Source organism: Rhinoraja longicauda, chromosome 12 (genome assembly GCF_053455715.1).
Source record: "Rhinoraja longicauda isolate Sanriku21f chromosome 12, sRhiLon1.1, whole genome shotgun sequence".
Classification (NCBI taxonomy): domain Eukaryota; kingdom Metazoa; phylum Chordata; class Chondrichthyes; order Rajiformes; family Arhynchobatidae; genus Rhinoraja; species Rhinoraja longicauda.
Window position 1 is genome coordinate 178,070 of NC_135964.1, and position 72,089 is coordinate 250,158.

The following is a 72,089-nucleotide window of genomic DNA, read 5'->3' on the forward strand; positions in this document are numbered from 1 at the left end:
TTTAATAGTATATAGACTAGAAGAAGTGTGCCCGTTGGGCCCGTCCTCGTAGGGTTTCCATTGTAACCGGGAGGGGAGTGGGGGTAGGGAAGGGGGAGGGAGGGAGTAGGGAGGTGTGGAGGGGGGAGGGGAGGGGGAGGGAGGGGGGGAGGGGAGGGAGGAAGGGAGGGAGAGGTGAGGGAAGGGGGTAGGGGGGAGGGGGAGGGGGGAAGGGGAGGGAGGGGGGAAGGGGAGGGGGAGGGAGGGGGGGAGGGAGAAGGGAGTGAGGGGGGAGGGAGGGGGACCTCCCCTTTTCCCAGTACCCCTCTTTCCCCATTGGGCCCGTGCTCGTAGGGTTTCCATTGTAACCGGGAGGAGGGGAGGGAGGGGAGGGGGAGGGAGGGAGGAGGGAGGTGTGGAGGGAGGAGGGGAGGGGAGGGGGAGGGGAGGGGGGGAGGGGGGAAGGGGGAGGAGGGAGGGAGAGGGGAGGGAGGGGGGTAGGGGGGAGGTAAGGGGGAGTGAGGGGGGAGGGAGGGAGGGGGATCTCCCCTTTTCCCAGTACCCCTCTTTCCCCGTTGGGCCCGTCCCTGTAGGGTTTCCATTGTAACCGGGAGGGGTGGAGGGATGGTGGAAGGAGGGGGGGAGGGGGAGAGGGATGGAATGGTGGAGGGAGGGGGGAGGGAGTGGGGGAGGGTGGGATGGAGGGAAGGAGGGAGGGGGGGAGTTAGGGGCTGAGTGGTGATGGAGGTTGGGATTGAGGGGGGAGGGAGGGGGGGAGGGAGTGGGGATGGAGGTGGGAAGGAGGGGGGAGGAAGGGGTTGATGGGGGAAGTGGGACCTCCCCTTTTCCCAGTACCCCTCTTTCCCCCACCACCAAGCCCCCTCCGCAACGACCCCTGTTGTCCCCAGTCCCCATTCACAGACCCCCCCCCCCATTCTCTCTCTCCCCATACACACTCTCAGTGCTTTTTTCGAAACACTTGCCCCGGTGGCCCACGAGCATATGGGCCCAATGCTGATCTGTGTATGTTAAGTGACTTGCAATAAAAAAATATACTTTAAAAAGAGATAAGTGCTTTTTAAGTGCTTGTTTTGAAACATTCGCGGTCACATAGTGCTTCTCACTGTAGCACCCATCTCAAGTGTGCCCGTTGGGCCCGTCCTCGTAGGGTTTCCATTGTAACCGGGAGGAGGGGAGGGAGGGAAGGGGGAGGGAGAGAGGTGTGGAGGGAGGAGGGGAGGGGGAGGGAGGGGGTAGGGGAGGGGAGGGGGGGAAGGGGAGGGGGGGAAGGGGGGAGGGAGAGAGGGGGAGGGGGAGGGAGAGAGGGGGAGGGGGAGGGAGGGGGAGGGGAAGGGCGGAGGGAGGGGGACCTCCCCTTTTCCCAGTACCCCTCTTTCCCCATTGTGCCCGTCCTCGTAGGGTTTACATTGTAACCGGGAGAAGGGGAGGGAGGGAAGGGGGAGGGGGGGAGGAGGGAGGTGTGGAGGGAGGAGGGGAGGGGGAAGGGGGAAGGGGAGTGGGGGGAGGGAAGGGGGAGGGGAGGGGAGGGTGGAAGGGGAGGGCGGAAAGGGGGGGAGGGGGGAAAGGGGGGAGGGGGGAGGGGGGAGGGAGAGGGGGGGAGGGTGGAAAGAGCATCCCTCTCCCCATCAGAACTGCCCCCTCCATCGACTCCTTTATGTCCATGCTCAAAACCTATTTCTACTCCCTAGCGTTTGAGGCTCATTGAGGAGGCGCTAATCAGATGTACAGCACTTTGGTCAACGTGGGTTGTTTTTAAATGTGCTGTACAAATAAAATGGACTTGACTTGACAGCTCTTCGCAACAATGTAGCACAGGGGCATTGTGACGTCACACGCTGAATACCGCTGGGGGGGGGGGAAGGGGGGTCAGCTCGAGTCCATCTCACAGGGGCATTGTGACATCACAATCCGCACCGCAGCGCCCCCCTTCTGTCAAAACTTCGATAAATCAGGGGGGGCAGCACTTTTAAACCTCTGTAACTTAAAAAATATGCGTCCGAATTAAATAAAAATATAATTTTCCAGCAGCGAACCGCATGCTGATTAAGGTGGTACAACAATCGTGGCGCTACGGTTCACCGTTTTGCCGGAATTGCCGTCTTCAGCCGACATCAGTGGGATATATATATATAGATACAAGATCTGAGTTTTAATAGTATATAGTAGATAGATAGATAGATAGATAGATAGATAGATTAAGGGATTGGACACGTTAGAGGCAGGAAATATGTTCCCAATGTTGGGGGAGTCCGGAACCAGGGGCCACAGTTTAAGAATAAGGGGTAGGCCATTTAGAACGGAGATGAGGAAAAACGTTTTCAGTCAGAGAGTTGTAAATCTGTGGAATTCTCCGCCTCAGAAGGCAGTGGAGGCCAATTCTCTGGATGCTTTCGAGAGAGAGCTAGATAGAGCTCTTAATTATAGCAGAGTCAGGTGGTATGGGGAGAAGGCAGGAACGGGGTACTGATTGTGAATGATCAGCCATGATCACATTAAATGGCCTACTCCTGCACCTATTGTCTATTGTCTATTAAATCCCGTCGCTGCCTGGGGCCTACCGTCGTCTCTCCATCTAACTCATCCATGGTTGGCAGGCACTCGATGGCGTCAAGGGCTGAGGGGGACACAGTGTTCTCTCTCGAGTAGTGGTCGGAGTAGTGTTCCACCCATCTCTCCATCTGCTGGCATTTGTCTGTGATTACTTCCCCAGTGGAGGATTTGAGGGGGGCTGTCTTGCTCTGGACTGGTCCTAATACCTTCTTAATGCCATCGTACATTCCCCTGATGTTCCCTGTTACGGCGGCCGTCTGGATGTCCTCACTAACATATATAACATATAACAACTACAGCATGGAAACAGGCCTGTCCGGCCCTACCAGTCCACGCCGACCATTCTCCCTGACCTAGTCTCATCTACCTGCACTCAGACCATAACCCTCCAATCCCCTCCTATCCATATACCTATCCAATTTACTCTTAAATAATAAAATCATGCCAGCCTCCACCACTTCCACCGGAAGCCCATTCCATACAGCCACAACCCTCTGAGTAAAGAAGTTCCCCCTCATGTTACCCCTAAACCTTTGTCCCTCAATTCTGAAGCTATGTCCCCTTGTTGGAATCTTCCCCACTCTCAAAGGGAAAAGCCTACCCACGTCAACTCTGTCCGTCCCTCTCAAAATTTTAAAAACCTCTATCAAGTCCCCCCTCAACCTTCTACGCTCCAAAGAATAAAGACCCAACCTATTCAACCTCTCTCTGTAGCCTAAGTGCTGAAACCCAGGCAACATTCTAGTAAATCTCCTCTGTACCCTCTCCATTTTGTCGACATCCTTCCTATAATTTGGCGACCAGAACTGCACACCATACTCCAGATTCGGCCTCACCAATGCCCTGTACAATTTCAACATTACATCCCAACTTCTATACTCGATGCTCTGATTTATAAAGGCAAGCATACCAAACGCCTTCTTCACCACCCTATCCACATGAGATTCCACCTTCAGGGAACAATGCACAGTTATTCCCAGATCCCTCTGTTCCACTGCATTCCTCAATTCCCTACCATTTACCCTGTACGTCCTATTTTGATTTGTCCTACCAAAATGCAGCACCTCACACTTATCAGCATTAAACTCCATCTGCCATCTTTCAGCCCACCCTTCCAAAAGGCCCAAGTCTCTCTGTAGACTTTGAAAATCTACCTCACTATCAACTACTCCACCTATCTTAGTATCATCTGCATATTTACTAATCCAATTTGCCACACCATCATCCAGATCATTAATGTAAATGACAAACAACAGTGGACCCAACACAGATCCTTGGGGCACTCCACTAGACACTGGCCTCCAACCTGACATACAATTGTCAACCATTACCCTCTGGTATCTCCCATTCAGCCATTGTTGAATCCATCTTGCAACCTCACTATTAATACCCAACGATTTAACCTTCTTAATCAACCTTCCATGTGGAACCTTGTCAAATGCCTTACTGAAGTCCATATAGACAATATCCACAGCCCTGGTAACCTCTTCAAAAAATTCAAGAAGATTAGTCAAACATGACCTTCCAGGCACAAATCCATGTTGACTGTTTCTAATCAGGCCTTGATTATCCAAATAATTATATATATTGTCCCTAAGTATCTTTTCCATTAATTTTCCCACCACAGACGTCAAACTAATAGGTCTATAATTGCTAAGTTTACTTTTAGAACCTTTTTTAAACAAAGGCACAACATGCGCAATGCGCCAATCTTCCGGCACCATCCCTGTTTCTAATGACGTTTGAAATATTTCCGTCATAGCCCCTGCTATTTCTGCACTAACTTCCCTCAATGTCCTAGGGAATATCCTATCAGGACCTGGAGACTTATCCACTTTTATATTCTTCAAAAGTGTCCGTACCTCCTCTTCTTTAATCCTCCTAATTTCCATCACTACTCTACTTGTTTCGCTTACCTCACATAATTCAATATCCTTCTCCTCGGTAAATACCGAAGAAAAGAAATTGTTTAATATCTCCCCCATTTCTTCCGGCTCAGCACATAGCTGTCCACTCTGACTCTCTAATGGACCAATTTTATCCCTCACTATCCTTTTGCTATTGACATATCTGTAGAACCGCTTGGGGTTTACTTTTACATTACTTGCCAAAGCAGCCTCATATCTTTTTTTCGCTTTTCTAATTTCCTTTTTAAGATTCCTTTTACATTCTTTATATTCCTCAAAAACCTCATTTACTCCCTGCCGCTTATATTTATTGTATATCTCCCTCTTTTTCCGAACCAAGTGTCCAATTTCCCTGGAAAACCACGGCTCTTTCAAATTATTATTCTTTCCTTTCCACCGAACAGGGACATAAAGACTCTGTACTCTCAAAATTTCACCTTTAAATATCCTCCATTTCTCTATTATATCCTTTTCATAAAACAACAATTTCCATTTCACTCCTTTTAAATCCTTTCTCATCTCCTCAAAATTAGCCTTTCTCCAATCCAAAATCTCAACCCTTGGTCCAGATTTGACCTTCTCCATAATGATATTGAAACTAATGGCATTATGATCACTAGACCCAAAGTGCTCCTCAACACATACCTCCGTCACCTGACCCATCTCATTTCCTAACAGGAGGTCCAACACTGCCCCTTCTCTGGTAGGCACCTCTACGTATTGCTGCAAAAAACTATCCTGCACACATTTTACAAACTCCAAACCATCCAGCCCTTTAACAGAATGTGATTCCCAGTCTATATACGGAAAATTGAAATCACCCACAATCACCACTCTGTGCTTACTACTAATATCTGCTATCTCCTTACATATTTGCTCTTCCAATTCTCGTTCCCTATTTGGCGGTCTATAATACACCCCTATAAGTGTTGCTAAACCTTTCTCATTTCTGAGTTCCACCCAACCAGCCTCCTTAATCGAGCCTTCTAGTCTGTCCTGCCAAAGCACTGCTGTGATATCCTCCCTGACAAGCAATGCAACACCCCCACCTCTTGCCCCTCCGATTCTATCACATCTGAAACAATGAAATCCTGGAATATTTAATTGCCAATCGCAACCCTCCTGCAACCATGTTTCACTGATCGCCACAACATCATACTTCCAGATGTCAATCCAGGCTCTAAGATCATCCACCTTTCTTACAATGCTCCTAGCATTAAAATATACACATTTAAGGGACCCATCATTTCTTATTCTCAGTTTATTTCTTTTCCCTTCTTTCTCTCCTACATATTGGGTCTGAGTGTTTCCCTTTTCTGCCTCCTGCCTCACACACTGCCTATTAGCTATCTGTGTTTGAGTCCCTCCCCCCAACCGTACTAGTTTAAAGTCTCCGCAGTTATTTTAGCAAATCTCCCCGCCAGGATATTGGTTCCCCTCGGGTTCAGATGCAACCCGTCCTTTTTGTACAGGTCATACTTCCCCCAGACGAGGTCCCAATGATCCAGAAACTTGAAACCCTGCTCCCTGCACCAGTTCCTCAGCCACGTATTTATCCTCCACCTCACTCCATTCCTATTCTCACTATCGCGTGGCACAGGCAGTAAGCCTGAGATTATTACTTTGGAAGTCCTTTTTTTTAACTCTCTTCCTAGCCCCCTGAATTCTCCTTTCAGGACCTCTTCCCTTATCCTACCTATATTGTTGGTACCTATATGTACCACGACCTCTGGCTCCTCTCCCTCCCCTTTCAGGATATCCTGGACACGCTCAGACACATCCCGGACACCGGCACCAGGGAGGCAAACCACCATCCGGGTCTCCCGACTGCGTCCACAGAAACGCCTATCTGACCCCCTCACTATAGAGTCCCCTATTACTACTGCTCTCCTCTTCCTTTCCCTACCCTTCTGAGCAACAGGGCCGGACTCCTTGCCAGAGGCCCGGGCACCGTCGCTGCCCCCAGGTAGGCTGTCCCCCCCAACAGGAGTACTTATTTCCAAGGGGTACAGCCACCGGGGTACTCCCTAGTCCCTGCCTCTGTTCCTTGCCCCCCCTAACAGTGACCCACTTGTCTACCTCCCGTGGTCTAGGAGTGACCACCTCCCTGTAACTCCTATCTATAACCTCCTCACTCTCCCTGATCAGACGGAGGTCATCAATCTGCCGCTCCAGGTTCCTAATACGGTCCCTTAGGAGCCCCATCTCGTCACACCTGGCGCAGATGTGGATGTCTGGAAGACTATCAGACTCCCAGATTCCCCACATCTGACACCCAGAACAAAAAACTGCCCTGGCAGTCATACTCTCCAAACAAAGCCCCGCGCTCAGTTACTAAACCTACCGCCCGGCCGCTACTCCAACCGCTCCAACCGCCCACCCAAAAGAACTGAGTGATCTCCTGGGAGAGGCGAAAAACCGGATAAAAAACCCAGGCCAATTTGGGAAAAAATCCGGGAAATTCCTCTCCGACCCCAAGCTAGGCGATCGAAACTAGTCCGGGAGATCACACAGGTCTTACTCCTTACTATCCCCACACAATCCCCACACAATCCCCACACACTACTTCCCAAGCAACACAGCTTGGTGCAACTGCTGCTGCTTGCTGCTGCTACTGCTGATTGCTGCTGCTGCTGCTGCTGCTACTGCTGATTGCTGCTGCTGCTACTGCTGATTGCTGTGTCCAATACTCATTGGTGCAATGCCTGGCAGTCTGCTGAGCCTTGCTCCTGGCAGCCATGAGGATCTGCAGGTTCTTCTCGTTGGCTGACTGCTTGTACTTGGCTAGGGCGGCGCGTTTCGCTTCGATGACGGGAGTCATCTCGGTCGACTTGGCCTCCAACCAGTCGTGTGTCTTCGAGATCTTCATCCCAAAGCTAGCCAAGGCTGTGCGGTGCATGGTCTCCCGCAGAGTTTCCCACTTCTCTGTTGCAGAGTCTCCAGGACGCGTTGTGCCAAGTTCTCACTCAAAAGCCTCTGCAAACTGTTGCACGAGGTCTGGATGGGGCATCTTGCTGACATCGATGTGGGGCTTCCCCTGCTTCTTGGTACGGTAGAACCTCTTTGGTTGCAGCCTGATTGGTTGCAACACACCAAGGAGTGGTCTGCGTCGCAGTCCGCACTGTGGTAGGAGCGTGTGTGGAGAACATTCTTCAGCGCGGGCACGTCTGACTAGGATAGAAACATAGAAAATAGGTGCAGGAGTAGGCCATTCGGCCCTTCGAGCCTGCACCGCCATTCAATATGATCATGGCTGATCATCCAGCTCAGTAACCTGTACCTGCCTTCTCTCCATACCCCCTGATCCCTTTAGCCACAAGGGCCACATCTAACTCCCTCTTAAATATAGCCCATGAACTGGCCTCAACCACCTTCTGTGGCAGAGAATTCCACAGACTCACCACTCTCTGTGTGAAGAAATGTTTTCTCATCTCGGTCCTAAAAGACTTCCCCCTTATCCTTAAGCTGTGACCCCTGGTTCTGGACTTCCCCAATATCGGGAACAATCTTCCTGCATCTAGCCTCTCCAACCCCTTAAGAATTTTATATGTTTCAATAAGATCCCCCCTCAGTCTTCTAAATTCCAGCGAGTATAAGCCTAGTCTATCCAGTCTTTCTTCATATGAAAGTCCTGCCATCCCAGGGATCAATCTGGTGAACCTTCTCTGTACTCCCTCTAAGGCTAGAATGTCTTTCCTCAGATTAGGAGACCAAAACTGCACACAATACTCCAGGTGCGGTCTCACCAAGGCCCTGTACAACTGCAGCAGAACCTCCCTGCTCCTATACTCAAATCCTCTTGCTATGAATGCCAACATACCATTCGCTTTCTTCACTGCCTGCAGCACCTGCACGCTTGCTTTCAATGACTGGTGCACCATGACACCCAGGTCACGTTACATCTCCCCGTTTCCTAATTGGCCACCATTCAGGTAATACTCTGCTTTCCTGTTCTTGCCGCCAAAGTGGATAACCTCACATCGGAGGCAGCCCCGATGCAGTGGAGAAAGCGTGGAGCAGTAGTGTATGTTTGAAATAAGGACTGTTTGATTCTAACCCCTCATCCCTTCCCAAACCATCCCCTCTCAGGTACTTTCCCCTACAACCACAAGAGATGTAATACCTGCTCCTATACTTCCTCCATATATATCCTGCAATTCAGCTCTCACTCCCTCTACCCCCCCAGGCCAGACGGAATAAGCACAAAGTTCCCCTTGTCCTGGTCCTTTGGCTTTCATTCCACCTGCCTTTGCAACTTCCCATCCCCACACCTTTCCACACAGATTGCTCCCTCCGCAACTCTGTGGATCACTTATTCTTTCCCACCCAAATGACCACCTTTCCCGGTACACTTCCCTGCAGCCACTGGAGATGCATCCTCTACAAACTTACTAATCATGCTTTTGTACATTAGATGGGAATGTACAAGGCATGATGAGTAAGTTTTCAGATGATACTAAAGTAAGCAGCTTTATAGACAGTGAAGATGGTTATCAAAAATTCGATATGTTAAGAGAAAAAGATTAGCAAAGTCAAATGTGGGTCCCTTGAAGGCAGACACGGGTGAAATTATTATAGGTAACAAGGAAATGGCAGAAGAGTTGAACAGGTACTTTGGATCTGTCTTCACTAAGGAAGACACAAACAATCTCCCAGATGTACTAGAGGACAGAGGATCTAGGGGGATAGAGGAACTGAAATAAATTTGCATTAGGCGAGAAATAGTATTGGGTAGACTGACGGGACTGAAGGTTGATAAATCCCCAGGGCCTGATGGTCTGCATCCCAGGGTACTCGGGGAGGTGGCTCTAGAAATAGTGGATGCATTGGTGATCATTTTCCAATGTTCTATAGATTCAGGATCAGTTCCTGTGGATTTGAGGGTAGCTAATGTTATCCCACTTTTCGAGAAAGGAGCGAGAGAGAAAACGAGGAATTACAGACCAGTTAGCCTGACATCGGTGGTGGGAAAGATGCTGGAGTCAATTATTAAAGAGGTAATAACGGTGTATTTGGATAGCAGTAAAAGGATATGTCCAAGTCAGCATGGATTTATGAAAGGGAAATCCTGCTTGACTAATCTTCTGGAATTTTTTGAGGATGTGACAAGTAAAATGGATTAAGGGGGGCCAGTGATGTAGTGTATCTAGACTTTCAGAAAGCCTTTGATAAGGTCCCACACGGGAGATTGGTGACCAAGATTAGAGCACATGATATTGGGGGTAGGGTGTTGACATGGATAGAGAATTGGTTGGCAGACAGGAAGCAAAGAGTAGGAGTAAACGGGTCCTTTTCAGAATGGCAGGCAGTGGCGAGTGGAGTGCCGCAAGGCTCGGTGTTGGGGCCGCAACTGTTTACCATATATATTAATGATTTGGATGAAGGAATTAGAAGTAACACTAGCAAGTTTGCAGATGACACAAAGCTAGGTGGCAGTATGAACTGCGAAGAGGATGTTAGGAGGTTGCAGGGTAACCTAGACAGGTTGAGTGAGTGGGCAGATGCATGGCAGATGCAGTATAATGTAGATAAATGTGAGGTTATCCACTTTGGCAGCAAAAACAAGGAGCAGATTATTATCTCAATGGTGTCAGGTTAAGTAAGGGGGAGGTACAGCGAGACCTGGGTGTCCTTGTATACCAGTCACTGAAAGTTGGCGTGCAGGTACAGCAGGCAGTGAAGAAAGCTAATGGCATGTTGGCCTTCATAACGACAGGTTTTCAGTATAGGAGGTTCTGCAGTTGTATAGGGCCCTGGTAAGACCACATCTGGAGTATTGTGTACAGTTTTGGTCTCCTAATTTGGGGATGGACATTCTTGTAATTGAGGCAGTGCAGCGTAGGTTCACAAGATTGATCCCTGGGATGGCAAGACTGACATATGAGGAAAGATTGAAAAGACTAGGCTTGTATTCACTGGAGTTTAGAAGGATGAGAGGGGATCTTATAGAGACATATAAAATTATAAATGGACTGGACAAGCTAGATACAGGAAAAATGTTCCAAATGTTGGGGGAGTCCAGAACCAGGGGCCACAGTTTTAGAATAAAGGGGAGGCCATTTGAAACTGAGGTGAGAAGGAACTTTTTCATCCAGAGAGTTATGAATTTGTGGAATTCTCTGCCACAGAGGGTAGTGGAGGCCAAATCACTGGATGAATTTAAGAGAGAGTTAGATAGAGCTCTCGGGGCTAGTGGAATCAAGGGATACGGGGAGAAGGCAGGCACGGGTTATTGATTGTGGGTGATCAGCCATGATCACAATGAATGGCGGTGCTGGCTTGAAGGGCCGAATGGCCTCCTCCTGCATCTATTTTCTATGTTTCTATGTTTTTCTATGTTTCTCTGAAGGAGGCAGCAAAAGTAGATAGGTAATCACAGGTAAAAAGGCTGCATGGTATGCTTGCCTTCATTGACTATAAGAGTCAGAAAATTATGGTGCAGCTCTATAGGACTTTGGCTGGCTGCTTTTGCAATTTTGTGCACAGTTCTGGTTGTCCCATTGCAGGAAAGAGATGGAAGCTTTGGAGAGGAGATTTGACAGAAATCTGCCTGGATTACAGGGTTTCAGCTACAGGGAGAGGCTGGATAGATTTGGATTGTTTTCTCTGGAACATCAGAGGTTGATGGGAGATTTGATAAAGTACATAAAATTATGGGAGGCATGGATAGTGTAGACAGTCAGAACCTGTTTCCCAGGGTGGAAATGTCCAAACCTCAAGGACACAGTTACAAAGTGAGAGGGGGTAAGTTTATTGGAGACATGCAGAGCAAATTATTATTTAAACACAGAGTCGTGGGGGACTGGAACATATTGCCAGTGTTGGTGGTGGAAGCAGATATGATAGTGGCATTTAAGAGGCTTTTAGATAACCAGGGAAGTACAGGTAAGAGAGGGATAGGGATCATGTACAGGCAGATGAGATCAGTTTAACATGGCATCGGGTCCAGCACATACATTCAGGGCCAAAGTGCTCAATCCCGTTCTGTACTGTTCTATGTTCTATGTAATATGGGAGTGCCTGTAGAAAATTTGGTAAGGTGATTGTGAAATCAGTCCATGTTAACAGCATAGACCTGAGGGGCTGGTCTATTTCCAAACTTTAAAATCTTTCTAATTGACTTACTGAATATTGCTGTTGACTCCTCAAGTTCACATAATACATATCGTTATTTTACCCTCAGAGCATGGAATACAATGGAGCAAGCAGCCGTATACTATAGTTATTCACCGAGCTGTCCATTATCCTCTAGCAGACAGCATTTTATAAGTGAGATTCAAGGTCAAGTTTCATTGGTAGTTACAAAATGCTGGAGTAACTCAACGGGTCAGGCAGCATCCCTGGAGAAAATGGAAAGGTGACGTTTTGGATCGGGACCCTTCTTCAAGCTTCATTGTGTAGCTCATTAAAATGGCCACATAATGGATGTAGAAGATGGCAAAGGGTTAGGAAAGTAATGTCATAGAACATTCCATATTCCTGTGCAGTTATCAGACAAGGACCATGCCACAGTTGAAAATTGAGCAAGTTTGCAAGAGCTCGAACAACTTCATTGATATCATACGACACCATTTATTTATAACAAATCAAATTGTGCAAGAATAGCAATATACCTGTATATTTTACTACAGTACTGTTTGCAAAAAAACAAATTATTTATATATCTGCAATTGGACAGCTGCGACCTTTACTATGTGCTGATTTTCTCAGCAGCTTGAGCTTTGCGGTCGACACAGAGCATGTCCACCAACTTGTTATCTATATTGATGTTACCGATGGGTCTGAAAAACAGTTCAACAATGACACCCGCACTAATGCAGTGGACCATAGAAAGTGCAATGAAGAGGTTGAAGAAGCGACTCTGATCTTGCATGCAAGTGCTTTTCACATGTTCTTTGAGTGCTAGACGTGCCTCTTGCTGAAGACTCTGGATGTACCCGACACAGTGTAGTCCTGGAAGCTCTAAAAGTGAAAACAGCAAAGTGTGAGCGTCCAACAGAGTAACATGCAATCCGAGTCATTGAGAAACAACTAGACTTTGAACAGACTTCAAATGCAAGTAAAGCTTTGTTTAAAAGGTTTCTATTTTGCATTTTCTTGCAACAAGGAGATAACAATTTAAAATAATAATGCAAGTAATATCCCAAGTGTGATGTATACGTGCAACAATATGGTAAAGCTGCTATGTGATGTATACATGCAACAATATGCTTTTGCATTTGCTAAAATACACAGAGTTAAAATGGCGATCTTGTGTCCAGACGTGTGTTGTTTTGGTCTCCCACTCAATGCGTGCTTTTGAGAATGATACTGAGAAGAACGTATCATTAATTGGCGACGAGGATAAACTTGTTTTGAAGTTTCGCCTGGTAACTTGCTGTTGTGGCTACCATGGCTATTTTTGGCTCAATAGGGGAATTTGATGTTGCACAGGGCGACTGGGTGCAGTATGCCGAGCGCATTGAACATTACTTCCTAGCCAACGACATTACAGATGCGGGAAAGAAGAGGGCCATCTTGCTTTCCGAGTGTGGAGGACCAACGTACAGACTCATCTCGAGTTTACTTGCTCCACAGAAACCTGGGCAAGTCGAATATTCTGAGATTGTGTCAACAGTCACGAATCACAAGGTCCCGAAACCGTCGGCCATTGTCCAGCGTTTCAAATTCAACTCTTGTCATCGTCAACCGGGTGAGTCAGTCGTTGATTATGTGGCTGAGTTACATCACCTCGCTGAACATTGTGCTTATGGTTCGAATCTCAATGAAATGTTACGTGGTCGTTTGATGTGTGGGATTGATGATAACCGCATGCAGCGTCGATTATTGTCGGAAGCCACGCTGGATTTCGACAAGGCACTCGGTGTCTATGGAGACGGCAGACCGCAACACGGCTGATCTCCATGACGGGAAACAAAAGCCCAGTGAAGCGATAAACATAATCGCAAAATCAAGGGGGCCTCACAGTGTTCAGCCCAAGCGGGGAACCGTAAGAGGATCTTTGTGTTATCACTGTGGTGGCTCTCCCCACGCTGACCTGAACGACTGTCCAGCGAAACAGGTGGAGTGTTTCAACTGCGGAAAAAAGGGCATTTCTCACGGGTGTGCAGGTCGAGTGGGAAAAATGCTCAGAGTGGAAGGAAAAAACAGCAGAAAAAGCAGTCAGCCGGAAAAACGGAAAAAAGCCACCAACTGACCGAGGAAGGTGATGTGTATGGTCTTTATCATACTAAAAGTGAAAAGAAAGTTACTCCTTTCACTGTGGACATGTGTGTGGGGGGAAAGACTATCCCCATGCAAATCGACACCGGAGCTGGAGTTATGCTTATCAGTGAAGAGACATGGAAGGACCAGTGGCGAAAAGGTGAAAGGTGACACCTTCGTGATAGCACCGTGGTTCTCCGTACCTACACTGGAGAGAAAGTGGAATTGCTGGGAGAATGTTCGGTGCCCGTCTCTCACAACCAGCAAACAGCGACGCTCAAGCTGCTGTTAGCAAAGGGGGCGGGGCCAATCTACTGGGCCGTGAATGGTTGAAAGTTCTGCGACTCAACTGGCAGGAGGTGAACCAGGTCAACGTGAACGACCGCCTGCAGAGCCTCCTCTCCAAATACGGTGACCTCTTCAAAGCGGAACACGGGACGCTCAAGGGCGTCGAAGTCGACATCTACATCGACCCACTGAAATTCATCAAGGCTCGACCAGTGCCGCGGGCCCGTCGCGATCGCGTTGACCGTGAATTAGATCGGCTACAGGAGGAGAAAATCATAGAACCCGTTCAACACTCGAAATGGGCGGCACCGATTGTCTCCATTATCATATCATATCATATCATATATATACAGCCGGAAACAGGCCTTTTCGGCCCACCAAGTCCGTGCCGCCCAGCGATCCCCGCACATTAACACTATCCTACACCCACTAGGGACAATTTTTACATTTGCCCAGCCAATTAACCTACATACCTGTACGTCTTTGGAGTCTTTGACAAGGCAGACGGTCGCGTGAGAATCTGCGGAGACTACAGGTTAACGGTGAATACAGCAGCTCGATCTGATACGTATCCGATACCTCGGATTGATGAGTTGTTTACGAAGCTGGTGAAGGGGAAGCAGTTCACCAAACTTGACCTGTCGCACACTTACCAGCAGTTGGTTTTGTCGTCCAGATCCCGTGAACTGGTGACGATAAATACCCATCGCGGTTTGTTCCAATACACCAGAATGCCGTTTGGTATTTCAACAGCACCGGCTGTATTTCAGCGTACAATGGACAATCTTCTGGCGGGGATTTCTGGAGTTGCTGTGTATCTGGGCGATCTGCTCGTCACAGGTAGTTCCGAGGAAGACAACCTCCACAACCACAAACAAGTCCTCCGCAGGTTCCAAGATGCAGGCCTACGACTGAAATGGGAAAAATGCGCCATTCTTGTCAATGAAGTCCAATACCTGGGCCATAAGGTGAGTGCTGAAGGGCTGCAGCCAGTGGATGAACGAGTCAAAGCCATCGATGAGCTGGCTGAACCGAAGAACGTCAGAGAACTGAAGGCGTTCCTTGGGATGCTGAACTATTACGGCAAATTTCTGCCTAATCTCTCAACCATGCTCGAACCGCTTCATCAACTGCTGCGCAAAACGGTTCGATGGCACTGGGGACCAGCTCAGCGGAATGCGTTCGCACAAGCTAAGCAAAGCCTGAAATCGTCCAAAGTTCCAACGCACTATGACAGCAACAAGCCGCACATTCTCTCCTGCGAAGCCATCCCTTATGGAGTAGGGGCAGTACTGGCACACGTCATGGAAGATGGCACGGAAATGCCAATAGGCTACGCTTCACGCAGTATGAATAACGCCGAACGCAATTATTCGCAGCTGGATAAGGCGGGTCTAGCCATAGTCTTAGACGTCAAGAAGTTCCACACATACTTGTACGGACGACAATTCATAATCAACACCGCCCACAAGCCGCTTCTTGGGTTGTTCAGTAACGACAAGGCCATTCCGCTATTGGCTTCGCCGCGAGTGATTCGCTGGTCGCTAACACTGGCAGCGTACGATTACGACATCGCGTACAAACCGGGCTCAGCCAATGTCAATGCAGACGCATTTAGCCGACTCCCACGACGAGCGATGGTATCGCAAGCGCCAATATCAGGAGAAATCGTCTTTCTGATGAACGAGTTGGAGAAATCGCCCATCACTCCGTCGCGTGTTCGCACCATGACCAGCTCGAGAATTTGAGGAGGGAGAGAGCGTGCTAGTGCGCGAGAGGGGAGAAATGGTTACCAGGACGCATCGCAAAGAAGCTAGGTCCTGTCTCATACCAGGTCGAGGTTCACGTCAACGGGGTAGAAATCTGGAAACGTCACGCAGACCAGATTCTGAAACGTGAAATCGACTCTCCCACAACCAACGATTCGATAGATTTCGACAGGGGTACGCCCACAGTGCGCGATGAAGACGTCAACGAAAGATGCGTTGCACATGAAAACTTCGACGAAAGCAACCACGATGACACCGTCGAGGACGCGACATCAGAGCGCAATGAAGAAAGCAATTCAGGGCGTAAGCAGTACCCAAAGCCAGATAGGAAGCGACCGGATTACTACGGATTTTGACAACGGACTTGACTATACGGACTCGGTTATATGGACAATGTAAACACCACGAAAAGTTGGGTTATCATTAATGGAAAGGATTGTAGCATGAATACTCTTTCGGCGTTACATTGAAGATGATACTCACATTCAAAATAAGAATTGGATATGTAAACTTTGATTTGGATTGTAATTGGATACAAAATGATGCATGTTTTTGGACTTACTTAAATTGGGTTTTGTTATAGAAAAATACTTTGGAAACATAATGGATATAAAGATCATTATGATATTGGATTGTTTTATACATATTTGTATGCTTTAGATGGAAGAAAAGTATCACAATTCTAAGGGGGGAGATATGTGATGTATACATGCAACAATATGGTAAAGCTGTGCCTGCGCATTTGCTAAAATACAGAGTTTAAATGGCGATCTTGTGTCCAGACGTGTGTTGTTTTGGTCTCCCACAATGCTTGCTTTTGAGAATGATACTGAGAAGAATGTATCACCAAGGACGTGTGCTATTTGCAAGTTAATTGGCTACTGTACACTGAATGGAAGTGGCTGGTGCTAGAACCAAGGAAATGTGAATGGACATGTTGGAGAATAAATGTGTAGGAAGGGAGAATAAGTTAAGGAAAAAGTAAGTAGGGCAGTGGGACTGACGGGAATGCTCCAAGAAGTTATGTCGACTCAATGGGTCAAATAGCTTCCCTGTATGTCAGAAGGAAACATTGGAAGTAGGCATGTCATCAGCATATCAGTTTATACCTGACAGCAACCTGCAACATGTTAAAAATACAACTTGCTGCAATTAAAGAGACAAAAATTATTTTACCTTTGAAAGGTGAATGAATACTTGAGGCAAAGGGAAGACTATGTTCAGGGCAGGGTAGAAACTTTAGCTGTGGCCACGAATCAGTACAAATGAATGGCTCGGAAAAGAGAGCCAGCACCGCCATTCATTGTGATCATGGCTGATCATCCACAATCAGTATCCCGTGCCTCCCTTCTCCCCATAGCCCTTGATTCCACGAGCCCCTAGAGCTCTATCTAACTCTCTTAAATTCATCCAGTGATTTGGCCTCCACTACCCTCTGTGGCAGAGAATTCCACAAATTCACAACTCTCTGGGTGAAAAAGTTTCCTCACCTCAGAGGTAAACATTGTTCCATGGTGAAGATTGACACAAAATGCTGTAGTAACTCAGCGGGTCAGGCAGCATCTCTGGAGAGAAGGAATGGGTGATGTTTCGGGTCGAGACCCTTCTTCAGACTAGTTAGGGATAAGGGAAATGAGAGAAATCGGCAATGATATAGAGATAAAGAACAATGAATGAAAGATATGCAAAAAAGTAGCGATGATAAAGGAAACAGGCCATTGTTAGCCGCTTATTAGGTGAAAATGAGAAGCTGGTGCGACTTGGGTGGGGGAGGGATGGAAAGAGAGGGAATGCCGGGGTTACTTGAAGTTTGAGAAACCATTATTTCATACACTGGGCTGTAACCTACACCTATAATCTGGAGAGGACACTCCAGTTTCGCTTGCGACATCGACACAACACGGGGAGCAACAGTTACTGGTTATAAGTCATCACTAGATTGGCGTAAAGCGAGGTGCCAGGGGTTGCTCCCGACAGTGGGAGGGGTTTTTGGATTTCACTGGACAGCTACCGCCCGCCTCAAGCTGGGCAGCCCCCAGCCAATAAGGTGCTGTCGTGCCACGGTCTGCTATCCTCACTGGGTGCACGGGGATTAGGAACCATCCGAACAGCAGATCGCAACCATCACACCTGCCAACAAAAGAACAGCTCTAAAACTGGGAATGTGGAATGTCCGGACAATGATCACCGGCCTCTCTGGAAACCCACAGGACATCAGCGATTCCAGGATAACAGCTGTCATAAACGACGAGCTCAAGAGACTCAACGTAGACATAGCCACCCTTCAGGAAACAAGGCTGGCAGACTCGGGCTCACTGAAGGAGAAGGACTACACATTCTACTGGCAAAATGAATGAGAACAGACAGCGGCTGGTCGAGCTGTGCACTTACAATGACCTGTGCATCGCCAGCTCATACTTCCAGACAAAGCCCCAGTACAAGGTTTCCTGGAGGCACCCACTCTCAAAGCATTGGCATCAACTGGATTTCAGACGTGCCGCGCTCAAGAATATCCTCCACACACGCTCCTACCACAGTGCGGACTGCAACACAGACCACTCCTTGGTGTGTTGCAAGATCAGGCTGCAACCAAAGAGGTTCTACCATAACAGGAAGCAGGGGAAGCCCCACATCGATGTCAGCAAGATGCCCCATCCAGACCTCGTGCAACAGTTTGCAGAGGCTTTTGAGCGAGAACTTGGCACCTCGCGTCCTGGAGACTGCAACAGAGAAGTGGGAAACTCTGCGGGAGACCATGCACCGCACAGCCTTGGCTAGCTTTGGGAAGAAGCTCTCAAAGATACACGACTGGTTGGAGGCCAAGTCGACCGAGATGACTCCCGTCATCGAAGCCAAGCACGCCGCCCTAGCCCAGTACAAACGGTCAGCCAACGAGAAGAACCTGCAGATCCTCATGGCTGCCAGGAGCAAGGCTCAGCAGACTGCCAGGCGTTGCACCAATGAGTACTGGACACAGCTTAGTGAGGACATCCAGACGGCCGCCATAACATGGAACATTAGGGGAATGTACGATGGCATTAAGAAGGTATTAGGACCAGTCCAGACCAAGACAGCCCCCCTCAAATCCTCCACTGGGGAAGTAATCACAGACAACTGCCAGCAGATGGGTGGAACACTACTCCGACCACTACTCGAGAGAGAACACTGTGTCCTCCTCAGCCCTTGATGCCATCGAGTGCCTGCCGACCATGGATGAGTTAGATGGAGAGCCGACGGTAGAAGAGCTCAGCAAGGCCATTGACAGCCTGGCCTCAGGCAAGGCCCCAGGCAGTGACGGGATTCCCCCTGACCTGATCAAGCACTGCAAGGCTACCTTACTGCTTCCTTTGCTACTGCTGGCAAGAAGGAGCTGTACCGCAGGACATGAGGGATGCCACGATCATTACACTCTACAAGGACAAGGGCGAGAGAAGTGACTGCATCAACTATAGAGGCATCTCCCTCCTCAACATCGTCGGCAAGGTCTTTGCTCGGGTCATCTTGATCCGCCTACAGAAGCTGGCAGAACGTGTCTACCCCGAGTCACAGTGCGGTTTCTGAGCTGGAAGGTCAACAGTAGACATGGTCTTCTCCCTTTGCCAGCTCCAGAGAGCCCCTGTATATTGCTTTCATTGACCTCACCAAGGCGTTCGTCTTCGTCAGCAGAGATGGCCTATTCAAGGCTCTCCCAAAGATCGGCTGCCCATCGGCTGCAGAGCATGATAGAATCCTTCCACATCAACACAAAGGGGACAGTGCTGTTCAATGGCAGTTTCTCAGAGCCCTTCGACATCCGCATTGGTGTCAAACAAGGCTGCGTCCTCGCTCCCACACTCTTTGGGATTTTCTTCACTCTGCTCCTGAAACATGCCTTTGGCACCGCAACAGAGGGGATCTACCTGCGTACTAGATCAGACGGCAAGCTCTTCAACCTCACCCGCCTCAGAGCCATGACAAAAGTACGTGAAGCTCTCATCAGGGACATGTTGTTCGCCGATGACCTAGCAGTTGTGTCCCACACCCAACAGGAACTACAGTCACTGATGGAACGCTTCTATCGGGCTTGCAAGGACTCGGGCTGACCATCAGCCTGAAGAAGACAAACGTCCTGGGACAGGAAACAGACGACTGTTTCATCACCATCGACGAATGCGAACTCAATGCATCCATCAGTTCATTTACCTCGGTTCCACCATCACCGAGATGGATTCTTAGAACAGCTTGTACTGGAGCCTACCAGGGAGAAGGAAATTCTGGATTTAGTGTTGTGTAATGAACCTGATTTGATAAGGGAACTCAAGTAAAAGAGCCATTGGGAGGCAGTGATCATAATATGATAAGTTTTAATCTACAAATGGAAAGGGAGAAGGGAAAATCGGAAGTGTCAGTATAACAGTATAGCAAAGGGGATTTCAGGGGCATGAAATCCAGATTTGACTGGAAGGATGCCCTAGCAGGGAAGACGGTGGAAAAGCAATTGCAGGTATTCCTGGGAATAATGCAGAAGTTGCAGGATCAATTCATCCCACAGAGGAGGAAAGATTCTAAGGGGAGTAAGAGGCACCCGTGGCTGACAAGGGAAGTCAAGGACAGCATAAAAATAAAAGAGAAGTATAACACAGCAAAGAAGAGTGGGAAGCCAGAGGATTGGGACTCTTTTAAAGAGCAACAGATGATAACTAAAAAGGCAATACGGGGAGAAAAAATGAGGCACGAAGGTAAGCTAGCCAATAATATAACGGAGGATAGTAAAAGCTTCTTTAGGTATGTGAAGAGGAAAACAATAGTAAAGGCAAATGTGGGTCCCTTGAAGACAGAAGCAGGGGTATTTATTATGGGGAACAACGAAATGGCAGACGAGTTGAACCGGTACTTTGGATCGGTCTTCACTAAGGAAGATACAAACACTCTCCCAGATGTTCTAGTGGCCAGAGATCCCAGGGTGACGGAGGAACTGAAGGAAATTCACATTAGGCAGGAAATAGTGTTGGGTAGACTGATGGGACTGAAGACTGATACATCCCCAGGACCTGATGGTCTGCATCCCAGGCTACTTAAGGAGGTAGCTCTAGAAATCATGGATGCGTTGGTGATCATTTTCCATTGTTCTATAGATTCAGGATCAGTTCCTGTGGATTGGAGGGTAGCTGATGTTATCCCACTTTTTAAGAAAGGAGAGAGAGAGAAAACGGGAAATTATAGACCAGTTAGACTGACATCAGTGGTGGGGAAGATGCTGGAGTCAATTATAAAAGAAGAAATTGCAGAGCATTTGGATAGCAGTAATAGGATCGTTCTGAGTCAGCATGGATTTATGATGGGGAAATCATGCTTGACTAATCTTCTGGAATTTTTTCAGGGATGTAACTGGGAAAATGGACAGGGGAGAGCCGGTGGATGTAGTGTACCTTGACTTTCAGAAAGCCTTCAACAAGGTTCCACATAGGAGATTAGTGGGCAAAATTAGAGCACATGGTATTGGGGGTAGAGTACTGATATGGATAGAAAATTGGTTGGCAGACAGAAAGCAAAGAGTGGGGATAAATGGGTCCCTTTCAGAATGGCAGGCAGTGACTAGTGGGGTACCGCAGGGCTCGGTGTTGGAACCGCCGCTATTTACAATTGACGTTAATGACTTGGATGAAGGGATTAAAAGTAACATTAGCAAATTTGCAGATGACACAAAGCTGGGTGGCAGTGTGAACTGTGAGGAAGATGCTATGAGGTTGAAGGGTGACTTGGACAGGTTGTGTGAGTGGGCGGATGCATGGCAGATGCAGTTTAATGTGGATAAGTGTGAGGTTATCCACTTCGGTGGTAAGAATAGGAAGGCAGATTATCATCTGAATGGTGTCAAGTTAGGAAAAGGGGACGTACAACGAGATCTGGGTGTCCTAGTGCATCAGTCACTGAAAAGGAAGCATGCAGGTACAGCAGGCAGTGAAGAAAGCCAATGGCATGTTGGCCTTCATATCAAGGGGAGTTGAATATAGGAGCAAAGAGCTCCTTCTGCAGTTGTATAGGGCCCTAGTGAAACTGCACCTGGAGTACCGTGTGCAGTTTTGGTCTCCAAGGAGATGAGGAAAAACGTTTTCACTCAGAGAGTTGTAAATCTGTGGAATTCTCTGCTTCAGAAGGCAGTGAAGGCCAATTCTCTGAATGCTTTCAAGAGAGAGCTAGATAGAGCTCTTAAGGATAGTGGAGTCAGCGGGTATGGGGAGAAGGCAGGAACGGGGTGTAGATTGTGCATGCTAGTTCACCTTCACTATATATATATAGCATCACATTCACTATGCATGCTGCACATTCCACACAAAGCCCGTCGGAACTGTTGAGCTGCAGTGCCAGCTAGCGTCCCGGGTTCACAAACTGTCTTTTTTGGTTGTCCGGGAAAACACTCCTTCCCTGCTAGGCATTGCTGCCTGCCTCGACTTAGGCTTGGTTGCCTTCGACTCGGTGGTCCATCAACTGGCTTCTGCACATGCCCCCGCCCAGCGATTCCTCTCGCAGTATGGTGAGCTCTTTAACGACAAGCTCGGCAAGCTCCCGGTCACGTACAAGATCACGATTGACCCAGAGGTCTTACCGGTCGTCCGTCCCGCCCACCGGATTCCCCATGCTATGCGGGACCGCGTGCTGAGTGAACTCAACAGGATGGTGGATCTGGGAGTGATTGCCCCTGTCACGGACCCGTCAGACTGGGTCTCTACCATGGTGGTTGCCTCTAAAAAAAACACGGAGGAGATACGGATTTGCATTAATCCCAGGGATTTAAACACCGCCATTAAACGGCCACACTATCCCATGCGCACGGTGGAAGATGTCGCAGCGCAACTGGGCAAGGCGACAGTTTTCTCCGACCTCGACGCAAAAAGCTCCTTCTGGCAGATTCCGCTAGATGACAACTCCTCCAACCTGACCACTTTTTGTACACCGTTTGGACGTTTCAAATTTTTACGTATGCCCTTCGGCATAAACTCAGCTAGCGAGGTGTTTCAGCGCACCGTGGAACAGCTATTTGCCGGATACCCCTGCTCGATTGTGGTTGACGACATCCTCGTCGCCGGTCAGAATGTCGAGGACCACGACGCGAATCTGAAGAAAGTCCTCGACCGCGCCAAAGAGATCAATCTCAAGCTCAACCCGCTTAAGTGTAATTTCCGGGTGAGCGAAGTCAACTACGTGGGCCACATATTCACGAGCGCCGGTCTCAAACCCGATCCATCTAAAACGATCGCGATCAACGAACTGCCAGCGCCCTCCGATGTGACCGGTCTGCAGCGCTTTCTCGGGATGGTCAACTACCTGGGAAAATTCATCCCGAACTTTAGTGAAATATCTGCCCCTTTACGCCTACTAACTCACAAAGACACTGTTTGGGGCTGGCATGAACAGCAACAGAGAGCGTTCGACACTCTGAAACAACAGATGTGCCCCCACTCTCGCATACTACGATGTCAAGCTGCCTGTCACGCTGTCCTGCGATGCCTCGCAGTATGGACTGGGTGCCGTCTGCCTTCAAAACAGCGGTGACGGCCACAGACCGGTTGCCTACGCCTCTCGTACTATGACAGACACCGAACAACGATATGCGCAAATCGAAAAAGAACTGCTAGCGGTCGTCTTCGCTTGCAGAAAATTCAATGATTTTATCTTCAGCAAGAAGGTCACGATCGAAACAGACCACCAGCCACTCATTAGCATTGTAAGCAAGCCAATACACGCCGCCCCTGCGCGGCTCCAGCGGATGATGCTGCAGCTTCAGAGGTATGACATCTCTCTAGTCTACAAGCGGGGCAAGGACATGCACCTGGCGGACACCCTTTCTCGAGCTCCGCGGGCAACCTGCGGCTCTCCTTTGTCAGGAGACGAGTTTGCCGTCATGATGGTCTCCTACGTCCCCTCGTCCTGCCTGGAGGACCTGGCAGCCCAGACTGCCGCCGACGACACCCTCCTAGCACTATCCTCTGTCAGAAGACATGGGTGGCCGGTCAAGCAGAACAGACTGCCGGCTGCCTTACAGCCCTTCTTCTCTGTCCGCGATGAGCTCGTCGTGCAGGGTGGTGTTGTCGTAAAGGGCCACAAACCTGTGATTCCTGCCTCCTTACATGGCAAGTACTTCGACAGCATCCATGGGGGACACCCAGGCACAGAAGCAACGATCTCGAGAGCTAAGAGCTTGTTCTTCTGGCCTGGAATGTCTGACTATATTCGTCAAAAAGTAGAGTCCTGTGCAGTGTGCAACAGCCTGGCGCCGCACCAGCAGAAACAGCCGCTCTTTCCACACCCGGTTCCTGACCTCCCGTGGTCCATCGTGGCAACTGACATTTTTGAGTGGAATGGGAAGCGGTACTTAGTCATAGTCGACTCGTACTCCGGGTGGTTTGAGATCGATCTGCTCCCGAGCCTCACCTCCGCGGCAGTGATCCAGAAGCTTGCACGCCATTTCTCCGTCCACGGGGCTCCTCATCGCCTACTCTCCGACAATGGCAGCCAATTCTCCAGCCTCCAATTCAAAGAATTTGCTGCACGCTGGGACTTTTGCCACATCACTAGTAGCCCCGAGTACCCTCAGTCTAATGGGCTAGCGGAGCGTGCCGTCCGGAGTGCCAAGCAGGTAATGGAACGTTCCCACAGAGCGGTATCAGACGTTTTCCTCGACCTACTAAACCTGCGGAACATCTCCCGCGATCCGATCCTTGGTTCACCCGCGCAACGCCTAATGTCCAGGCAGACGAGAACCACTTTACCCATTGCTAAACATACACTGGAGCCACAAGTTCGCTTTCCATCTGATGTTCAGTCCCAGCTGCAACGGAAACGTGACATCGAAAAACGCTGGTACGACAAGACGAGCAGGCCTCTGCCACCACTGGCTAACGGTCAGGTGGTCCGCCTACGAACCGAAAAGGGTCACGACCGCCTGGGGGTGATATCTCGGCCAGCGCCCGAGCCTCGTTCATATTTAGTCGAAGCCGACGGCGGAATTTACAGACGCAACCGACAGCACATCCTGCCAGTGTGCGAACCGGCACCACATCTGTTCCTCCCCGACCACTCAAGTTTAACCCACCCGCACCCCTCTGGGGACACCGGCCTGTCTATGCCTCCGCTGCCCAGTCTGTCAGCCCTTCCGGCCTCGCCTGTGGCCTCGCCACCTCACCTCCCGCCATTGTCTCCCATCCCATCGCCAGCAATGTCACCGCACTCTCTGGGGCCGGTTCCATCGGTCTCGTCTCCAGCGGGACTGTACCGTACACGTGCAGGTCGTGCCTGCCGGCCCACCGTGAAGTACCAGGCCTAACACTTGAACTTTGAGTGACATTCAATGGGCTATGTTTGGACTGCCTTTGTCAATATCAGTTTACCGGTACTTATGCCCTTCGCACATGAGCGGTGATATATATTATAAGAGCCACGGCGACTACTGTATCTTTATTTTATTATGTATTCTTTCCTTGAGAGGAAGGATGTAGATTGTGCATGCTAGTTCACCTTCACTATATATATATATAGCATCACATTCACTATGCATGCTGCACATTCCACATACGATCCAGTTCGGATCTTCACTCCCACCTTGACTATGTACGCTGCCGGTCGCTGCCTTGCAGGCAGACCGCGACCAGACTGTGAAGACGATAGCACTTATTGTTACCTCCGCTTAAGTACAAATAAAACTATGAGTTGCAACACTTGTGTATTGGCATGAATACACAACACGGGTTACTGATTGAGAATGATCAGCCATGATCACATTGAATGGCGGTGCTGGCTCGAAGGGCCGAATGGCCTACTCCTGCACCTATTGTCTATAAGAGACCAATGTGGGAGTGACAGTTTCTGTTGCAAAGGTCGCATTTGTGTGTGGTCTCTGGTCTGTTGAAGTTGCTGCGCTCCTTTCTGCATGCCCGCTTGTCTGCCGCTGCGTTCATCAGTTTCTCTTTCCCCGTTTTGAGATGTTGGTTGTGGGTACTGATCCACTTCGTGTGGTCAGCTGCAAGGCTCTCCCAGGACTCCACATCGATGTCGAGCGCCTTCAAATCTCTCTTGCAGACATCATATCATATATCATATCATATATATACAGCGCGGAAACAGGCCTTTTCGGCCCACCAAGTCCGCGCTGCCCAGCGATCCCCGCACATTAACACTATCCTACACCCACTAGGGACAATTTTTTACATTTACCCAGTCAATTAACCTACATACATGTACGTCTTTGGAGTGTGGGAAGAAACCGAAGATCTCGGAGAAAACCCACGCAGGTCACGGGGAGGACGTACAAACTCCTTACAGTGCAGCACCCGTAGTCAGGATCGAACCTGAGTCTCCGGCGCTGCATTCGCTGTAAAGCAGCAACTCTACCGCTGCGCTACCGTGCCGCCCATACATCCTTATAACGTAGCTGGGGGCGGCCGATAGTTCTCGTCCCAGATGTCAGCTCTCCATAAAGGATGTCTTTTGGAACACGGCCATCCTCCATGCGGTGGACATGGCCCAGCCACCGCAGCCTGCACTGCCCGAGTAGAGTGTACATACTCAGAAGGCCAACGCGAGACTGAATCTTGGCGTTGGACACTGTGTCTTGCCAAGATATACTCAGGATACGGCCGATGCTTCTAAGGTGGTAGGTATTGAGTCTTCTCTCCCGTCTGGCATATGTAGTCCATGCCTTAAGAGCTCTCTCTAGCTCTCTCTTGAATGCATTCGGAGAATAGGCCCCCACTGCCTTCTGAGGCAGAGAATTCCACAGATTCCACAGATTCACAACTCTCTGACTGAGAAGTTTTTCCTCATCTCCGTTCTAAATGGCCTGCCCCTTATTCTTAAACTGTGGCCCCTTGTTCTGGACTCCCCCAACATTGGGAACATGTTTCCTGCCTCTAACAAGTCCAACCCCTTAATAATCTTATACATTTCGATAAGAATTAACCTAGTAAACCTACGCTGCATGCCCTCAATAACAAGAACATCCTTCCTCAAATCTCACTAGGGCCCTGTACAACTGCAGAAGGACCTATTTGCTCCTATACTCAACTCCTCTTGTTATGAAGGCCAACATTCCATTGGCTTTCTTCACTGCCTGCTGTACCTGCATGCTTTCTTTCAGTGACTGATGCACTAGGACACCCAGATCTCGTTGTACGTCCCCTTTTCCTAACTTGACACCATTCAAATAATACTCTGCCTTCCTATTCTTACCACCAAAGTGGATAACCTCACACTTATCCATATTAAACTGCATCTGCCATGCATCCGCCCACTCACACAACTTGTCCAAGTCACCCTGCAACCTCATAGCATCGTCCTCACAGTTCACACTACCACCCAGCTTTGTATCATCTGCAAATTTGCTAATGGTACTTTTAATCCCTTCATCCAAGTCATTAATGTATATTGTAACATAACATAACATAACATAACAACACTTTATTGTCACTCGGCACAACACCGAGCGAAATTTCAGCAGTCACACAAAACACAGCAAAAAAAGAAAAGAACACAGGACACCCGACCCCAACACAAACATCCATCACAGTGACTCCAAACACCCCCTCACTGTGATGGAGGCAACAAAACTTCCCCTCTCTTCCCCCCACCCACGGACAGGCAGCTCGACCCCTACTGAGGCAAACGACACGCACAGCCCCCGAAATAGCTGTGGTCCCAGCACCGAGCCTTGCGGTACCCCACTAGTTACTGCCTGCCATTCTGAAAGGGACCCATTTCTCCCCACTCTTTGCTTTCTGTCTGTCAACCAATTTTCTATCCATGTCAGTACCCTACCTCCAATACCATGTGCTCTAATTTTGCCCACTAATCTCCTATGTGGAACCTTGTGGAAGGCTTTCTGAAAGTCAAGGTACACCACATCCACCAGCTCTCCCCTGTCAATTTTCCTAGTTACATCCTCAAAGAATTCCAGAAGCCACAAGAGACGCTGCTCTAACCAAGGTGTGGAACAAGCACCCAACTAGGATGCATCATCCATGGTCAGCCATGACCGAGGGGGTCCTAAGGGGCTGTAAGCTGCCCAAGCAAAATATGAGGTGCTGTTCCTCTAATTTGTGTTTAGCCTCACTCTGACAATGAAGGAGACGAAGGACAGAAAGGTCAGCGTGGGAATAGGAAGGAGAATTAGTTTAGCAACTGGGAGATCAGGTAGGTTCACACGGACTGAGCTAAGGTGTTCAGCAAAATGATCGCCCAGTCTACATTTGGTCTCGTAGATGTATAAGAGTCCACATCTCGAACAACGGATACAGTAGATAAGGTTGGAGGAGGTGCAAGTGAACCTCTGTCTAACCTGAAAGGACCTTTGGGGTCCCTGGGCAGAGTCGAGGGACATCAGGCATGAGGTACAGAATTGTGAAAACACACACCTCCCGATTCTGGGACAGTTACTTTCCATCCATCATCAGGCAGTGGAACCATGCAATTGACGCACCATCTATCTCATTGAAAAGTTTTGGATTACATTTAATCAGACTTTACCTTGCACTAAATGTTATTCCCTTTAACATGTATCTGTACACTGGCGGCCTGATTGTAATGGTATATTGTCTTTCTGCTGACTGGTTATCATGCAACAAAAAGCTTTTCAATGTACACGTGGCAATAAACGAAACTAAATAATGCAGTCATTATTTGAAGTTAAGAAACATGTTATTTTAAATTCTCAGTCCTGTTTTCAATTCCCTCAATTACCTTGTTCCTACCACCTCTTCCATCTCATCCAGCATTGCAATCTTCTAGAATACCTACATTTCTCCAATTTTAACCCCTGAATTTTAATCACTCAAAGCTAGAAAGGGCACAGAGAAGATTTACGAGGATGTTGCCAGGACTCGAGGGACTGAGCTACAGGGGTAGATTGTGTAGGCTGGAGCTCTATTCCTTGGAGCGCAAGAGGATGAGGGGTGATCTTATAGACGTGTATGAAATCATGAAAGGAATAGATTGGCTAGACACACAAGAGTTTCTTGCCGAGAGTAGTGGAATCGAGGACTAGAGGACATAGGTTTAAGGTGAAGGGGAAAAGATTTAATTGAAATCTAACGGCCAACTTTTTCACACAAAGGTTGGTTGGTGTATGGAATGAGCAGCCAGAGGAAATAGTTGGGACAGCTACTATAGCTACGTTTAAGAAACAATTAGATAGGTACATGGATAGGACAGGTTTAGAGGGATATGGGCCAAACGCAGGCATGTGGAACTAATGTCGCTGGGACATGTTGGTTGGTGTGGGCAAGTTGGGCTGAAGGGCCTGTTTCCATGCTGTATCACTCTGACTCTATGAAAAAGAAAATTGCAAATACACGTCTTAGTTCTTAGGATCTAAGACCAATCATAAGAAGTTAGGGGGTTCTTTATCTCATCTCATATTTTCTCTTTTTGTGACATAGAAGGACACTATTAGTCCATTGAGTCGCAACCAGCTCTGAGCAATCCCAGTCTTACTCCATCACTTATTTCCCTGTAAACCCAATCACGTGTAATGATAGTGATATTTCCAAGAAAGGAGAATGTGAGAATTGAAGTGAAACTTGCAAAACAAGAAATGCTGGAAACACTCGGCAGGCTAGGCAGCATCTGTGGAAAGGGAAGGATTATTACCAAACAAGGTTGCATTCTTTGTACAGAAAAGTTCACTCTGTTTCTCTTTCCACGGACGTTGTCGGATCTGCTGAGTGTTTCCAGCTATTTCTAGTTTTACTTCAGAAATGCAGATTCTGCCTAATTTTAACTGCAGGCAAGGATGTTCCCTCACATTGAGATTCTGCACATCCTCAGTGGTAGAGGCTGCAGGGGAGGGAACTCCACAGTGATCTCCATGCTATAGGTTCTTCTGTCATTAACAAAGGCACAGTGTACTGTTAGAGTGGGTGGATACTGAATCCAATGGCTTGGCCACCAATAAAGTCCACAGCTCTCACTGGAATGGACTGTTGCCGGGGATGCAAGTTCACTGGTGACAGGTTGGTGCTTCTATTGAGTTGCAAAATGCTGGAAAGGTTTTGAGCAGCTGGAGAGACAATTCTAACACAATCCTAACAGCATTCCGACGACGCTACTTCCTTTGAAGACTTAGGAAGTCCGGCATATTCCCAACAACTCTCACTGAGCATTTCATCAGGCTGCATCACAGCTTGGTTTGGGAACGGCTCCATCCAAGACCACAAGAAATTGCTGACAATTGTGGACACAGCCCAGACCAACACAAACCATCCTCCCTTCTATTGACTCCATTTTCACCTCATGCGGCCTCGGCAATACCAGCAGCATAATCAAGGACCTGTCGTACCCTGGCTACTCCCTCTTCTTCCCTCTCCCATCGAGCAAATGGTATAGAAGTGTGAAAACAAACACCACCAGATTCAGGGACAATTTCTTCACAGCTGTTATCAGGCAACTGAAACATCCTACCAACAATTAGAGAGCAGTCCTGAACTACTATCTACCTCATTGGAGACCCTCGGACTATCTTTGATCAGATTTTACTGGCTTTATCTTGCACTAAACATTATTCACGTTTTTCCCTTCATCATGTATTGTCTTTCCGCTGATTGGCTAGTACACAACAAAAGCTTTTCACTGTACCTTGGTACACGTGACAATATTTAACAAAACTTAAAACAGATGAACAAACTATATCTCTTCTGAATATACTTATGATATCCTTACCCAACACCTAAATGGGACTGGCTCTGATAGACATCTTGGTCGGCATGGACACCATATCATTACCAAAGACCTAATGGGGCTAATTCAGATAGTCATCTTAGACAGCATCATCCCTCCCATGGTCATTTCCAGTCTCAGAAATACCAAGAAGTGATGACGACTTCCACAACTTTATTTTCCAAAGGAGGTAAGGTGCAAGAAGTGTGAATAGGTAATAGATTACTGCATTTCTGTTACTGCATTTCTATGAACAGCCAGACTAAAATCAAACAGTGGTCATATTGAATTACCATTTACATTTGGTACTTGCAATGAAAGAGTGTAGAATATTCTAGAGAACAAACTTAATCTGACGAGTTAGGTAATCTCACTTAACCTAATCACACCCTGTGACTAGTGGTGTGCCTCAGGGTTTGGTGCTGGGCCCATTGCTGATGGTCATCTATATCTATGATTTAGAAGATATGTACAAGGCATGATTAGCAAGTTTGCAGATGACAACAAAGTGGGTGGTATTGTAGATAGTGAAGATGGGTGTCAAAAATTATAGCAGGATCTTGATTAGTTGGGCAGGTGAGCTGAGGAATGGTTGATGGAATTTAATGCAGATGTCCAAGGTGTTGCATTTTGGGCAGTCTAACAAGGGCAGGACCTATACAGTGAATGGGAGGGCTCTGGAGTGTGTTGTAGAACAGAGAGATCTAAGATTTAGGTACATACTGTGTTTCCTTGAAAGTGGCATCACAGGTAGATAGAGTGGTCAAGAAAGATTGGCCTTCATTAGTCAGAGTATTGAGTATAGAAGTTGCGAGGTCATGTTACAGTTGTATTAGACATTGGTGAAGCCACATTTCAGTGGACGTGTTCAGTTTTGATCATCGTGTTTTATGAAATATGTTGTTAAGCTGGAAAGAGTGCAGAGAAGATTTAAGAGGGTGTTTGCAGGACTCAAGTGCCTGAGTTGTAGGGAGAGGTTGAGCAGACTAAGACTTTATTCCTTGCAGAGCAGGAGGATGAGGGGTGATCTTATAGAGGTGTACAAGATCATGAGAGGAATAGATCATGTAAATACACAGTCTTTTACCCAGAGTAGGGAAATCAAGAACTAGAGGACATAGGTTTAAGTGGAGGAGGAAAGATTAATAGTAGCCTGAAGGGTAACTTTTGTTTACACAAAGGGTGATGGGTACAAGAGCTGTCAGAGGAGGTAGTTGAGGCTGGTACTATTGTTACATCATTTGGACAGGTATGTGGATAGGATAGGTTTAGAGGGTTATGGGTCAAGCATAAGATTAATGTAGATGGGGCATGTTAGCCGGCATGGGCTAGATGGGCTGAATGGCCACTTTCTACGCTGTATGACTATGAGATTCCCGTTTATTTATTTAGCTTGAGAACCATGTTCACACGTTGGTCAGAGCCTGGTCCGACATGTTATATTCCCGTTGGAGTTATGGAGTCACAGACTAGTAGCTGCATTATCATGTTGGATCAATGGAGTTAGGTTAGGTAAGGGGGAGGTGCAGTGAGACCTGGGTGGCCTTGTACACCAGTCACTGAAGGTTGGCGTGCAGGTACAGCAGGCAGTGAAGAAAGCTAATGGAATGTTGGCCTTCATAACAAGAGGATTTCAGTATAGGAGTAAAGAGGTTCTTCTGCAGTTGTAAAGGGCCCTGGTAAGACCACATCTGGAGTACTGTGTAGAGTTTTGGTCTCCTAATTTGAGGAAGGACATCCTTGTAATTGAGGCAGTGCAGCGTAGGTTCACGAGATTGATCCCTGGGATGGCGGGACTGTCATATGAGGAAAGATTAAAAAGACTAGGCTTGTATTCACTGGAGTTTAGAAGGATGAGAGGGGATCTTATAGAAACATATAAAATTATAAAAGGACTGGACAAGCTAGATGCAGGAAAAATGTTCCCAATATTGGGCGAGTCCAGAACCAGGGGCCACAGTCTTAGAATAAAGGGGAGGCCATTTAAAACTGAGGTGAGAAAAAACTTTTTCACCCAGAGAGTTGTGAATTTATTGAATTCTCTGCCACACAGGGCAGTGGAAGCCAAATCACTGGATGGATTTAATAGAGAGTTAGATAGAGCTCTAGGGGCGAATGGAATCAAGGGATATGGGGAGAAGGCAGGCACGGGTTATTGATTGGGGACGATCAGCCATGATCATAATGAATGGCGGTGCTGGCTCGAAGGGCCGAATGGCCTCCTGCACCTATTTTCTATGTTTGCCAGCATCTAGGACACTCTATGATAACTCAACCTCAGGGCTTTCCTGTTGTACCTTCATGGGCTCCCAGTGCCGTCCTCGATAAATGCAGACATCATCAGGTGCATCAATGTACAACATCCTCTTCCAGCACAGGTGTAAAATATTGTGTAAATCAATACCACAAACAGCTAACAATGGCCTGTTTCCTTTATCATCGTTATTTTTTTAGCGTATCTTTCATTCATTGTTCTTTATCTCTCTGCATCGTCGTCTCTATCGTTCGTTTCCCTTTCCCGTGACTTTTAGTCTGAAGAAGGGTCTCGACCCCAAATGTCACCCATTCCTTCTATCCTAGATGCTGCCAGTCCTGCTGTTACTCCAGCTTTTTGTGTCTATCTTCGGTTTAAACCAGCATCTGCAGTTCCTTCCGACACTGTAAAACATTGAAAGCTAATTTAGGATCATAAATTGCAGCCCAAGTTTCCCTTCAATTCTACCATAATTTTGAGCTTTGAGGGGGAACCTAAACATGATTTAAACAGAACTGAAATTTCAGTATTGGCTCACTTGTCTCGTTGGTATGTCTGAATCAGTAGACAACAGACTTCAAATCCACTCCGGACAACTGGGCACTCCACCCACGTGTCTGCTGATACAAGCATCTGCAGTTCCTTTCTGCACATTTTGTCTGCTTATACCAGCATTTGCAGTTCCTTTCTACGTATTTTGTCAGCTGGCCTGAAGAAGGCCCGGGCCCAAAACGTCACCATCCTTTTTCTCCAGAGATGCTGCCGAACCCGCTGAGTTACTCCAGCACTTTGTGTCTATCTTCGACTTATACCAGCATCTGCAGCAGTTCCTTTCTACACACTTGTGCATGTAACCTAGGGAGGGGTGATTAAACCGAGCTACCGCGTTAGTGGCGTTGATCTCTGAAAGTCAGATGATTTGAAATGGAATAATGGCCGGCCAATATTAATCCCACAGTAACACGGTAGTTGGTCATTCCTTTCATTGTTGTACGTACACGTTTGCCCAAAGTAAAATGATAAGCTACTTTAGTGCATCCTCGGTCGAGATGAGAATGTTTTTTTTGTTTGAATTAACGCTCAACTCGAGTTATATTCCAAATTGTGGCAATAGTAAGTAATGAGAAACCGACCCCCGAATACTATCCCTCTTTGGAGTACGAGTGTCAGGGTTCTGGATGTGAAGGCAGGAGAATGGGGTTAAGAGGGAAAGATAGATCAGCCATGATTGAATGGGGGAGTAGACATGATGGACTGAATGGCCCAATTCTGCTCCGATCACTAATTAATTTATGAACTGCGGTGCTGATTTTGCGGTTATCCTTTAAATTTACACTGCATGATGCGCAGAGGTGAGTGGAAGTTGAGGTAAGCAGACTTTTAAAGTTCATGGAGAAGAAGAAACATTGAGCCACTTGTTTCACGATGTAAAAAATATATAATAAATTGCAATGAAAATAATTTAACACGGGAGCATCTGAAAACATTTTGGAACCATTCTATCTGAGTTTATTTGTGAATTAAGTACCGACCTGGGTTAAAGAGAAGGGTCCCTTTCAGGTAGGCGTACTCTTTGGGACTTATATCCAGGGTCCAGCACTTGTTCAGAAACCGTTTAATGGTGTGGATGTCGGCTGCCGAAGCCGAGTGAAGATCCCCGCTCTCTTTGTGAGTGTCCGCGGGTCCGCTGGTTAAAATCATGTGTAAAATGCTGGTGGCGGTGATCTCCACCGTTTCAAAGTCGACTTTGTCCTGCGCTAGTCCTATGACTAGGAGCGGTGCCCAGCACATCCGCACGAGGGTGATCTGGTCTCCCCCGGGCAATGCATGGAAGCAGGGCACATTCTGGATAAACGCCAGGGTCTTGGCCAGGACGGCGGAGGCTTCGGCGCAGGTGATATGAGGCCACTTCAGCACCAGTCTGCGCCGGGATAGGCAGGCACAGCCCCGGGACACAGCGGCTGACAGCGATGTCTCCGTCTCCGGCTCCGGCTCCTCGCTCTGCAGCAGACTGTACAAGATGTTGCTTAGAGCCCGGCCCTTCCTGCACTCACACACAGTGCCGCAAGCCCTGGACATCGCTGCCCAACTCCGGCTCACGGCGAGGCTCCCCCGGGCTGCGAGCTCCTTTATAGCGGTCTGTCCGACCCCCCCTCCCCTCCCCTTCCTCCTCCTCCTCCTCCTGGAGAAACACCCACTGCGGGCGGCGACAGCGGCAGATGGCGTCCGCCGACTAATACAGAGCACTCGGTGTACAAGACTGCTGTACACACCAAACCTGGTCAATGGGATCAGACTGTACACACCCAGACATGTCTGTGGCATCAGACTGTGCACACACAGGCATGTATATGGGGTCAGTCTGTCCACACACACATGTACATGGGGTCAGTCTGTGCACACACAGGCATGTATACGGGGTCAGTCTGTGCACACACAGGCATGTATATGGGGTCAGTCTGTCCACACACAGGCATGTACATGGGGTCGTTCTGTCCACACACACATGTATATGTGGTCAGTCTGTGCACACACACACATGTATATGGGGTCAGTCTGTGCACACACAGGCATGTATATGGGGTCAGTCTGTGCACACACAGGCATGTATATGGGGTCAGACTGTGCACACACACAGGTATGTATACGGGGTCAGTCTGTGTACACACAGACTCAGCTACTGGGATCATGTGGATCAGTCATATTAACTGACCTGATCGTGTCTGTGTTCTATGATGTATATCCTAGTTCCTGATCCAGTCCGGGTTTTTCTTCGTGCTAACCAGCTGTTGGTAGGGGGGATTCAGCCACCCTAGAGGGAACTAAAAGGAAGACCACAGCACGATGTATTGTATCCTCTGAGCATGCAATAAAGAACATGTGCTTCAGTTTGACTCATGGTAATTAAATGGGACAAGAACATGGTGCCAGAAGTGTAGATTCACTCCTTCATCGCGTTTCAGTTTGGAGTTTTTACACTTTAATCTGTTGTACCACGGCTGACGCCTTTCGCAAGCCCAAGCCACTAGTGTTTGATGCGGACATCGGAGAACGTTGGCGTAACTTTGAGGAAGAATACGATGTGTACACGGATGCAATGCATAATGAGAAAGCCTCACGGATCCAGGCAGCTATTTCCCTGAACTTGGCTGGCTTGGAGGCCATTCGGCGTGCGAAGCTGTTCGTTTATGTAGCAGCTGTACATGATGTCACGGGTGCTGTGGTCACCCCAGCGGAGTCTATCCTTGATCTGGTATGTTTAAAAAACAAGTTCAGACAACTTTGTGACCCACAAACCAATCTCATTATGGAGCGCCACAAGTGTTGGTTTGGTGACCTTTGAAACAAGCTCATAAGAGAGACAGGCTCGTATATGGTATTCTCAATGACAAGGTGAGAATGGGACTTCTGCATGATTCGGAGCTCACTCTGCACAGGGCGTATCCACGAGGCAACGGTTACACACTTTAAGGCTTTGAGCTCGGTACCGCATACCACTTATGATGTGGATGCTGCGGGCGCGTATTTCAGGATGCAACGCCAGCCAACGAATGTGCCTGGTAGGTTTGGTGCTCCATTTATTAACAGATGTGCTAACGGTGGAGGATCGCACACGGCCATCCGTGAACAGTGCCCGGCTTTTGGGGAAATTTGCCATGGTTGTAAGCATTAAAATCTTTTCTTCAGATGCTGCCGTTCCCTTGGGAGCAGGTCTGAGACACCTGCTGTACACCTGCTTCAATGCGTGGCTTTTCATGAAGCTTCTGATACCTCTCCTGTAAACACCGAGGAATATCTGCCTGCGGTAGATGGAACTAGTCTAAACATACATTCCTTACTGTCCCAGTTAGGTGACTGCCGGCGACTGTCATAGTCGTAGCAGGTCGCCGAAGAACCGGTGACTGGACCCCCCACCCCCAACGACAATGTCTACGGCAAGTTACAACAACCTACCACCTAGTCGACGTCAAGCTACGGCAAGCTGGTCTGGGGGTGAAAGCCGGAGGATAAGCTGACTGTGGCCCCCAGCATCTTGCAAAACTCCCTCCAGAAAACGGATGTGAACTGGGGCCTCCGGTCGGAAACCACATCAACTGGTAGACCGTGGAGCCGGAACACTTGTTGGAGGATGACCATGGCTGTTTCTTTGGCGGATGGCAGCTTTGGGAGAGGGATGAAGTGAGCCATCTTACTAAACCGGTCTACCACCGTCAGGATGGCAGTATTATTGTCTGACGGCGGCAGACCGGTGACAAAGTCCAGGGATATGTGGGACCACGAGCGATGAGGCACAGGCAGGGGCTGCAGAAGTCCGGCAGGAGCCTTATGGGATGGCTTGTGCTGGTTGCAAACTGGGCAGGCGTTGACATACCCCCGGACATCCTCATCCAGCGTGGCCCACCAGAAACGTTCTTGGACGACGTCCTTAGTCCTCTGGATGCCGGGATGACAGGAGAGACGGGAGTCGTGGACCCACTTGAGGACGTCCCCTCTGAGAGCCTGGGGAACAAACAGGCGACCCGGGGGACAGGTGCTGGGGCCGGGCTGGTCCTCCAGGGCGGCCCTCACTCTCTCCTCGATCTCCCAGGAAACTGCAGCAACCAGGCACGGAGCAGGAAGGATGGAGTCGGACTCTGGGGAAAGCTCCTCTTCATCTGGAAAGCGGCGGGACAGGGCGTCAGGCTTGACATTACGGGACCCGGGACGATAGGAGAGGGTGAAATTGAAACTGGTGAAGAAGAGTGACCACCTGGCTCGCCTGGAATTGAGTCGTCTGGCTGTGTGAATATACTCCAAGTTCTTATGATCAGTCCACACCAGGAAAGGCAGCTTGGGCCCTTCGAGCCAGTGGCGCCACTCCTCCAAGGCCAACTTGACCGCTAGGAGCTCCCGGTTCCCAATGTCGTAGTTCCTCTCTGCAGGGGTGAGTCGACGAGAGAAGAAAGCGCAGGGGTGAAGCTTTTGGTCGGCTGCAGCACGCTGAGAAAGGACAGCTCCTACCCCCACATTAGAAGCGTCGACTTCCACCACGAACTGACGGTCTGGATCTGGAACCTGAAGAATGGGCGCGGAGGTGAATCTGGCCTTCAGCTCCCAAAAGGTCGTCTCTGCTTTAGAGGACCACCGGAATGGAACATTGGAAGAGGTCAGCGCGGTGAGTGGAGAGACTATGGTGCTGTATCCTTGGATGAACCTCCGGTAAAAATTGGCGAAACCCAGGAACCTTTGGAGCTGCTTACGGTCACAACGGAAACCTTTTCCGGGTCCATCTGGATGTGATCCTGGTGGATGATGTAGCCGAGAAATGTGACAGAGGCAGCACGAAGCTCACATTTCTCGGCTTTGACGAACAGGGAATTCTCGAGGAGGCGCTGGAGGACGGTCTGGACATGATGGACGTGCTCCTCCCGGGAGCAAGAGAAGATGAGGATGTCATCCAGATAGACGAAAACATACTTGTTGAGCATATCTCTCAGCAAGGCCTGAAACACAGCTGGGGCGTTGGTCAACCCGAAAGGCATGACGAGATACTCGTAGTGTCCAGTGTGGGTGTTAAAAGCTGTCTTCCACTCGTCCCCCTCACGGATCCGGACCAAGTGGTAGGCATTGCGTAAATCGAGCTTAGTAAAGATAGCGGCTCCCTGCAACAGTTCAAAGGCGGAGGTGATGAGGGGAAGAGGGTATCGGTTCTTAATTGTGATGTCGTTGAGGCCCCGGTAGTCAATGCAGGGCCTCAGGGACTTGTCGTCCTTATCAACAACAAAAAATCCAGCCCCAGCTGGGGATGACGATGGACGAATAATGCCCGCAGCCAGAGTCATTCATGTATTTCTCCATGGCTTCCCTCTCAGGTGCAGACAGGGAGAACAGACACCCCCCTGGGAGGGGAAGTGCCAGGTTGTAGGTCGATGGCGCAGTCATAGGATCTATGGGGTGGAAGAGACGTGGCTTTAGTCTTGCTGAATACCTCCTGGAAATCATGGTATTCAGCCGGCACTGAAGGCTTGCTTGAGACAGATCTGATGGCATGATGAACCCCACCCCAGGATGGCCCCCGTGGACCAGTCGATGTGGGGGTTATGGCGGCAGAGCCAGGCATGCCCCAAAATCAATGGCTGCAGAGGTGATGGCAGGATGTGGAACTGCAACGTCTCGTGGTGGTTGCCGGACATCAGCCTAAGAACTGGGGTGGTCTGATGGGTGACAGTTCCCAGCAGGTGGCCATCCAGGGCACTGGCCGGCACAGGCTGAGGCAGAGGAACTCGGCCCAGCTCCAGCTGGGTGACGAGCCTATCGTCCATGATACTGACATCGGCCCCAGAGTCAATGAAGCAGGCGAGGGTGAGAATCCTGCCAGAAAAACAAAACCGAACGTGGAGCAGTGGTCTTTGGATGAGAGAGTTTTTAGTCGGGGTGCGGCTCATCTGGACTCCCCTACTCACTGATGAGCTCTCCCTTTTGCCGGACAGCTGGCGAGAAAATGGCCGCCCTGGCCACAGTAGAGGCAGAGGTTGTTCCGGTGCCAGCGCTGCCGTTCCTCCGCAGACAGGTGGGAACGACCCAGCTGCATCGGCTCTGCCCCCTCAGGCGGTTGTTGGGCTGGTCTGGCTGTGCTGGCTGAGGCAGCGGCTACCCAGGGGCAGCCCCGGGGATGATGTTCTGCGGGCCCCTGACGCCTCTCCCGTCTCCGTGTCTGAATCCAGAGGTCAACCCGGGTGGCGAGCTCAATGACCCCATCGAGCGTGGCAGGTAGTTCATAGGAGACCAGCTCGTCCTTTAACATAGTCAGCTAATCCATGCAGGAAAGCATCACACAAAGCAGAAATGTTCCAGTTACACCGACGAGCCAGAGTACGGAAATCAATGGAGTAGTCAGCCACGGTCCGAACCCCCCGACACAGGTGAAAAAGGCCTCGACCCACGTCCGAGCTCTCAAGCCCCAGACAGAAAACCTTGCGAAGCTCTTCAGAGAAAGCCCGAAAGGACGAACAGGCTGGCGTCCCACGATCCCATTCGGCTGTTCCCCACAACCGTGCTCTGCCTGTCAGGTGGGTGATGGCGAAGGCCACCCTCGACTCCTCCGTGGCGAAGATACGGGGTTGCAGGGAAAACAGGATCTAACAGTTTGTGAGAAAAGGTCCACAGCCTTCAGGATCTCCGGCATAGCGTTCTGGCAGCCCCACCATGGGTTCAGGGGTGTCCCTGGGTGGTGAGGGCTCAGGCACAGGTGGCAGAGGAGCAGCCGTTGAAGCTGCAGCTGTCGGCTGCGTTAGCGCCGCGGTCAACTGCTGCATCTGGTTGGCTAATGTGGTCATTGTGTGCTCCAAGACAGAAACACTCTGGCGAGTATCAGCGAGAGTGTTGGCAAAACCCTCCTGCTGCTGTTGGAGCGCACTCTCGATCCACTCAAAGCGATTCAGTGGTGATGCTGTGTGTGCTGGGTCCATGTCTTGGCCAGATTGTAATGTAACGGACCGTAGGTAGACCCAAATGCAGCACACGGAACCAAGGAAATAGTTTTAGAAAGAGCTTTATTTCTACCTGCTCGTGGTCGAGGACAGAAGACTGGGGCGTTCACCAGGGCGACGAAGTGCATGAAGGCCAGGAGCAGGCAGGGTTGGCAACGGGAAATCAGTCCGAGAGAGAATGCTGGAGAGTCTTGCATCAGGGCTAAGAACAATCTGGCAAAGAGTGTGTGTGCAGGAAGGGTTTATATGCTGGCTTGATTGGTGATCTGGAGCAGGTGAGTGGACAGGTGAGGGGAGTTGGCTTAACGTGGTGGGCGTGGCTGGCAGGTGAGTGAACAGGACAGACTGTGACACAGAATACAAGTGTAAAAACATACAAAACCTAACATAATTTATGGACATATTACACTGATGGATGATCAGATCAAGTCCACACTTGGAATTTGCTGAAGTCAGCACCGGTGACAACCTTAATTACCTGGCAACAACCTGGCGACAACCTCCTTCACCAGGCGACAACCTACGACAGCGCCCACATCAGGAGCCACCAAGCTACGCTCATTGGAGTCAAACCAACAGTCACCGAAAAATTTCAAGCCTTCACAAAATCCAGCAATGACCAGAAAAACGCTACGACTCTTTGGAGACTACTCACGACCATGCCCGCGACAGCCTAGTCGCCCGAAAAAATCACCAAACTGGGATAGGGCCTTTACTGGAGCTGTTGCAAAAACACCGCGATCCCATGGCAACTCTTCACGTCAACAATTTGGCTGTTGTTGCCAAAATCGATTCTGGTGCTCGCTGCAATGTTTTATCATTGTCTGATTTTCAGGGGCTTCGGAATGCAGAGACTATCAAGACAACCTCTGCCACACTCCTTCCCTATGGGGGTAACGAGGTGCGCCCCATCGTAAAAGTGCCGCCTAGCTGTACGTTCCCACAAATTGAATTTCTTTATCATCAGGGGAACGGTCATCCCTCTGCTTGGCATCAACACCTGTATCGACCTAGGTTTGGTCTAATTCGGTAAAGCTGTACACCAGCCTGCACTCGGCAGATTCTCACACGCTACGATTATCTTTTTAACGATGAGCTCGGTAAGCTCCCTCTCCGATACACTATTGTTACCGACCCAGAGGTCCTGCCTGTTGTGCGCCCTGCACAACGTATCCCGGTCGCCATGCGGGACCGTGTACAGAAAGAACTCGATCGAATGAAAGCTTTAGGGGTTATCTCCCCCTGTTACAGATCCATCGGACTGGGTATCTAACATGGTGGTGGCCACCGAAATAAAGCAAGGAAGAGATACGGATATGTATCAACCCAAGGGATCTGAATACCGCTATTAAGCGACCTCATCACCCTATACGCATGGTAGAAGTGGCTGCGCAGCTGGGTAAGGCAACGATGTTCTCAGTTCTGGATGCCAAGAGTTCATTTTGGCAGATACCACTGGACAATGACTCGTCCCTGCTGCCTACCTTTAGCACACCTTTCGGGCACCATAGATTTCTGCGCATGCCGTTCGGTATTAGTTCTGCCAGTGAGGTGTTCCAGCAGTGCCGTTTTTACAGCATTATGGGCCCCCGGGCAAAGCAGTGTACTGGGGCCCCTACCGTTACTCTCCCCCACCCCCCTTTCCCTACCAGCCCCCCCCTGTCGTGCCGGCGAAAAGCACTTACCGAAAAGCACTTAGCAATGGACTTAGGGTGCTACATTGTTGCGAAAAGCACTTACAGATCGCTGTGAGAAGCACTTAGGGACGGAAAATGTTGCGAAAAAAGCACTTATTGAACCTACATTTTTAAAGTAGTATTTATTTATTGCAAGTCACTTAACATACCTAGATCAGCTTGGGGCCCCTATGCTCGTGGGCCCCCGGGCAAGTGCCCATCAGGCCCATGCGTTAAGACGGCCCTGTGTTCCAGCGCATCATGAAGCAGCTTTTTGCCGGTTACCGGTTACAGAGTCGATGAGATCCTTATTGCTAGGCAAGACATGCAGGAGCATGATGCTAATTTGGAAGTGGTGCTGGACCGCGCCAGAGAGATTCATCTCAAGCTAAACCCCCTCAAGTGCAAATTCCGGGTTAGCGAAGTGAAATATGTGGCCCATGTGTTTACCAGTGACGGTCTCAAGGGAGACCCCTCGAAGACTACTGCAATCAATAAAATGACTGCGCCCACTGATGTTGCCAGCCTACAGAGATTCTTAGCTGTTGCTGCAGTTGACTCACAAGGACGCTGTTTGGTCATGGCACGAGCAGCTTTCAATGTTCTCAAACAACAAATGTCGTGTGCTCTGACTCACGCTTACTTCAATGTGGACTTACCTGTCACCCTGACCTGCGATGCTTCCCAGTATGGTTTAGGTGTGGCTTGTCTCCAGGACGGCCGGCCTGTCGTGTATGCATCGCGAACCTTGACAGACACGGAGCAACACTATGCACAGATTGAAAAAGAGCTGCTAGCAGTTGTTTTCGCCTGCAGCAAATTCAACGATTATGTCTTCGGTAAGACTGTCATAGTTGAGACTGATCACCAGCCGTTGGTCACCATTCTGCATAAACCGATACATGCCGCCCCAGCGCGTCTGCAGCGGATGTTGTTGCAGCTTCAGAGGTACGATAATATTCTGGTCTACAAACGTGGCAAGGATATGTATCTGGCCGATACATTGTCCCAGGCGCCTCGGAAGACTTGTGAGAAACGCCTGGTGGAGGAAGAGGCTTTTGTGGTCATGACAGTAAATTACATCAATTCCTCATGTCTGGACAAACTGGCAGTGCAGACAGCTGAGGATGACACTTTGGGATCGCTTTCCTCTGTCATTCAGCATGGGTGGCCAGACAAACAGTACAAGCTGCCGCTTCTGGTGCGACCGTACTTCCCTGTTCATAACGAGCTTGTGATTCAGGATGGGGTCATCGTGAAGGGCCACAAGGCTGTTATCCCTGCTTCGCTGCATCAACAGTATTTTGATGCCGTACATAGAGGTGTGGACGCAACAATCCAACGAGCCAAGAGCATGTTCTTCTGGCCAGCAATGGCTGATTATGTGCGCCAGAGAGTCCTGTCATGTGTGGTGTGCAACAGCCTATCACCTCAACAGCCCAAAGAACCACTGCTATCACATCCAGTTCCAGATCTGCCATGGGTTACAGTGGCTACTGATATCTTTGACTGGCGTGGCAAAGCAATACCTTGTTCTTGTTGATTCGTACTCTGGATAGTCTGTGGTTGATTTACTTTGCAGCCCCACTTCGGCGGCGGTAGTACTGAACTTCTCGGTTCATGGGGTGCCCTTCACCCTTATGTCAGGTAACGGTGGTCAGTTCACCAGCCGTTGTTTCAAGGACTTTGCCAAAAGCTGGGATTTTCGGCACATTTTCAGCAGCCTGGAAAACCCGCAATCTAATGGGCTGGCAAAGCATGCCGTGCGGAGTGCCAAACAGGTCATGGAGCGGTCCCGTCCGGCCGGTTCCGATGTGTTTCTGGACTTAATCTACGCAACGTTTCCCAGGACCCTGTGTTGGGGTCGCCCACACAATGCCCTATGTCTAGGCAGACACGCACGAAAAGTGTCATCCTCCTTCCCATTGCCAAACAACTATTAGAACCACAGGTCCATGAGCCGTTGGCAGTGCAGGCCAGGTTACAGCAGAAACGCGACATTCAATAGCGGTACTACGACAAGACCAGCAAACTCCTCCAGCCACTGTCCAAGGGTCAGGTGGTTCGTCTGAAAATGGTGAAGGGCCATGACCGTACACACCAAGCCTCGTCTATGGGATCAGCCTGTGCACACCCAGACATGTTTATGGTGAAAGGGTTAAATGCTTTCGTATTTTTTTCTCCTTTAGCAGGCTTTCTCTAGTGGGAAGCTGCTAACTGACTACAGCATATTGGGACCAGGACTAATGCCTTTAGGAATGTGTCATCCCTGTTCTTCACTTGATGTACCTGGCTATAACTGATAAGAGAGACAATCAACTCATTGCTCTTTGAACTACACAGTAGTGCTAACTGATAAGAGAGAAAATCTCAGACTTTTTGGGAAGGTGCTAACTGACTACAACATTTTCAGCCCATGACTAAGGCCTTTAGGAATGTGTCTTTTAGATCTACACAGTATAAAACATCTGGTCCAGTCTTTGTTTTTTGGAGTGACAGCTCGGGAGAGTCAAGTGCTTACTTGTTGCTTACTTGGCTCATGTACCCCCGACACTCCCGCTGGCTGATATAGTAGAGCTTGTGTTGGTAACCTAACCCATTGTGTGTTGTCTGTTTTAGGAAGAAGCAAACTTTAACATTGGCGTAGTCGGCAGGATCTCGCTGGAACCGTCCACCAACGGTAAGAGGCTGCAGAGTGACCGGGACCGGACGGGGAGAAAATTGAGCTCTAGTCAGACCCTTTGAGACCGACCTCCTGAAGAAGCTCCAGGGAACATATGTGGTCGCTTGTCAGAGGTTGATCTGGATCCTGCCAAGAACCTTAATACAGACAACTAAGGTAAGACCCATTGTGAAGGTTTTTGCTACTAAGTAAGTAGCCGGCAATTGGATAGAGCAAGCTAAAAAGGTTTGTCGTAAATTAAGATGTTTTTGCTACTAAGTAAGTAGTCGGCAATTGGATAATAGAGTTAAAAAGTTGACAAGGGTTATAGACCGTCAGAAGAAGGACTGTAGCAGATTGGCTCTGCAGGTAAAAAGAAAAGGCTTTCGTTCACAATTAAGTAAGTGTTAAAAGACATTGCAATAATGGGTTACAATTTGGACAAAAGTGACAGGGAACACGTGTACAACATATATGTAATTTAAATCCTAAAAGTAATAACGATTATAGAGTGTTAAGTTATAAGTTGACAAAACATTTAGGAAATGAATCCTGGCCAGGAGGAGGAACTTGGAATATAGAGACGATTAAAAAGGCAGAGATGTTGATATGGGAAAGAGATGCAGGAAAGAAATGGAAAAAGAGAATTAAGGAATGGAAAGAGGAGGCAGAGAAGAAGCATGAGGAGAGTAGGGATCGGAGTTGGATGGATAATGCATGTCAGAGAGGGAAAGAGTTAAGGAACAGGGATGGCACTATGAAAGGATGGAAAATGTTGCACCTGGAATGCCAGTGGGCAGAGGAACAAGAGGAAAGAACTAAGCGACAGGCGGGAGGTAAAACACAGGTGATGGTTATTTTTTTAAAAAACAGTACTGGTAAGTCCTCCAGAGGAGACCCTATGTCTGGCACCCTGTTTGATAGTGAAGATAAGGATTCGGATAATCCCAGGAGGCGCCCACCTCCCTATGCTCCACCAGCAGCGATGGCACCCTTGCCTGTAGCAGCACCGGTGGTAACACCCATATACCCCAACGTTCTGCCACTACGAAGCTCCCCACAATTGGGAGCAAGGCAAAAAACACACAGATGGGAGGAACCCGAGGAAGAAATGAGCGAGGTAATAGAAAGTGCGCAAAACTTAGTGATTGACCCAGAGGGATCAATCGGCGAGCGAGTAAGAATCAAACCTAGAAAAAGGGCTGTGCAGAACCTCCCGATGAGAACTGTGCCAAACCCCAGGGCAGGATAAGGCAATCAGGAAGATACCATGCAGATATACGGACCATGGAAACCACATGAACAATGTATAATAATAATAATAATAATACATTTTATTTATATAGCGCTTTTCATATACTCAAAGACGCTTTACAGAGATTTTGAGAACATAGGGAAATTAATAAATAGATAGATAAATAAGTAAATAAATAAATGAACAGAGAAAGGAGACAGAAGGTGAGGTGACCTTCAGTGGTTGAAGGCAGTACTGAACAGGTGAGACTTCAGCGATGTTTTGAATGTGGTGAGTGTGGGGGAGTCTCTAACGGTTTGGGGTAGTGAGTTCCATAGGGTGGGAGCAGCGATGGAGAAAGCCCTGTCCCCCCAGGATCTGAGATTAGTCCGGATGTGGGGGGATAGGAGATTGGCAGCGGCAGAGGGTGCAGGTGGGAGTGTGCCTGTGGAGGAGGTCGGTCAGGTAGGATGGGGCCAGGTTATGGAGGGCTTTGTAGGTTATGAGGATGATTTTGTACTGGATTCTCTGGGGGATGGGGAGCCAGTGGAGTTTATAAAGGACGGGGGTGATATGGTCACGGATCGAGGTGTGTGTGTGAGTAGACGGGCAGCGGAGTTTTGAATGTATTGAAGTTTATTGATGATTTTTGAGGGTGCGCCATAGAGGAGGCTGTTGCAGTAGTCCAGACGGGAGGTGATGAAGGCGTGGATGAGGGTTTCTGCAGCTGTGGAGGAGAGGGATGGACGGAGACGGGCAATGTTTTTGAGGTGGAAGAAGGCTGTCTTTGTGATGTGTTTGATGTGTTTGTCGAAGGAGAGGGTTTGATCAAGGATGATACGGGATAAAGCCCCAAATCGCCACAAGACCCCTCAGGACTTTGTAGACTACCCCCGCTGTATGGTAGAATATTATCAGGCTACGGACCGTGATATTTGGTCCATGACTATGTCGCGTTTGTCACCGGCCGAACAACAGAAGTGGAAGAATACAATGGAACATCAGACATGGCAGGCACTAAAGGCAGCGCAAGGACGTGCAGACCAGGCAGGTTGTATAAACTTTATGATGGCTAACCTATTTGAATGTTTAAAAAAGCCAATTAACATGTCGGTGGTCCTCGGTTGTAAGTCCGGTCCAAAATAAGACCCCCAGTCATATTTAGATTGCTTAGTACTAATGGACCCCATGTGTATGATGCTGAAAACAGGTCCCCAGCTTTTAATGCTATATTGATGAGCTGTCTCCCGCTCAAGGTGCAGGCAATGATTAAAACAAACTGGGCAGACAACGACATAACCTGTTGAGACGTGCAGTGATCGCCTTTTGGGCTGATGGTGCTGGAAACCCAGCTGCCACCAGTGCACCCAGAATAAAAACAGAATAGTACATGGGGGAAATAGCAGATGAGGAATCCTCCCAGGTTCTGGCCATGAGGGACGGGAGGCGCCATGGTAGAGAGAGGGGTTCTGGCCCAGACCATAATGGCATGGAGAATTCCAGGAAGGACGAGGACGAAACCCCCCAGAGCAGGGAAGACTCCATGGTGGAAGAGGAGGTGGAGGAAGCTGTTATAGGTGTGAAGGAATAGAGCATTGGATGAGGGATTGCCCAACTCGGGACACCGGGGTAGGAGGGGGAAGACAGGCTCCGTACTTTACCAACAACCCATTTTTCCAATGACCCACCCATACCCCTGCCAAACGCATCTTCCCATTAACCGCTAACCCCAATGAAGAACCCATAGTAAACATGATGCTCGGGGATACCAGAGTTCCATTTTTGATTGATAGTGGGGCAACTTCCTCGACCCTGAATCAGGACCTCGTGGAACATCTGGACATTTCCATGTCTGATAAAGTAATTCGCCTCTCTGGGCTGGACGGGAAAGTAAGGTGTTACCTCCTCACCCAACCCCTCACGGTCACCTACGGCCAAGAACAATGCACCCTCACCTTCTCTGTCACCCAACACCTCGAATGTAACCTGGCAGGAAGGGACTTGTTAATGGGATTAAAAGCAGGAATCACCTGCTCTGACAGCAGAATACACCTACAGAACAGACGGATGATGTATTCCCATTTCCCCACATCACCATGGTGGGCAATAGATCTCCCACCATCCCTCACGATAGGAGACATCCCAAACCCATACATTACACTCTTCTATGATCCCACTGGATGCAATGCCAAGATGAGTGACTTCTTCGGGCCAGTGTAAGGTAAAACTACCACTGTACAACTGATAGGAAGTGTATCAGGAGAGCCAGGCCCAACACTGATAGTACAGATTGAGGAGGGACTGTGGAAACCCTGGTGGTCCCTCACATCACTGCCTCGGTAAAACCAGAACACCCAGCAAAGGAGTTGGGATATCTTGTGTATGTATTACGGAACTAGGCCAGAGATAACGTGTTGGGTACACAGCATTTCGCCCAAGGTACATTAGAATACTGGGAAACATGCCAGGCACTCGAAGGAACGATCTGACGACATCAACCACAGCCCGACAGCAAGGACAAGGAACAGATTTGGTCGGCGTCACCGCATGAGGTAGGACTGACTATTTGTACCCCAGTAATGGTTACACTTAAGCTGGATGTCCACCTCCCCGCGGTGCTCCAGTACCCATTGAAACCCGAGACTACGGCCGGGATACAACAGCTGGTCCAGTCCCTATTACACCAGAACATCCCTGTACACTGTCGCTCGCACTGCAACACACCAATCTTCCAATCTTCCCAGTCCCAAAACCAGGATGCGGGGAATGGCGACTAGTTCAGGATCTACGCGCCATAAAGGAGATCGTCACTCCTATGCATGCTATTGTACCCAACCCAGCAATCATACTAAGCCAGGTTCCGGCTTCAGCCACCGTATTCACAGTAATTGACCTACAACATGCCTTCTTTGCAGTCCCCTTACACCAACTGCCAGTACCTTTTCGCTTTCATATATGAAGCCCAACAATATATGTGGACCCGACAACCACAAGGCTTTGTGCATTCACCCACCATCTTCTCACAGGTCCTAGCTGACCAACTAAAAACACTTACCGTACCAAAAGGCTCGACCATCATTCAGTACGTGGATGATTTGTTGCTGGCCAGCACAGATGAGGGCAGCAATGCCGAAGATACCATCACCTTATTGAAAGCCTTGTATAAGTGGGGATATGTGATTCCCCAGTGGAAGGTCACTGAAGGACAGACAAAAGTTGAATTTCTCGGGGTCACAATTAGTGCTACAGAAAGGGCACTTACCCTAGCTAGGGTAGATCCCATTGTCAGGCACCCAAAGCCCTCGGGACCCCTAAACAGATGAGAGCATTTCTGGGCCTAGTAAATTTCTGTCGACAGTGAATCCCTGATATAGCGCTCTATACCAAGCACCTGTCACCGTTGGCCTCCGCGAATACCGCACAACAGTTTACACTCACTGAGGAACAATCCAAGGCTTTCGCAGCCTTAAAACAGGCACTGGCTTCAGCACTCGCTGTAGGACGACCATTGTATGATCGGCCCTTCCAGCTTTATGATACCATCATCCAAGAGTGTGCATCTGCTGTGTTTACAGAACACCATGGTAATGTTAAACGACCAGTAGCTTATTTCTCCGTTAAACTCGATGCTGTCGCCCGCGGATACCCACCGTGCATGGTTTCTTGCCTGGCATCCACGATGCTGTTGCTGCCGCAGCAAACATTACCATGCATCAACAGTAGTTATCTTCACGACTCATAGTGTAGGAGCATTAATGGATGCGGGACAAACCAAATACCTGACACAGGCACGATTGGGCCGTTATGAATTGACTCTTTTGAATAACCCCAATTTGATATTTCAGCACTGCTCTACGATTAATCCTTCAGCATTTCTGACACAGCCACCTGAACCATGTACGGATCCTCCACATGACTGTGCCCGAGCCAATCCAATTCTGACCAACCCGAGGGAGGATCTCTTGGATGTTCCTCTGGAAAGTGCACAGTCAACCTGGTTTGTGGACCCCTCTTCCATGATAATCCCTGAAACGGGCCAGCGAGCTTCCGGCTACTCCGTTGTTAGTGAAATTACAATAGTGTTGGAGGAAGGATGATTCCAAAACCCTGTGCCTGCTCAGCAGGCAGAACTGTTTGCCCTCACCAGAGCCTGCATTTTGGCACAAGATAAGTGCATTAACATTTACACTGACTCTCGCTATGCTTTCGGAGTAGCACACGACTTTGGTGCATTATGGCAACATCGAGGCTTTCTCACCTCCGCTGGTACACCTATTAAAAATGCAGCCTATGTTAGTAACCTTTTATCTGCTCTCAAGCTCCCCAAACAACTCGCATCATCAAATGTGAAGCTCACACGAGAAAAGACGACCTGATTTCTAAAGGCAATGCCGATCTAGTTGCTAGAAATGCTGCTCAGTTCTCCCTCACCACAGTTCTCCAGAGAAACGCAGTCGAAGCAAACAGAACGGTCTTGCCAGACATGGGGAGGTAGGTATCTTACAGAGGGACGCCTCTGATGGCCAAAAACAACGATGAAAACGAGAGGGCTGTGCCATTGATTCCACTACGGGACTCTGGCTCACCCCTCTCGGACAAGTTTGTGTACCTGATGCATTTTACCTGTCTTACTAACATATATTCATTCCCTTACCCATGTTGGTAAGGAGGGAATGATTAGGATGACGAAGGAAACGTGGTGGCACCCGCAAATTTGGCAAGAGGTGCTGAAGCAGGCCTCTGAATATAAAATTTGCCAACAAAGTAATCCAGGCAAACCAATTAAGGTACCCTCAGGGGTGATGCCAATGCCGTCATGACCGTTTGAATGCATGCAGACTGATTTCATTGAAATGCCAAGGGCCAATTACTATAAATATTGCTTAGTGATTTTAGATTTATTTAGCAGATGGATTGAAGCTCTACCAACCATTAATAATATTGCTGAAACTACGGTAACATTGTTGTTAAGAGAAGTTATTCCCAGGTTTGGTCTACCTACAATCTAAAGCTCGGACAATGGACCCATTTTATTGCCACTAATAATAAGGAACTATGTGCACATTTTAATATCCGGCAGCAATTTCACTGTGTACACCACCCACAGGCATCCGGGGTGTTGAAAAGCAAAATTACCAAGCTAATGGGAGAAATGGGACAGACATGGATTAAAGTATTACCCTTAGCACACTGAGAACACTGAAAAAGTCTGGTCTACCCATGTGTTGTCTTTCTGCTGACTGTTTAGCACGCAACAAAAGCTTTTCACTGTACCTCGGTACACCTGACAATAAACTAAACTAGATCAATGTAAATTGCTGCGCGGGCAGAAACATCTTGGTGAAAGTCGTTTGCACCCTTTCCAAGTCTGCACATCTTACCTGCAGCCTAATCGTGACTTCCTGACTCTTACACTCAATGACCTGACTGGTGGAGACAAGCAGACCACATGCCTGCTTTACCACTCTATCTACTCATGTTGCAATGTTCAGGGAACTATGGACTTAGACTCAGCCTCTTACCCAGAGAAACAGCCCTAGTTTCTACAATTTCTCCTTATAACTAATCAAACCGGGCAACATCCTGCTAAACCTCTTCAGCACCCTCTCCAGATCATCCACATCCTTACCTTGTGAACTCATTCCTGACATTTTACAAAAAACCAGCAAATCAAAAATGTAAAGTTAACTAACCTCATACCCCATATATCTATCTTTTTGTCATACTACTGAAGCCCTATGATGAAGACAAATCTCAGACAGCCACCGCCACAATCGGTGTATAAAGGATGGTGTGCTAAAGAAGTAAATCTCAGCGTTCCCCGTCGAAAGACCATGGATTGTGTAGGAAGGAACTGCAGATGCTGGTTTGTACTGAAGATGGACACAAAAAGCTGGAGTAACTCAGCGGGACAGGCAGCATCTCTGGAGGGAAGGAATGGGTGACGTTTCGGGTCGAGACCCTTCAGACTAGTTAGGGAAAGGGGAAATGAGAGATATAGATGATGATGTAGATAGATAAAGAACAATAAATGAAAGATAGACAAAAAGTAACAATGATAAAGGAAACAGGCCATTGTTGGCTGGTTGTTGGGTGAAAACGAAAAGCTGGTGTGACTTGGGTGGGGGAGGATAGAGAGAAAGGGAATGTTGGGGTTACTTGAAGTTAGAGAAATCAATATTCATACCACTGGGCTGAGACCATGCAGTCCCTGGTGGAGTCCAAGTGTGTGGTTTTTAAGTTAGATGATCTCATCATATACAGAAAATCTAAATATGATCTTTGCAAACAAAGACAATTCCAGGCCAAATGAGAACCCCAGACTAATCACACAGATATCTATTGATTATGGCAAGGTTTGCATGTTATGACTGGCGACAAAGCAAAGGTCAGGCAGCATCACTGGCAACAATGTGTCCCTCCCTGATGAACTCAATGCATTCCATGCTCATTTAAACAGAAGGCCAATGGAATTACATCACCTATCTCAACAGCCTCGGGTCCACATGTACCTCAGAGGCTAGTTTGGCCCAATGTAGAGGAATCAAGAACTGAGAACTGTAGAGGAATCAAGGACTTAAAGTGAGAGTGGCGACTTTTACACATAGAGGGTGGTGGGTATATGGATCGAGCTACCAGAGGATGTGGTTGAGGCAGGTACAATAACAACGATTAGAAAACATTTGGACAGGTTTATGGACAGGAAAGGTTTAGAAAGAAATAGTCCAAATGTTGACAAGTGGGACTAGCTCAAGAAGGCACCTTGGTCAGCATGGACTGGTTGGGTTGAAAGCCCTGTTTCCATGCTGTGCAGCTTCTGACTCTACAATAAATAGCTTCTAACATATTCCCAATATATGTTAAGATACCTGTCTTGTATTTTCTGCTTTCTATCTTGTTACCTCTTGCTATTTCTAATCTACTGGAACCCTTCTTGTAATGAGGGAAATTTGGAAAATTAATCGCAGTCCATCAGCTATCTCACTCGGCAGTATGTTTAATAGGAAGTCAAGAGTTATGGGGAAAAGGCAGGAAAATGGTATAAGGAGGCTGAGATAATCCATGATTGAATGGCGGGGTAGACTCGATAGGCCGAACAGCCTGATTCTACTCCTATAACTTGTGAAGTCAATCACTGGCTGAAGACTTGTCATTCTGCAGCACCAACATTCTTCTCAGTACTGCTACCCTAATTTTCCAGTTCACTTTAGCAGGTTCCAAACTAAACTAAACCTGGCATGTAATGTCAACATCGAAAATTTGCTTTTAATATGAAATTAATGTGCTGTTGTTGTATGGCCTGTCTTCTCAACATCAACCTCTTCTTTAATATTCTAACCTTATGTTTCAAGGATGTAGCATTTTTTCTTTATCACACTAATTTTACATTTACTTAGAAACATAGAAAATAGGTGCAGGAGGAGGCCATTCGCCCCTTCAAGCCAGCACCCCCATTCATTGTGATCATGGCTGATCGTCCCCAATCAATAACCCGTGCCTGCCTTCTCCCCATATCCTTTGATTCCACTAGCCCCTTGAGCTCTATCTAACTCTCTATTAAATCCATCCGGATTGTGGCAGAGAATTCCACAAATTCACAACTCTCTGGGTGAAAAAGTTTCTTCTCACCTCAGTTTTAAATGGCCTCCCCTTTATTCTAAGACTGTGGCCCCTGGTTCTGGACTCCCCCAACATTGGGAACATTTTTCCTGTATCTCGCTTGTCCAGTCCTTTTATAATTTTATATGTTTCTATAAGATCCCCTCTCATCCTTCTAAACTCCAGTGAATACAAGCCTAGTCTTTTCAATCTTTCCTCATATGACAGTCCCGCCATCCCAGGGATCAATCTCGTGAACCTACTTATACATTTAGTTTGGATAATCTCAACATGCAGAAAAGTATCCTACTTTCGCCAAGTATTTATAGTTATTCTTTCACTATGCATTCAGTATTTAATCATTAAATCTCCTGAAATGTTTTGTTCACCCTTTTATCTCTTAGTGTTATAAAATCAATTGTAACCGTATTGCAATCAGTGCAGAAATATTACCCTTTTTCTCAATTTTCCACTATCAGGCGAAACATAAAGTTCTGCTCTAATTCTGACCTTGATGAAGAATTTGCTGCAATTTCTCAAGAATCAATTGATATTTTCACTGAAAATGTATCAAAATATTTCCAAAATTATCTTCCACTCCCTTTATTGATGATTTTTTTAAAATTTAAATAATTTCTTCTTGCATTTCCCACTCTACCAATCAATAGTAATTCCTAATTATTAGCTAATGAAACTGACTGTAAGGTTTATAACAAATGACCAAGGATCAAAATGAAGGTTGAATGTAGAAACAAAGGACACAATGCTAGAATAACTTAGTGGGTCAGGCAGCATCTCTGGAGAGTTGAGTTTAGTTATTGCACAAGAGTGAAGATCTTTCATTGCGTGCAAATCAGTCAGCGGAAAGTCAATACATGATTACAATTGAGCTATCCACAGTTTACCGATACATGGATAGACAACGTTTCAGATGGGGATCCTTCTTCAGATTGATTGTAGGGAGAAGGGTGGAAAGACAACTGGGAGAGAGGAGAGGCAGGACAAAGCTTAGCAGATGATAGCTGGACATAGGTGAGAGTTTTCATAAGCAGATAGTTGGAACAGAGGCCTGTGATAAAACCAGAAGGTGTGGGACAGACTGATTGAAGAGTACCCTGTTCCTGCTTTCTCCCCATATCCCTTGATTTCATTAGCCCTAAGAGCTATATCCAACTCTCTCTTGAATACATCCAGTGAATTGGCTTCCAGTGAATTCCACAGATTCACAACTCTCTGGCTGAAATTTTTTTCCTCATCTCAGTCCTAAATGACCTATCCCCTTATTCTTAAACTGTGACCCCTGGTTCTGTACTCCCACAATATGGGAAATATTTTTCCTGCATCTAGCCTGTCCAATCCCTTAAGAATGTTATATGTTTCAATAAGATCCTCTCTCATCCTTCTAAACTCCAGCGAATATAAGCCCAGTCGACCCATTCTTTCATTATGTGTCAGTTCCCCCATCCCGGGAATGAACCTGGTGAACCTATGCTGCACTCCCTCAATGTAGGAGGAGGGGGATGAGAGAAATAACTGGGAGTCCAGGTGGAGCACAGCAGAGGGTGGGGGGGGGGGGGGGGGGGGGATATGGGGGATGTGAGGGAGAAAGTGGAGGGGGAGGGTGGGGTTGTTAGAAGTAACATAAAATTGTAACGTTCAATATCATATCATATCATATCATATATATACAGCCGGATGTAAGCTACCGATGTTGGATTGTAAGCTACCGAGCGGAATATGAGGTTCTTTTCCTCCAGTTTGGCCATGGAAGAGGCCCAGGACAGAAAGGTCAGTGTATCAATGGGAAGGGGAGTTAAAATACTTGGCAACTGGGAGATCCAGTAGGCCTTGGTGATCCGAGCACAAGTGTTCAGCGAAATGGTTGCTGAATCTATGCCTGGTGTCGCCAATGTACAGGAGGCCACATCAGGAACACCGGATGCAGTACACAATGTTAGAAGAGGTGCGCATGAATCTCTCTCTCACCTGGAAGGATTGCTGGGTTTCCTGGTGGGAGTCAAGGGAGGAGGTATAGGGACAGGGATTACATCTCCTGCAGATGCATGGGAAAGTACCTGGGGTGGGGTGGGGTGGGGTGGGTGCGAAGGGATGAGTCAACTACGGAGTTCTGGAGGGAGTGGTCTCTGCAGAAGGTGGAAAGGGATGGGGATTGGAAGATGTTACTCGTGTTGGGATCAAGTTTGGGTTACGGAAATATTGGAGGATGATTTGTTGGATGTGGATGCTGGTGGGGGTGAAAGGAGAGAACCCAGGGAATCCTATTTCCATCTGGGGTGAGTGGAGGTGGGAGCTGAACCATGGGACACAGAGAAGAGGTTGGTGAGAGATCCATCTACGACAGAGGGGTGGGGGTGGGGATGAAAGCACATTTACTAAAGGTAGAGGACATCTCAGATGTCCTTGAATGCAAAGCCTCATCTTGGGAGCAGATGGGGTGGAGATGGAGGAATTGGGAGTAGGGAATGGTGTCTTTGCAAGTGACAGAGTGGGAGGAAATATATCCCAGATAACTGTGGGAGTTTGTAGACTGTATGACTCTATATAAGGCTGAATGTTAGATTCTCCCGTGTTGGAAATAGTCGTCACTGGGACATATGACGTATACATGTCAGTTGCCAGTTGTCAGTCGCCCATGTCTGAATGATGTTTAGCTCTTCATGTTTACAGGCATGGACTAGCTCATTATTTTCAGGAGCCACAAATGGAAATGAACACCAGTGAATACTTGCATGTCACCAAACAATGCAGAAAAGGTCACTGATGAAGCTGCAAGCATTGATTGACCTGAGGAAATCCTGTAGCACATTCCTGGGGCTGGGATATTACCATTCATCTTTGTCCATTTTTAACCCATTCTTTGCCCAACGAGAGTAAATCCTATCCCAAAGAACCCTCTTCAATAGCTTCCCTACGACACATGAGGCTCAGCAACCTATTATTCCCTGGATTCTCTCTACTTCCCTTCTTAAATAAAGGGACAACATTAGCTACTCTCCAGTCCTCTGGGACCTTGCCTGTGGCTGGAGAAGACACAGAGATCGCTGCTCAGGCTCCTACAATCTCCTCTCTTGCATCTCTCAATAATTAAGGAAAAATCCCATCAGGTCCCGGGGATTTATCCACTTTAATACACTTCAAGAACCTCAACATCTCCTCCTTCTTAATCTCAAACTGCCCTTGCATATTAGTATTCCCCACACTGATCTCACTCGCCCCCATCTCCTTCTCCTTGATGAAAACAGATGCTGAGTATCTCGCCTACATCCCCCGACTCCAAGCACGTTCCCTTCTTGATCCTTGAGCGGTCTTACCTAGTCCCTCATTACCCTCTTGTTTTTAATATAGGTGGGAAAGATTTTGGGACTTCCTTTAATCCGACTCGCCAAAGCCATTTTGAGTTATTTCCTCCTTTATTTATATTGCTCAGATTCCATTCTCTTAAATCCTGCGTGCGCTGCCTTTTTCTTTTTAGAAACATGGAAAATAAGTGCGGGAGGAGGCCTTTTGGCCCTTCGAGCCAGCACCGCCATTCATTGTGATCATGGCTGATCATCCACAATCAGTAACCTGTGCCTGCCTTCTCCCCATATCCTTTGATTCCACTAGCCCCTAGAGCTCTATCTAACCCTCTTTTAAATTCATCCAGTGAATTGGCCTCCACTGCCTTCTGTGGCAGAGAATTCCACTAATTCACAACTCTGGGTGAAAAATTTCCTTCCCACCTCAGTTTTAAATGGCCTCCCTTTTATTCTTAGACTGTGGCCCCTGGTTCTGGGACTCCCCAACATTGGAAACTTTTTTCCTGCATCTAGTTTTTCCAGACCTATTATAATTTTATACGTCCCTATAAGATCCCCTCTCATCCTTCTAAACTCCAGTGAATACAAGCCCAGTCTTTCCAATCTTTCCTCATATGACAGTCCCGCCATCCCAGGGATTAACCTCGTGAACCTTTTGTCCAAATTTACAACCTCTTTGGTCATCCAAGGTTCAGAAAAGTCAAAGATCATGGAAATAAAGTCTGTTAAATCCATCTGCATGATTTTCCCAGAGCTATATATAAGGAGTTCTCAATGTTTGGAGACTTTTAAGACCCAAACACTTGATAAGCAAACACCGGTGAGCATAATTAGAGCACATGGTATTGAGGATAGAGTGTTGACATGGATAGAGAATTGTTTGGCAGACAGGAAACAAAGAGTAGGAGTAAACGGGTCCTTTTCAGAATGGCAGGAAGTGGCGAGTGGAGTGCCGCAAGGCTTGGTGTTGGGGCCGCAACTATTGTCCCTGTACCCAAAAAGACAAGGATCACTGGTCTTAATGACTACAGGCCTGTCACACTTACCACCGTAGTCATGAAGACCTTTGAAAGACTTGTGCTGGCCCAGCTGAAAAACATCACAAACCCCCTGCTGGACCCCCTGCAGTTTGCATACAGGGCCAATAAATCGGTGGATGATGCAATCAACCTAGGCCTGCACTTCATCCTCCAGCACCTAGACCGCAAGGGCACCTATGCCAGGATTCTGTTTGTGGACTTTAGCTCTGCTTTTAACACCATTGTGCCAGAGCTACTACACTACAAACTCTCCCATTTGACTGTAGCTGAACCCCTCTGTTAGTGGATCATCAACTTCCTGACCGACAGGAAGCAGCATGTGAGGCTGGGAAACCACAGACCCTCAGCATAGGAGCACCGCAAGGCTGCGTACTCTCCTCTCTCCTTTACTCTCTCTACACCAACGACTGCACCTCCACAGACTCCTCTGTCAAGCTCCTCAAGTTTGCGGACGACACAACCCTGATTGGACAGATCCAGGATGGGGAGGAATCTGCCTACAGATGGGAAGTGACACAGCTGGCGTCCTGGTGCCATTGCAACAACCTGGAGCTGAATGATCTCAAGACAGTGGAACTAATTGTAGACTTTCAAAGAGATCCCCCTCCCCTCCCCCCACTCACCATCAACAACACCATAGTCACATCTGTGGAGTCATTTAAGTTCCTTGGAACCATCATCTCCAGGGACCTTAAATGGGGGGCCACCATCGACTCCACAGTCAAAAAGACCCAACAGAGGATGTACTTCCTGCGACAACTGAGGAAACACAATCTGCCACAGGCAATGATGGTCCAATTCTATACTGCTATCATTGAGTCCGTCCTCACCTTCTCCATCATGGTCTGGTTTGGCTCAGCCACCAAGCACCACATCCGGAGGCTGCAACGGATCGTTCGCACAGCTGAGAAGGTTGTTGGCTGCAACCTTCCCCCCATTGACGAACTGTACACTGCAAGGGTCAGGAAGCGAGCGGGCAAGATCATCTCTGACCCCTCTCACCCCTCTGACCCCTGGCCACAAACTCTTTGAAGCACTTCCTTATGGAATGTGACTCCAGCCTGTCAAAGCAGCCACAGCCAGACATAAAAACAGCGTTTTCCATGAGTGATTGTTCTACACAATAACCAAAGTCCGTAGTCTCTTTTTTGCTCTGGTTTATTTTCACCATTTTATGTTTAGACCGTAATGGTGTATCCTTATTGTTTTGATGTGTTTATTGTTTTGATGTGTTTATGTTTTATTCTTAATTGTTAACGGTATGTTTGTGTTGTCATTTTTGAGCGGAGCACCAAGGCACATTCCTTGTATATGCATACTTGGCCAATAAACTTATTCATTCATTCATTCATTCATTCATTCATTCATTCATTCATATATATATTAATGATTTAGAGGAAGGAATTAGAAGTAACACTAGCAAGTTTGCAGATGACACAAAGCTGGGTGGCAGTGTGAACTGCGAAGAGGATGTTAGGAGGTTGCAGGGTGACCTGGACACTTGAATGAGTGGGCAGATGCATGGCAGATGCAGTATAATGTAAATAAATGTGAGGTTATCCACTTTGGCGGTAAAAACAAGGAGGCAGATTATTATCTCAATGGTGTCAGGTTAGGTAAGGGGGAGGTGCAGCAAGACCTGGGTGTCCTTGTACACCAGTCACTGAAAGTTGGCGTGCAGGTACAGCAGGCAGTGAAGAAAGCTAATGGCATGTTGCCTTTCATAACGAGAGGATTTCAGTATAGGAGTAAAGAGGTTCTTCTGCAGTTGTATAGGGCCCTGGTAAGACCACATCTGGAGTATTGTGTACAGTTTTGGTCTCTTAATTTGAGGAAGGACATCCTTGTTATTAAGGCAGTGCAGCGTAGGTTCACGAGATTGATCCCTGGGATGGCGGGACTGTCATATGAGGAAAGATTGAAAAGACTAGGCTTGTATTCACTGGAGTTTAGAAGGATGAGAGGGGATCTTATAGAAACATATAAAATTATAAAAGGACTGGACAAGCGAGATACAGGAAAAATGTTCCCAATGTTGGGGGAGTCCAGAACCAGGGGCACAGTCTTAGAGTAAAGGAGAGGCTATTTAAAACTGAGGTGAGAAGGAACTTTTTCACCCAGAGAGTTGTGAATTTGTGAAATTCTCTGCCACAGAGGGCAGTGGAGGCCAAATCACTGGATGGATTTAAGAGATAGATAGAGCTCTAGGGACTAGTGGAATCAAGGAATTTGGGGAGAAGGCAGGATTGTGGATAATCAGCCATGATCACAATGAATGGCGGTGCTGGCTCGAAGGGCCAAATGGCCTCCACCTGTACCTAGTTTCTATGTTTCTATGATAAACATTCTTAATCTGGAGATATACATTGAGGTCCCCACAATTTGTTCAGATCAGCTCACACACGTTATATCGCCTTATACTGAAGACTGCAACTAAATAGTTGTCATTCAAAGAACAAACTGCTGGGGGAACTTATTGAGGTGTATAAAATCATGAAAGGAATAGATTGGATAGATGCACAGACTCTCTTGCCCAGAGTAGATGAATCGAGGACCAGAGGACATAGGTGTAAGGTGAAGGGGAAAAGATCTAATAGGAATCTGAGGGGTAACTTTATCCACACAATGGGTGGATGGAACAAGCTGTCAGAGGAGGTAGTTGAGGCAGGGATTATCCTAACATTTAAGAAACAGTTAGACAGGTACATGGATAGGACAGGTTTGGAGGGATATGGACCAAACACAGGCAGGTGGGTTTAGTGTAGCTGGGACATGTGGGCTGGGCAAGTTGGGCTAAAAGGGCTGTTTCCACACTGTATCACTGTATGACTCTGTGACTGTAACTCAGTAGGCCATATATGCTGCTATGTCCTTCCAGCAGTTTGTTTTTTGCTCACGATTGCATCATCTGCAGTCTCTTGTATCGCTAAATCGTTATGATTGTTTTGAAGGGATAGGGAGGATAGTACCATTATTTTCTCTCTATCTCACTATCACTCAGTATAAAAAGATACACCAAAAATCCTGAGATTAATACTGCCAGTATAGCACATAAGAGAAATTCAACAATGCATCAAGATTTGAAAGATGGGCTTTGGAATATTCCTGCATTTAACTTTAAGGGCCAAATTATTTTCAAGTAGTAGCTAGAAAAGATGAGAAGCATAAGAAAAGTTATTTTTTCTGATTTAATGCCTGAGTTCCATTGAAAACTTTCAAGCTGGAACTGCATAGTTCTTCCTGTGGTGAAAAAGGAAAGTCACGTTTTACCTCCAGTCACAACTGCCAAAGGTTTGCAGTTACAAAGCTCGGCATCTAGGAGAGAGGGAATGGGTGACGTTTCGGGTCGAGACCCTTCTTCAGACTTGACCCAAAACGTCACCCATTCCCTCCTAGATGCTGCCTGACCTGCTGAGTTACTCCAGCATTTTGTGATACCTTCGATTTGTACCAGCATCTGCAGTTATTTTCCTACATGTATTTCACCTTGATATATGTCTCAAGTTCTGAGCAACACATGTAAGTAAATCCATCATCCAATTTGTTCACAGCTGTATTATTTCATTGATCTTTTGTGAAGGAAATATCAGGAAATTATCTAATAGGCCAGTACTTTTGTGATAGAACTCCCAGCTATGCATGAGTCACTGAAATTTTTACAAATGTAGCCACACAAATCATTTTAAACTATGATGAACATGAGCAGAGTGTGCTTTGAAAATGATAAGAATTATCAGGAACAAAAGCAAAATAGTATCGGAGAAAGTCACACTGTTAACATCATTAAATGACATCCCATAGTATCTTTTTGGGTCAGAATGTATCTTCTAATCCTGGTTCCAAGGTTCTCTAGTCTGAACACTTGAATGAATGTCAAGCAATTAGCCTGGACAAAACCTTGAGAACGCAACTGAATGAATCTGTTTTCCTTATCACTGAAATCTCTGACCGGCCGCCAGATGATAGAACAAATAGCATTTAAATAGCATCCCTCAGGATCTTGGGACATCCTTCTGCAGTTGATAGAGAGTTTCTGTCATTGCTGTAAAATAGGAAACATGGCAGTCAATTTAAATATATTAAGCTAACACAATGTGATAACAAAATTTGTTGATGAGGGAGAAAAGATATGGCCTAGATATGGCCTTTCTAGCACAAGAAGGACAACTCAACTGGTCTTCTTCAAATCTGTGTCACTGACTTTCAGTGTACATCCAGGAGAGCAAATTATCTACCAACAGATGATGCCTCTGACAATGCAGCCTTCCCTCACATTGGACTGGAGTGCCACCCTGCCTTTCTGGGCTCCTTTTACTGGACCGGGCTTACATTCCAACTTGGCAGTGAAAATATTATCATTCGTGGCAGTGATTCTGCGGAATTCACTGCCACAGACAGCAGTGGAGGCCACATCTTTGGGTATTTTTAAAGCGGAGATCAAGCTCATCGCACCAGTCCTGGGCTTTGGTGACAGAGAGGGTTCCATGGTGGTTCCGATCATCTGCTGGCTGGTGCGCGTTTTCCCTTCTGGGCTACCTACTCACCTCCTCTCCCTTCCACGTGAGTCAGTTTGCACTCCAATCTTTGCACAGTTCCACCATTCTTGCATTTAGCATTGCATTTATTATTTGGATTTGTTTTTTGTTTAGTTAGTGTAGAAATACAGTGCGGAAACAGGCCCTTCAGCCCACGGAGTCCGTGCCGACCAGCGATCCCTGCACATTAACACTATCCTGCACACACTGGGGACAATTTAATTGTCCCCAAGTCAATTCACCTACAAACCTGTATGTCTTTGGAGTGTAACTCCAAGTTAATTAACTTACCTACCTGTATGTCTTACTTTATTTATTGTTTACCCTACGAACTTCATGCAAACCAGGAATTCCATTGCATCCTGGTTTATATGTCAATAAACTAATCTGAATCTGAATAAGAATGTTTTTTTTTGTAGTAATTGAAAGTTATAGTCATAGAGTCATACAGCATGCAAATAGGTCCTTCGGCCCAACTTGCCCACACCGACCAACATGTCCCATCTACACTAGCCCCATTATCCTGCTTTCTGCCAGTTATGCCTTCAAACCTATCCTATCCATGCACTCATCTAAATGCCTCTTAAATGTTGCAATAGTACCTTCCTCATCTACGTCCTCCGGCAGCTACCACCCGTTGTGTAAAAAAGTTGCCGTTACTGTTAAATGTTTCCCCCACATCTTAAAAAAGTTTGTTAGCACTAAAACTGGTTGTTAATTCACAATTTCACTTCATTATTCTGAACGGCCTCTCACATTTCCAGACGTTAGTGGCGATCACCTGATGGTGAACCTGCGGTAGCAAGTGCAAATACTCCAGCACTTTGTGTTTTCTTTTGGAAACCAACATCTTGTTTCTATACGTTTCTCAATGGGACTTGCTGAAGGTCAGAGATGAACTCCATGTTGGCCTCATCCTTCCTTTCCACAGTTGGGGCATGTGCACTGATGACTAGTATTGTGATCCTATGTGAGAATGTCAAAAAGCCATGAGATGTTGGTACATCCCACACAGAGAGTTGCTCTGATGCTTGGCTGTCTTATTCTTAATGGTGAAACCCACCTTCTGAAGGTATGATTGCCCTTTCAGTTTGCCCTTCCAAATGAAGATGTACCCACCGCTTTGTACCTTGAGCTGACAATCTTGTGACTATCTCAGACCTGCAGGTTCTGCCTATTGTTGGTCGAACTAAGTCATCTCTCAGAGCACTGCTGCTCTTCACCACAAGATGGCAGCAGTAAAGGCATCCCTTTAAATTTCAGAATGCAAAGCACTCAAAACCATATCATATCATATCATATATATGCAGCCGGAAACAGACCTTTTCGGCCCTCCAAGTCCGTGCCGCCCAAAGATCCCCGCACATTAACACTATCCTACACCCACTAGGGACAATTTTTACATTTACCCAGCCAATTAACCTACATGCCTGTACGTCTTTGGAGTGTGGGAGGAAACCGAAGATCTCGGAGAAAACCCACGCAGGTCACGGGGAGAACGTACAAACTCCTTACAGTGCAGCACCCGTAGTCAGGATCGAACCTGAGTCTCCGGCGCTGCATTCGCTGTAAAGCAGCAACTCTACCGCTGCGCTACCGTGCCGCCCATAGGAATGATCAACATGTATAAGAAAATAACTGCAGATGCTGGTACAAATCAATTTATTCACAAAATGCTGGAGTAACTCAGCAGGTCAGGCAGCATCTCGGGAGAGAAGGAATGGGTGACGTTTCGGGTCGAGACCCTTCTTCAGACTGATGTCAGGGGGGCGGGACAAAGGAAGGATATAGGTGGAGACAGGAAGATAGAGGGAGATCTGGGAAGGGGGAGGGGAAGGGATGGACAGAGGAACTATCAAAAGTTGGAGAAGTCGATGTTCATACCACTGGGCTGCAAACTGCCCAGGCGAAATATGAGGTGCTGTTCCTCCAATTTCCGGTGGGCCTCACTATGCCACTGGAGGAGGCTCATGACAGAAAGGTCAGACTGGGAATGGGAGGGGGAGTTGAAGTGCTCGGCCACCGGGAGACCAGTTTGGTTAATGCGGACTGAGCGCAGGTGTTCAGCGAAGCGATCGCCGAGCCTGCGCCTGGTTTCGCCGATGTAAATGAGTTGACATCTAGAGCAGCGGATGCAATAGATGAGGTTGGAGGAGGTGCAGGTGAACCTTTGTCTCACCTGGAAAGACTGTTTGGGTCCTTGGATGGAGTTGAGGGGGGAGGTGAAGGGACAGGTGTTGCATCTCGTGCGGTTGAGGGGAAAGTGCCTGGGGATGGGGTGGTTTGGGTAGGAAGGGACGAGTGGACCAGGGAGTTACGGAGGGAACGGTCTCTGCGGAACGCAGAGAGGGGAGGGGATGGGAAGATATGGCCAGTGGTGGGGTCCCGTTGTAGGCGACGGAAATGTTGGTGGATGATATGTTGGATCCGCTGGCTGGTGGGGTGGAAGGTGAGAACGAGGGGGATTCTGTCCTTGTTGCGAGTGGAGGGAGGGGGAGCAAGAGTGGAGCTGCGGGATGAAGAAGAGACCCTAGTGAGAGCCTCATCTATAATGGAGGAGGGGAAGCCCCGTTTCCTGAAGAACGAGGACATCTCGGAAGCCCTAGTGTGGAACACCTCATGCCGGGCGCAGCTGCGGCGTAGACGGAGGAATTGGGAGTAGGGGATAGACTTTTTGCAGGGGACCGGGTGGGAAGAAGTGTAGTCCAGATAGCTGTGCGAGTCAGTGGGTTTATAGTAAATGTCCGTCACTAGTCTGTCTCCTGTGATGGAGATGGTGAGGTCCAGAAACGGGAGGGAGATGTTGGAGATACTCCAGGTATATTTAAGTGCAGGATGGAAATTGGAGGTGAAGTGTATGAAGTCAGTGAGTTCTGCATGGATACAAGAGGTAGCACCAATGCAATCGTCGATGTAGCGGAGGAAGAGTTCGGGGATGGGGCCAGTGTACGTCTGGAACCCGACAAAGATGCAGGCATAGCTGGGGCCCATGCGAGTGCCCATAGCTACGCCTCTGGTTTGGAGGAAGTGGGAGGAGTCAAAGGTGAAGTTGTTGAGGTTAAGAACCAGCTCTGCCAGGCGGAGGAGAGTGTTGCTCTGAACACCTTCGCTCAGTCCGCACACCACGAGGCAGAGGCCCACGACGCCATTGCTGCCACCAGGTGCAGTACCGCTGCTCACCGCCTCCCCGGGGCTGCCGACTGCCGACTGCCGACTGCCGAGGCCTACCTCAGGCCGCCGCCGCCGACCTCCACCGCCTCCATGGGGCCGCTGCCACCGCTGCCGACCTCCACCACCTCCCCAGGGCTGCTGACTTCCGAGGCCTACCTGAGGCCGCCGACCTCCACCGCCTCCCCGGATCCGCTGCGACCACCGCCGACCTCCACCGCCGACCTCCACCGCCTCCCCGGGGACGTTGCCGCCGACGTCCGAAGCCCACCTGAGGCTTCCACGGCCGCCGCCGCCGACCTCCACCGCCTCCCCGGGGCCGTTGCCGCCGCCGACCGAGGCCTCTCCACCGCCGCTGCCGCCCAGGTCCTTCCCGACCTCTTCACCGCCGCCGCCGACCTTCCCGACCCCTTCACCGCCGCCCACGCCCTCCCCGACCATCCGCTGACCGGGCCGACCGCCACTTACCCGGGCTCCAGGTCCCCACGGGCCTCCCCCAGCGACCGTGCTGACCCGCGCCGCTCCACCGCCCAGCAACAGGTCACAGCCGTCGCTGTACCCGGCCCCCGGGACCAACAACAGGCTGCAGCTCCACCCGGCCCACACACACCGCGCTGGGCCCACAGCCCCCACCAGGCAGAGACCCTCAGCACTGCTGGGTCCTACTGCCCACCCTCTACTACAGGTAACTGCAGCAGGGGTTCCACTGGGTCTCCCCCTTCCCCCTCCAGCCAGGTGACCCCCAGTACTCCCCACATCGGTCCTCATGCCCTCCTCTGCCCAGCTAACCCACCACCCCCCACCATACATCCCCTCCACCTGCCCCCCTGCCTCCATCCGACCCCAACCCCCACCATTGCCGAGTGTTCACCATCCCCCCTGACCTCCCCCTTTCAGACACCGAACGGTCTGTCCTCAGCAGAGGCCTTACCTTTGTTCCCCTCCCCCCCCACATCAACGAGTTCCGCATCCGCTATGACGTGCAGCTCTTCTTCCGCCGCCTCTGCCTCCGAGCCTTTTTCCATGGGAAGGAGTCCTCACCCCCCACTGATGACCCCTTCTCCCGTCTCCAATGGACCCCTTCCTCTTGGACCCCCCCGGTTGGCCAACTACCCTCACTAGAACTTTTTATCTCTAACTGCCGGTGTGACATTAGCCGCCTCGAATTTTCCACTCCCCTGACTAACTCCAACCTCTCCCCTCCTGAACGTGCAGCCCTCCACTCACTCTGCAACAACCCGGACTTAATCATCAAACCCACTGACAAGGGAGGGGCTGTGGTAGTCTGGCGTGCTGACCTCTACCGGACCGAGGCCAGACGACAACTTTCAGACACCTCTTCCTACCTTTCCCTGGACCATGACCCCACCGACAAACACCAGACCTTTATCATCAGCACCATCACGGACCTCACCATCTCCGGCTATCTACCCCTCAGTGCCTCCAAACTCATAGTTCCCCAGCCCCGCACGGCTCGATTCTACCTCCTACCCAAAATCCACAAACAGAACTATCCCGGCAGACCCATTGTCTCTGCCTGCTCATGCCCCACCGAACATCTCTACCTACCTCGACTCCATCCTATCCCCCCTGGTTAAATCCCACCCCACCTACGTCCAAGACACCTCACACGCTCTCCATCTCCTCGATAACTTCCGGTGCCCAGGCCCCTACTCCCTCATCTTCACCATGGATGTCCAGTCACTCTACACTTCCATCCCCCACAAGGATGGTCTCGAAGCCCTCCGTTTCTTCCTCGACCGTAGAACCAGCCAATCCCCATCGACCAACACTCTCCTCCGCCTAGCAGAGCTGGTTCTCACCCTCAACAACTTCACCTTTGACTCCTCCCACTTCCTCCAAACCAGAGGCGTAGCTATGGGCACTCGCATGGACCCTAGCTACGCCTGCCTCTTTGTCGGGTACGTCGAACAATCCCTGTTCCAGACGTACACTGGCCTCATCCCCGAAATCTACCTCCGCTACATCGATGACTGCATTGGTGCTACCTCTTGCACCCATGCAGAACTCACTGACTTCATACACTTCACCTCCAATTTCCATCCTGCCGTTAAATATACCTGGACTATCTCTGACATCTCCCTCCCGTTTCTGGACCTCACCATCTCCATCACAGGAGACAGACTAGTGACGGACATTTACTATAAACCCACTGACTCGCACAGCTATCTGGACTACACTTCTTCCCACCTGGTCCCCTGCAAAAAGTCTATCCCCTACTCCTAATTCCTCTGTCTATGCCGCATCTGCGCCCGGGATGAGGTGTTTCGCACTAGGGCTTCCGAGATGTCCTCGTTCTTCAGGAAACGGGGCTTCCCCTCCTCCATTATAGATGAGGCTCTCACTAGGGTCTCTGTCCATCCCTTCCCCTCCCTCTTCCCAGATCTCCCTCTATCTTCCTGTCTCCACCTATATCCTTCCTTTGTCCCGCCCCCCTGACATCAGTCTGAAGAAGGGTCTCGACCCGAAACGTCACCCATTCCTTCTCTCCCGAGATGCTGCCTGACCTGCTGAGTTACTCCAGCATTTTGTGAATGGAATGATCAACATGATGGAATGCAGTGACCCAGGTTAAGGTTAAGGTAGCAATTTAACCAGGATGAACAAAAATTTCTTTATTCGTAAACTTGCGGATTTCAGACACCAGGGAGTGTGTTTAGGCACAAAATGTTGGAGTAACTCAGCGGGATAGGCACCATCTCTGAAGAGAAGGAATGTGTGATGTTTTGGGTCGAGACCCCAGGGAGTGAGTTTACAGTTCTTGACCAAATAAAGAGAACTACTGTAGGAACTTCGAACATAGAACAGCACAGCAAAGGAACAGGCCCCACAGCTCACAATGTCTGCATTGAAATGGCATTTGTTGAAGGAAATGGAAAGTCAACATTTTGGGTCAAGACCCTTCATAACCCTGATGTTTCTTGAACTTCATCCAGGTCAAAATTGCATCTGTGATATGTGCTATTAGCACTCTGGTAATATATTGCTGCAGATAGTAACAATGCACCTCTTACCACATAAAACATGGTGAGGCTCTTGGGGAGAATAGTCAACCAAAACTGGTAAATGTGGCAAATGAGATAGAAGAGCAGTGTTGCCTTTTTTAAAATTTCTGACCCAAGCTCAATACCAATCAAACTCTGTGAACAGAGGGTAAAGCACTAATGTGCCCTTGGCTGCTCACTCGAATTACCATACAAACAATAAATGCAACTCCAAGCTGCCAAATTAACCATGAACTCATCAATGGTTTAGGATGAATTCAAAGCTTTCTAGATCTAATTGTAGCTCAGTTTGATTTAAACGTACAGCACAGAAACAGGCCCTTCAGACCACTGACTCTGCGCCAACCAGCGATCCCCACACATTAACACTATTTTACACACACTAGGGACAATTTACAATTTCACCAAGCAAATTAGCTTACAGAGATCATGATTACAATCAAGCCATCCACAGTGTACAGAATAAAGAGAATAAGTATCAGTGCAAGATAAAGTCCACTAAAGTCCAATCAAAGATAGTCCGAGGGTCTCCAATGAGGTAGATGGTAGGTCAGGACCACTCAAAGACTTACCTGAAACGTGGACAATAGACAATAGACAATGGACAATAGACAATAGGTGCAGGAGTAGGCCATTCAGCTCCTCGAGCCACCGTGATCATGGCTGATAAAGCACAATCAGTACCCCATTCCTGCCTTCTCCCCATATCCCTTGACCCCGCTATCATTAAGAGCTCTATCTAACAGTAGGCACTCTGGTGTGCAAGAGAGATTGATGTTATTGGAGAAAATGGCTTCCTGCCTCTTGGAGTGTTATCAATTAGTCACATTGCAACGGAATGGACTCGATATGCCGAGTACCAATCTAAACTATTTATTCTCCCTGTAATTCCATCAACCTATAGATTGTACATCCACTCACTTGTTGGAGCAATTTACAAAGCCCAATTAACTTGGGATATGGGAGGGAAATGGAGAAAACCTGTCTTGGTCACAGAAAGAATGTGCAATATCCGCACAAACAGCACCAGAGATCAGGATTGAACCCAGGTCACTGAAGCTGTGACAACAGCTCACTAGTTGTGCTAAATAAACTTAGTTAAACTAAGGATATAAATATGTATCTGTTTGCACTTCGAAAGATACAGCGCGAAGTTCCTTGCACTAAATCCAATGACTCAGTAGAATACCCTTCCCAACAGGTTAATTTCCAGGGACTGCTGGGACTAGTTTAGTTTAGTTTAGTTTAGTTTAGTGACACAGCATGGAAACGAGCCTTTCGACCACCCTGAGTCATCACCATCCATTGATCACACGTTCACACTAGTTCTATACTATCCCATTTTTCCATCCACTCCCTACGCACTAGCGGGCAATTTATAGAGGCTCATTAACACCGTGGGAGGCAACCGGAGCACCCAGAGGAAACCCACGCGGTCATAGGGACAATATGGAAACTCCAGAAAGACAGCACCCGAGGTCAGGATCGAACCTGGGTCTCTGGCGCTATGAGGCTGCGGCTTAGAGCAGTAGAATTGCTGCCTTACAGCAAATGCAGCACGGGAGACCCGGGTTCGATCCCAACTACGGGTGCTATCTGTACAGAGTTTGTACGTTCTCACCGTGACCTGCGTGGGTTTTCTCCGAGCTCTTTGGTTTCCTCCCACACTCCAAAGACGTACAGGTTAATTAGTAAATGTAAAAAATGGCCCTAGTGGGTATTTTGACACCATAGATCATGGTTTACTGATGAATAAGCTAGAAAGACATGGTATTAGAGGAGTAACAGATATCAGTATGTTCGTAAATAATTTTGATTCAGAACTTATGAAGGTTACCTGTGGGGTTCCGCAAGGCTCGGTGCTGGGCCTGTATAAGCTCTTTATACTCTATATAAATGATATTTGTATGGTGTCAAAATTGTTACATTTAGTTATATTTGCGGATGACACAAATTTATTTTGTTCAGGGAAAAACATGAAGCAACATTTGGACACAGTTAAAGGGGAATTGGAAACCCTAAAGAAGTGGTTTGATACTAATAAATTGTCATTAAATCTAAGTAAACCAAAAATTATTGTGTTTGGAAATCGAAAAATAAATTTGGAGGTAACACTTATGATTAATGATGTAGAAATTGAAAGAGTGTATGAAAATAAATTATTGGGAGTGATAATAGATCACTATTATCACGCCGGAAGTGGCGGCGCCTAACGGCTGCGGCTCGCTAGCAGTCTGTTCGTCTTTTTTCCTTTTTTTTGTTGTGTGTCGGTGTTGGGATGGTTTTTTTTTTTTTTTGGTTGTGTATGTGTGGGGGGTGGTGGTGTGGGTGGGGGGTGGGGGAAACCTTTCTCTTTTAGGTCTCTTCCTCACGGCGCGGGGTGTGGCTCGGCCGCGGGGCCTTCCATCGCCCGGCGCGGCTCGGCCGCTGGACTTAACAGTGCCCGGTGCGGCTTGGCCACGGGGCTTTCCATCGCCCGGTGCGGCTCGGCCGTGGGGCCTAACATCGCTGGTGCGGCTCGGCCGCTGGACTTAACATCGCCCGGTGCGGCTCGGCCGCTGGACTTAACAGTGCCCGGTGCGGCTTGGCCGCGGGGCCTTCCATCGCCCGGTGCGGCTCGGCCGCGGGGCCTAACATCGCTGGTGTGGCTCGGCCGCTGGACTTAACAGTGCCCGGTGCGGCTCGGCCGCGGGGCCTAACATCGCCCGGCGCGGCTCGGCCGCGGGACTTTTCATCGCTGGTGCGGCTCGGCCGCTGGACTTAACATCGCCCGGTGCGGCTCGGCCGCTGGGCTTAACAGTGCCCGGTGCGGCTCGGCCGCTGGGCTTAACAGTGCCCGGTGCGGCTTGGCTGCGGGGCCTTCCATCGCCCGGTGCGGCTTGGCCGCGGGACCTAACATCGCCCGGCGCGGCTCAGCCGCGGGACTTAGCTGCGCACAGCTCAACCGCGGGGCCTTCCATCGCCCGGCTCGGCCGCGAGACGTTTCAGCGCCCGGTGCGACTCGACCGCAGGGACTCCCATCCCCTTGCGGGGACTGTGTGGGTCGGTCGGGGACGAGCTGTCTGTCCGTGGGCGTGGGGAAGAGAGTGGAAGTTTTGTTGCCTCCATCACAGTGAGGGGGTGTTTGGAGTCACTGTGATGGACGTTTGTGTTGGGGTCATGTGTCTTGTGTTCTTTTTTTTGTGTGACTGCTATGTAGTTTCGTTCGGTACCTTGGTACCGAATGACAAATAAAGCTCTGTTGAACTGTTGAATTCTGTTGGAAACCTCACATATAACATATCAAATCAAAACTGACTAAATCCATTGCAATACTGCACAAAACTAAGGCCATCTTGAATCAAAATTCACTATTTACGTTATATTGCTCACTCATTATTCCATATATTACATACTGTGTGGAAGTACGGAGAAACACCTACAAAACTAGCACTAATTCAATCTTTATATTGCAAAAAAGACCTATAGGAATTGTAAATAAGGCTGCTTATAATGACCCAACCAACCCATTATTTATGAAATCATATGCCCTAAAATTTATGGACCTAGTAGACTTTAAAACTCTACAAATAATGTTTAGAGCAAAAGAAAGAACACGTTCTGACTGTATCCAAGGTTTGTTTTCAGTGAGGGAGAGCAGGTATCCACTTAGGGGTAATTATATATTTGAAAAAATGAGTCTAAGAACAAATGTGAAAAATAG

General features: G+C 48.3%; 1 protein-coding gene across 1 annotated transcript; it reads right to left on the bottom strand.

Annotated features, from left to right (window-relative positions):
* Window positions 1–12,147: 12,147 nt before the first annotated feature.
* On the bottom strand, window positions 12,148–34,736 carry LOC144598633 (nuclear receptor subfamily 0 group B member 1-like). The gene is made up of 2 exons (XM_078408843.1): window positions 34,190–34,736; window positions 12,148–12,419 (listed from the first exon to the last, which is right to left on the bottom strand). Exons 1-2 carry the CDS (start codon window positions 34,734–34,736, stop codon window positions 12,148–12,150), a joined length of 819 nt encoding a protein of 272 aa, XP_078264969.1.
* Window positions 34,737–72,089: the final 37,353 nt, after the last annotated feature.

What these genes read in the sequence shown, in the direction of transcription:
- LOC144598633 (XM_078408843.1), bottom strand. Translation starts at nt 34,736, where the DNA reads ATGTCCAGGGCTTGCGGCACTGTGTGTGAGTGCAGGAAGGGCCGGGCT. An exon ending in GACCCTTCTCTTTAACCCAG is followed by an intron (nt 12,420 to 34,189) that starts GTCGGTACTTAA and finishes TTTCACTTTTAG; the next exon opens with AGCTTCCAGGACTACACTGT.